At 37.3% G+C, this 72089-nt stretch overlaps 2 protein-coding genes and 1 long non-coding RNA gene across 5 annotated transcripts; 2 read left to right on the forward strand and 1 right to left on the reverse strand.

Moving 5' to 3' along the window:
• Window positions 1–1951: 1951 nt before the first annotated feature.
• Window positions 1952–34060, forward strand: LOC104590322 (S-adenosyl-L-methionine-dependent methyltransferases superfamily protein). Its single transcript, XM_088896779.1, has 11 exons — window positions 1952–2477; window positions 5500–5580; window positions 12832–12910; window positions 15387–15528; window positions 15649–15718; window positions 15837–15901; window positions 16001–16079; window positions 27591–27678; window positions 30266–30330; window positions 30419–30508; window positions 33613–34060. Exons 1-11 carry the CDS (start codon window positions 2310–2312, stop codon window positions 33727–33729), a joined length of 1044 nt encoding a protein of 347 aa, XP_088752905.1. The 5' UTR covers window positions 1952–2309; the 3' UTR covers window positions 33730–34060.
• Window positions 34061–53589: 19529 nt separating this feature from the next.
• NPQ1 (non-photochemical quenching 1) lies at window positions 53590–59251 on the forward strand. Of its 3 annotated transcripts, none has more exons than XM_010248935.3 (6): window positions 53590–53738; window positions 55569–55891; window positions 56008–56180; window positions 56747–56843; window positions 56949–57340; window positions 58458–59251. In XM_010248935.3, exons 2-6 carry the CDS (start codon window positions 55598–55600, stop codon window positions 58957–58959), a joined length of 1458 nt encoding a protein of 485 aa, XP_010247237.1. In that variant the 5' UTR covers window positions 53590–53738; window positions 55569–55597; the 3' UTR covers window positions 58960–59251. The 3 variants fall into 3 exon arrangements, with proteins under 3 accessions (XP_010247237.1, XP_010247238.1, XP_088752906.1); XM_088896780.1 differs by lacking the exon at window positions 53590–53738 and adding an exon at window positions 53758–53888; XM_010248936.3 differs by lacking the exon at window positions 55569–55891 and having other exon boundaries at window positions 53609–53738.
• Window positions 59252–65223: 5972 nt separating this feature from the next.
• LOC148803276 (uncharacterized) lies at window positions 65224–69287 on the reverse strand. The gene is made up of 2 exons (XR_016081452.1): window positions 68705–69287; window positions 65224–65860 (listed from the first exon to the last, which is right to left on the reverse strand). It is a non-coding gene; the product is annotated as an uncharacterized LOC148803276 (long non-coding RNA).
• Window positions 69288–72089: the final 2802 nt, after the last annotated feature.

A 72089-nucleotide genomic window follows, 5' to 3' on the forward strand; every position in this document is an offset into this window, starting at 1 on the left:
TTTTTAGTTTTTTATTTATAAAAATATTAAAAATTGCAATATGGGGCCAAAAAAGGGTTTTTTTTTCACAAAAATAGAAAGGCAAGGCGCCTAAGGCCCTTGGGACGTATAGATATTGAAAAGTTACTCAAAATAAAAAAAAAAAGATAACCCTAATAGGACATCGAAGTGCAAAGTTATGACTTCCAAAAGTTTGTACATAAAAAGTGTGCAACCTATAACCTGCTTATTAGGTTGAATAGGTCAATGGCTGAATTGCCTGGGTTAGACGGCTTTTAATTGAAAGGAGGAGTTTCAACAGAACCAAACCCAAAATCAAGGCCAAGTGATTGTTTGAATGGTTCAATCAACAAAGTCAACAAGTGGTCAAAAACATTGATGATAAATAGAAAATATTTTTATTAATGATGGAAATGAAATGTAAAATTTAAAACCAATTGGAATTTGGAAGTAAAATTATTTTCCTATTATCTTTCATTAAATCTCATATATAAGGTATATTCTCTTATTAAATCCTATATTTAAGATATGTTTTTCTAATCATGAAATTTGACTAATTAAATCCATAATATTAATTTTAATAAGTATAAAAATAAATATTTTGAAAAGAAAACCATTTTCTTCCTTCTTGGCAATGGGTAAGCTATTAAACCATTTGGGGTCAAATGTTTTAATAAATAATTTCATAATTAAATAATAAAATTTAAAATAAATAAAATATATAATACAAAAAATAAAAAGAAATGGACACATCACTAATATTGTATATTCATTATACTGAACAAAAATAAGTATGACATGTAAAAAGTATTTTTATAAATGATAAAAAATGGAATTCCAAAATTTAAATCAACCTAGGAATGATAATAAAATTTTAAAAAATAGAAAATATAAAGAATAAAAAAAATAAATATTATACATAAGATATAATGTAATCAAAAGAATATATAAAAAATTATATATTAATCATGTAAAACAAAAATTGTGATAAGTAAAAATATTTATATAATGTCAATCATGTTAAAGTCAAAGTATTCTATAATAAGATACTTATTCATACTTGCTTCTTGCACCTTATATTTAAATTCCAAACCCCTCCAGATTTCTTTTGGAGACGTAAGTTTCTTGTAAAAGTTGTAGAACCGATCAGATAAGGCGTTCAATATATGTCCTCCACACAGAAGTGAATCATCTTTTCATTTTGCTCTTTCCTTCTTTATATTTTTTAAGTATTTGTCAATGGGTTCAAGAAGTGGTTGCAAATTCAGATCGAGAAGATAGTACAATTTTAGTGTGGTTAGAAAGAAGATCAACCTGTCTTGCCATCAACTGAAGCTTTTTCCATCAAACTGGTATAGTCGAACAAGATCTTGGTTCATCATCTTAATCGAACTCATGTTTGCTTTCGCCTCCATTGCAGAATAATGTTTTAAAATTGTTGAGAAATGGGGTTACTAACACTTGGAGTAGAAACTCCGAGGCGTGTTTGGAGACACTGCCTTTAGAACGTTATTTGCCCTACTCAGTTCTGTTGATTTTGCTGTTGGGTTACAGGCAAAATGGCAAATTCGTTCCTAGGATACAACAGAGCCTCGGGCGAGAATATACAACCAACAAAGTTGAAGAGTCTCTAAAGAAACCTTATGTGGGGCAATAAGAGATCAAACAGAGGAGACAAAGTGATTTTCGAAAATTTAAATAATTTCTGAAGTCATGGAAAAGAGGAAGGTGCTGGTTCAAAAAAGGCTTATTGAACAGTCACAATTTCGAAATTGTGACTGTTAAAGGTAGTTAACAATTAATGACTGTTAACTTTGAATGGTGCATCTTAATCACACCTGATCGAGTCGTGGTTGTTGATCACATCAACGGTCAACCTCGCACAAAAAGCCAAATCCGTCATTCGCAAGTCACACATGTGTACGCGAAGTGTGAGCAAAATGCGTCTCTAAAGCTTGATTCACACTCCTTAAATAATTTCTGAAGAATAATAGAGTAGAGGAAGGTGGTAGTTGAGAAAATGCTCGTTGAATCCATACCCGTCAGCGTGTTCAATCCATACCCGTTTCTTGAGGCGTCTGACGCGGACGTAGTTCTTCGATAGATGTCGTCGCCACGAGTTGATGTCGTTTCGTCGGGGTTAGCTGCCAGACTCGGATGTTAGAGTCCTGGTGAGCGGTGAAGACCTTCCTTTCCGAAAAAGCGAGACTCACCGGAACAACGTAGCCTAAGGGATTTTACCTTTATGGAACAACAACCGACGAATTGAATTGTCGTACTATTGTTCAGTGTTCGTCGTGACTAGAGTGATGCTGCAAGTAGCGAAGAGACTTATTCGGAGAGGAGTTTGGAAGAAAGAACCCCATTACTGCTACTCTGTTCAGTCTCCTCTTTCAGCTTCATTTTGTACGGACGAAGGTGATGGGTTCCACATCTCCAAGGTCAAAATCTTTGATCGCCATCTTAAGCGAAAACAGGTAAACTACTCTCTTTTTGTTTCTGTTTTTCTGCCCAGTATGGAAAAATTGAGGAAATATGGATTGGGTCTTAAGCATTCCGATGGAAAACTTGAAAAAGTGATTCTTTCCTGGGAAGAACATGTGATTTCCCTAACCTTTCTAAGTAAAGATGGCAGAGTTTGGATTAATCAAGCTTGTGAGGGTCTTATTTGATTGTATGCTATAATTTTGTTTTACCTAAACTGGGTTAGGTGCTTGTTTTGGACATCAAACTCAGGGCTTTACCATTTTTTGGCAATTCGTTGCGATCCATTTAAAACCTTTTAAGAGAAATGTTGACAGATTCTCGGGAGTGCCAGCATTCAGATCTTCCATTAACACATTTTACTAGACTAGGAGCTCCAAGATCTTGGTGCAATTAGGTCCTTGAGCTAGTTCAAAAACGTTAGCGATACCATAGAGAAAATAAGGGAGAAACTCTATGCTGGTGGGTAGCATCCTAAGAATAAAGCCCTAAATATTTTTCCCCAACTTCTCTACTCTTCAAGCTATACGGCATGTATAATGTACAATTTATAAGGAGAGAACATGTAAAAGATTCAAATTTTCATAATTTAATCACAATTCCATGTCCAATCAACTAACTACAATAGACAAATCCAATAAACTAAAAACTCTCTCTCTAAAACAATTCAAAAAGAAAAAACATTATTGAAAAGATGAATCTTAATCTCCATTAAAAATAATTGTTCGTCTTGCAGATGTGCCTAAGTTTGAAGTTTTCATTGCAATTGTAACCATCTCCCTTCTAATGCTGAACCTTCATCTCCACAAGTGTTAGTTGTTTGATTGGAAGTGAGTTGTGCTTGGTTTCATTCCTTAAATTGGGATGGATTAATTCACTACTACTCTTTGTTAAAGATGTAGGCTTAAACATTTGAATTCCCCTTAGTGATTTCCACTGGTGAAGAGATTTTACTCAAAATATTACATCCAAATCAGAAGACATAAGGAGTAAACCATTAATGTCTTAACGATCTAAATTCCCCTTAGTGATTTCCAATGAAGACTAAAGGTTATCTGTAAAATGCTATTGATCAGATTCTTGAACTCTGAGAAGGGAAGAGCCCAATCTGCCACCAAAGTGCAAATTTCTGCCACCAGTTATGATTTTTTGGTAGTTAATAAAAAAAGGAAAAAAATTATTAAGTAAATTAAACAAGAGATTACAATAAAGGTGATAAGATATCACACACAAAAAAGAGAAAATTCAACGCCTAAAACCAACTACCCTCCTATAGCCTTTTGAGTACAAACTTTTTCCCTGATCTGACCTTAGAACCCCAAAACCACACAAGAGACCCAAACTCTCTCCCTACACCCCATACCCCAAATATGCTCCATCCATCAACCACCTTATTGATATGTGCACTCTTGTATAGTTTTGAAATAAAAAAATAGAGAAATAGGGGAGAAGTCACTTCAAGGGTGGGGATCCTCCTAAGAGCAAGATCTTAAATTTTCTTTAGAATTCTTTTTGACTTTTTAAGCCATACAACATCTCATCTACAATTTATAAGGGAAAAGCACCTAAAAGATCCAAAGTTTCCTAATCTAATCACAATTCTATTACTAACCAAATAGATAATTCCTATAAGCTACAAATTGACTACCTAAAATAATTTAAAAAGCAACTATTAAAAAGGAATTAATATTGATATGTATCACAATTATTTTTGGACATACTACTTATATGGTACCCAAGAGTGCTTGCACTCTATATAACATGCATTTCAATGTTGTAATATACATAAATTGGGATAAAGCTCTTGGGCTGGATGGCTTTAATATGCCCTTCCAATTGTTTTGGCATATCACGAAGGAAGAAGTGCTGATTATGTTCAAGAAATTTTTTGTTTGGAAAAATGGTGGTGAAAAGTGCTAATTCTACTTTGCTGATAAAAAAGTGCTAATTTTACTTTAATTTTGTTGATTCCTATAGAGGAAGGAGCAATTGAACTAAATGATTTCAGACCAGCAAGTCGCATCTCTAGTTTTTTTTTTTTTTTTTTTTTGAAAAAGGACTTAAAAGAATCAAAGTGAATGTGTGGGTGAGATTCAAATGGCTTTTGTGGAAGGTAGACAAATATTGGAAGGGTACTGGTGGCTAGTGAATGTGTGGAGTCATGGTTGAGAAATGGAAAGTGGGTTCATAGGCATTTCTGTTTATTTGTTGTCTGCTGCAGCTTATCTTGAAATCTCACACTTCTCTATTGAAATGTGTTGGCCTGAATCCTTATCTCCCAGTCTAGAGTGTCATCAAAGTCAATCTTGATGGTGGCTTCTTGGAAACCTATGGTCCTTATGGATTGGGGTTGCTTTCAGGAGTAGCACTAGGGAGACCTCTTATGATCTTTCTCAGGCCATGTAGGTCTTGGCAATTCATCTAGAGTAGAGACTTAAATCCATCTTTGTTAGACTGTAGTTCTTTTATTGGGTTATGAGAGGATTGTTGATGATTATGACTCCCAGGTTATGATTCACTGGTTACTTGTTTCCCGGGACCTTGGGGGATCAGAAATTTTATTAGATATGAAAGATCCATTGTGTCCAGGTCAATATTCATTCATATGGGTCCCAGATCTGCCAATGATGGGCTTGCTACAGTGGTGTTTAGTTGATCAAAATAAATGTTGGCTAAATAGATGTTGTAGAGCATTTCTTAGAACTTCTTCCATTATCCAAAAAGAATCCTAAGCTGAAATGGTGGAAAGCAAGTGATAGAAAATACATGCCTTTATCAGTCAAATAAGGAAAAGTAGTCTTGTATTCTCTCTTTGGTGGGTAGCAAAAAAAAATTATTGGAGGGCAAGAGAAAGGGAAAAGAACGATTTATTTTTAGAGTCAAATCTATAAAATAAGTATCACAAACTGCAATGAATGTGAAACTGCCAATATTATTTTTATTAACCAATTATTAGATGCTTTTCTTTTTCCCTTTTTCTTTGAGTTTTAATGGTGTTTTTCTTTTCTTTGGCAGCGTGACCGAGCAGCGTGGTTAATGTGCCCCAAAGATTCTTTTGTGGACACTATTGCTGATAACCTATTAGATCGTTTGGAGGTTGTAAATTTTCTCTTGGTTATTTTCCTAATGAATGTTTCTTTTGGATTATGTTCTCTCTTTTCCTTCTCTTTATGACTACTGATTTGGTGAATAAGTTAACTGCACCAACAATATACATCCTTTTTCAATGTTTACATTGCTCATAATTAGATGAGTGGTTGAACCTTTTGCTGGTATTGATGTCCACAATCTACAATTTTTATTTGAAGCACAAAAAGTTGGGCAGCTGTTTTTTAGAGAATTAATTGTAAAATCTGCAGTGAGATGTTTTTGGTTTTTATTTTCATAACATCACTTTATCAGAAATTACTTTTATAAAATTGTTCTGTACAAACCTATCCCTTTGAGGGTGAACTTCCCGGTAAAAGAAATCTGGTGCAAACCTATCCCTCCCAAAGTACAAGCTTTCTGTTGGAAAGTGTTCCTTGGGAAGACCACACCTATGACTTGCTACAAAAAAGAAGGCCAAATAAGTGCCTCTCTCCTCATATGTGTATCCTTTGCAAGGAAAGTGGTGAGAGCCTTCCTTATTTGTTAATCTACTCCTCCTTTGTGTCGTCTATTTGGAAACACCTCTGTCCTCTCTTTGGTTGTAGATGGGTACCCCCACAGAATGTGGTAGGCTTGTTCAACTCTAGTTTCTTAAGGCAACAGAAAAAGAGAGGAAGAAATTTGTGGATGGCAGCAAGAGTAGTGTTGGTTTGAACTGTATGGGAAAAAAGGAATAAGAGAATCTTTAATGAGAAGAGCAAATCTAAGGAGGATTTAATTGAAGCCATAACAGTAAGAAATTTTTTTTGGATAGATAAAATTCAATTGATTTCATTAGAAGCGAATGATAAATAGTTCGTTACAAGCATCCCAATATGAGGCGCGAGGTGCAGCCTCACTCATTGATACAGAAGCATCATAAAGTTACAATTGGGCCCAGTACAACTGTTCCCTGGTTATCCCTTGTTTAGCTAGAGAATCAGCAAAAGCATTTGCCTCCCTCCCCACCCACTGTATAGTTACCTCCATTTGCTGAGTTAACCATTTGAATTTCTTCAATTCATTCCTATAAACCTAGATCACTGAATCTGGGTTTTTTATCCAACCTACCACCACCTTGGAGTCCCCTTCTATCACCAAATTTTCCAATCCTAACTCTCTTGCAATCTGTACACCTTGTAGGGCTGCATACAATTCTGCCTTTAAGGAGTCTCCATTCCTCACTGGTCCTGAGAAGAGTGTTCTTAAGTTTCCTTCCTTGTCTCTGATGACCCCTCCTATTCCAGCTGGGCCTGGGTTGCCTTGACTACTCCCATCGAAGTTTAATTTCAAAAAAAATCCTTCAATGAGTGGAGCCCAAGCCAACCTTGCCATAACCTTCTGCATTGAGCTAGAAGCTACTAAAGACCAATTCCTCCAAATATCATCAAATGTGAAATTTTTGAATAGTTCCACCGTTTGTAGCCACTGTATAACCCTAGTCATTACACACTCCACAATTTGTTGTTTGCTCTTTTCTTTCTCTTGGAAGATTCTGGCATTTCTCTCTTCCCACAAGGTCCACACCATTGCTGCTCTAGTGTACCTCCACATTACTCTTCTCTTCTTCGGTAACACAAAGGTAGATGGGTCAAACAGCATTTTTATCTCCGTTGGCATATTCCACTTGCACCCAAACAAAGAGAAAAACCAATCCCATATATCTGTAGCAAAAGAACAGGAAATTAGTAAATGATAACAAGATTCACCATCAGATTTGCATAGAGTGCACCAATTCGGGGAAATACACAGAAAATGCCTCTTCTTTTGCAAATAATCCAGTGTGTTAATTTTCCCAAGAGCCACTTCCCAACAGAAGGCCCGAATTTTAGGGGGAATCACCGGAAACCACACTTCTTTCCAAGGAAAGGACAAAGAGGAAGAGGACCGACAAAGAGCTTTAAAAAAGGAGGCACAAGAAAAGGAACCTTTAGAGCTTGGGAACCAAATTCTTCTATTTGGACAATAAAGCTCTAAGCAAACACTATCAAGGAGAAGGAGAAGCTTTGACAGACAAGTTGCTTCCTCATCCCTCAAACCCCTACGAAATCTGAGATCCCAATTAAAACTCAAAGGCAAAGAAGGAAGAACAAAAAAATTTGAAATGACCTTATTTTTATACAACGAAATAGAATACAGAGAAGGAAAAACCTCCTTTAAAGGCCAGTCACCAAACCAAGTGTCTTCCCAGAAATGAATTAAATTCCTTGAGCCAACATCATACCTGATGTAGTTGAGAAACTGAGGGAGGAGGCTATGAATTGCTTTCCAAGGTGCTGCCAAGGTAGCCCTACGCAACACATCAGCATCCCAACCATTTTCCAATCTACCATGTATACTTGCCACTACTTCAACCCACAAGTTTTCTCTCTTAAGAGGCCATCTCCAGAACCATTTCCCTAATAGAGCTGTATTCTTCTTCCTTACATTCCCTAGACCTAAACCACCTTCTTTATTTCTTTTACACACAACCTCCCATTTTATTAAGTGGTCCTTTCTAGTCTCTCCCGGCTCCCAAAGGAAATCCCTCATAATTTTTTCTAATTTCTTTTCTTCTCTTGGCGGAATCCTAAAGACAGAGAGAAAGTAGATGGGTAGGTTAGCCAGAGTTCATTTTATCAGCGTGATCCTACCTCCCAAAGAGATGTAACTTCCAAGCAGCCAATCTCTTTTTACATCTTTCTATAACTGGATTCCAAAACCTACTTTCCTTTGGGTTTGCACCTAGGGGAAGCCCTAGGTAGGTCGAGGCCATGGGGTGATATGACATTCTAAGCAATCTGCTATCCTGTGTAGGACCATCCCCTCTAAATTAATCCTTGCCATGCAACTCCTGTCCAAATTGATTTTCATGTTTGACACTTTTTCAAACTTCTTGATTGGATTTTTCAATCTCCCGACTTTCCTAATGTCTCCTCCTTCACAAAAAATAATGATATCATCTGCAAATTGGAGATGAGTAAGTGGAACGTTGTCTCTACCCACTCTCCGACCCCTAAAATCATCTTCTCTGTCTGCCTTAGAGAGAAGTCTACTGAAGACATCTGCCACTAAAGTAAAAAGGAAGGTGATAGGGGATCACCTTGCCTTAACCCTCTGCAAGCTGGGAAGAAGTCTTTTACCACTCCATTAACAAGGATAGAAAAATGACAAGATTGTACACACCCAAGCATCCAATCACACCATCTCTCCCTAAAACCCCGTTGATTTAGAACTTCTTTCAAAAAACCCCAATCAACCATATCATATGCCTTTTCTAAGTCCAATTTGCACACAAAACCTTCCTTCCTAGACCTCTTCATCTCCTCTACACATTCATTGGCTATTAGAATTTAATCAACTATTTGTCTCCCTTGAACAAAAGCTCCTTGAAGTATTGATGAGGGAGGGGAGAATTACTTTGATCCTCAATGATAGGACTAGCAATTATCTTGTAAACACTAGTCACTAGACTAATGGGTCGAAAATCCTTTGGATGGCTAGCATCACCTTTCTTTGGAATCAAGGCCAAGAAAGTTGCATTAACTCCAGGTCTAACAATATGTGTATTTGATAATTCCTTAAAGACTTTCATTAAATCATCTTTTAGCACTTTTCAACAATCCCGATAAAAAGCCATTGTGAATCCATTTGGGCCCGGTGCTTTAGACCTATTCATGGAGAACACTGCCCTTCTTATTTCTTCCCCAAAATCTCTTTCCAGCCAATTTGCTGCCTCCTCATCTAGTAAAGGCCACTCCAAACCTTCTAAGCTTAATCTATCCTCCAGAGGTCTCCTATAAGGGGATTTAAAGGTCCACAAAGATTTTGGAAATTTCATCTTGATTTGATATTAGCTCAACATTGATTTCCAACCTAGCCTTTGCGCCTTCTTCCATTTGCGGTCGCATGAAAGAATTGTGTATTCCCATCCCCTTCCTTTATCCATTTTTGTCTTGACTTTTGTCTCCAAGATATTTCTTCTCTCCTTAAGGACTTCTCCCAATTCTTTTTTTGATTTCCATCTTAAATCCCTCTCTTCCGCATGGAGGTTTCTCTCAATTTCCACATTGTCCAACTCTTCAATCTGGGAAATTAGGGTCAGTTTCCTTTTTCTAACCTTCCAAAATGATCCCTATTCCACTCCTTTATTTTAGATCTTAATCTTTGCAATTTCTTATGGAATTTGATTCCTTCCAACCTTATTCCTCTTAGTTCCTCCTTCCACCAATCCTCCACTTTCCGAATAAAATCGGGATGCGTCAACCACATGTTTTCAAATTTGAAAGGAGCAGGGCCATGTACGAAGATTTCTGTTCCTAATCTAATGGGGTGGTGATCTGAAGTGACTCTAGGCAACGCCCTGGAAACCAAACCTTCCCAATGATTTTCCCATCCTCTATTGAACAGAAATCTATCCAGCTTTGAGCATAGTGGGTTTTCCTGAAAATTGGACCAAGTGAAATTGGATTGCAACAGGGAGATTTCCTTCATTTCACACAAGTCTATGAATTCATTAAATTTTCTCATACTAGTGGTGATAGACTGATTGGGCTTAGAAGTTTCATTGGAAAATCTTATCACATTGAAGTCCCCTCCCAAACACCAAGCACCTTCCCACAAACCCCAAATTGTATACAGTTCCTCCCACATATCACTTTTCTCTCTACAGGTATTTGGTCCGTAGACATTAGTTAACACCCAATTGAATCCATCCTCCACACTCTTGAACTTTACTGATACAGTATACCTACCTATCAATTCTTCTATTGCTTCAAGCACTTCATCCTTCCACAAAATCACTATACCCCCTGAAGCCCCCCAAGATGGAGCCTCAACCCATCTTATTCCTTTCGCTCTCCACAAACTACTGATCACCCTTCGATCCAATTCTGTTAATTTGGTCTCTTGCAGCATTACCACATCAGGACCCTCTCTTTTTATTAGGTCTTTTATCACACTCCTTTTCCTTGCACTTCCCAAACCTCTCACATTCCATCTAATTAATTTCATGTTTTCACTTTTTAAATTGAACCCTCTTTTTATCATACTCCTCTTGCTCTCCATTAACAGTAAGAATGACACATTGGGTAAAAACTTCGGATCTTTTTTTCTGAGAATTCTCAACAAATGACATATTAAAATCCTGGACTAAGTGGTACAAACAGTCAGACTTGCTGAAAGCATACGATTGGATTGGAAACATCCAACTTTGAATAAGCTAAAGTTGAACTTTGATGGCAGCTCGATGGGCAATCCAGGAAGGGCAAGAATAGGAGTTTTTGGAAACCACCAAGGAGAGGTGTTGCCCTATTTTCAGGACCAAATGGTTTTGGAGATTCAGTTCAGTCTGAAATCCTGCTCTCCTACAAGGTTTGAGACTTGCAGTACAGCTAGAAGTAAGGGATTTGATAGTGGAAGGAGGCTCACAATTAGTCATCTCATGGACCAAAAATTTCAGTTCAGCTCCTTGGAGATATAGACATGCTTTCAGGGAAATTGATATCCTAGAGGTTCAATTCTACCTTTAGCTGGATAAGAAGGACTGCAAATGGGTTGGCAGATGTTTTGGCAAAGCAAGGAGTTGACAGGCCTAGTTTATTTTGGGCAAAGCTATAATCTGATGTATATTGGGGCTTCTATGTAAATCTAATGACTTCATCACTCAGGAAAGAGAATTTGCGTCTGAACTGCAACCACAAAATTGTTAGGAGAAGAGGGTGCTGATGCCCTGTCTCTAGGACAGCCAATGGACATCATGACAGCCTTGCAGCTTGTGCTGAAGAACTCCATGGCACATGGTGCTAAGGTGATTGAAAAGCACATTGCACAGCTCTGTATATTTGGCAGAGGATTGCAATCAGCTAGACTATGTTAAACTTGTTAAAGCTCTTTGTGCCGATCACTATATGAGCTTCATATTGGTGCCAAGTGCTAAAACTCTTGGAGAGTGGGATGGTTTGTGTAAACTTGATTCAGAGGGAAAGACAAGGAAAATGGTGGGTTGTTCTTGTGTGATTGTCATGCAAAAGGGGATCCATACTCCCAAGACTTACTGGGAGGAAAGGTCAGGGCAATAAACCTTGAGAAAGCAAAGAATGATGAGTAACTTCTTTTTTTGATCAATAGAATGATGAATAACCTTTTCTGATAAGCAACAATAGTTGAGGTTTTATTGTAAAACCTGTTCCTGCTGTTAAAAGTTAGCAGCAGCAAAAATAATGAGTAGCTTTTTTTTTTATAAATAGAATGATGAATACCCTTTTTTTTTCTGAGAAGCAACATTAGTTGAGGTTTTATTTATAAAAACTGATCCTGCTATTAAAAGTTAGCAGTGGCAAGCATGATGATAACTTTATTCTCCTTATCCTCAAATCTCTCCCTTGCAAATTGGTTTTTGTTGCAAGTAGCCACTATCAGCTGCAATTTCATTGCTGAATAGTGAAATCTGTAAATGAGGAACTGAATCTTTAAAGAAGACTTAAGTTTGCTCAAATGAGAAAGTAATCCATGACAACTAGAACATAGGTCATAGAGTGGACAAATGCATCAGGATCTATACACAGGATTTGCAAAAATATTAGTTCTTTTGTTATGGATTGGACATTAGCTTGCCAGGAATTCAGATATATGTCTATGATAAAATTTGAGGGGAATTGGAAGGATATAGTGAGAGATGATGATATTTCACGAATTTTTGTATTTTTGTAAAGTGTTTTTCATGAAAAGTCGAGGCCTCCCTGTCCTTTTTCATGTCATCTTTTTATGGACTATCAAAATTTCTATGATCCATTGAAAAGCAAAAAAAAAAAAAAAAAAAAAAAAACTCAAAGAAAGTGAAATTTTGGGCCTGTTGCACAGATGAGGGAAGACAACAATGCAATATTATTTCCATTAGAGAATACTGAAATATAAAGAGAAACCAATTAGTTTTCCCATACATATTTATAGATGTGGGCCTTGCTAAGGGTGGTATTCCTAGGGTTGAGTTGTGTAGTAGGTCATCTCTACGCTTTTTTGGTTGTGGGTTTTTAAACTTCTTTTTCTTTTTATACAATATCTTTATAGTTGTATAGTAGGTCATCCCTTATTGATAATTTCTTTTATTAATGATAAAGAGGGTTCTTTTTAAGCATCATAAGTGACGTTCCCCTAACCTTATTAATCTTTTCTTTTCTTTCTTAATAAATACTTGTTCAGTTCCTGATAAAAAAATGCTTTTACTGTTACTTTTTACAGGATTGCAAAAAAACATTTCCTACAGCACTATGCCTGGGGGGTTCCTTAGAAGCTATCAGGCGTTTGTTACGTGGGCGAGGTTAGTGTTCATTTGTAACTTTGTTATATACTTCTCTTTGTTATTTTGTTATTAAGCTTCAATTTAACAAACTGTATTAATCTTATGTATTCTCTATTTGGATATGCTTTTTTTTTTTTAATTTCTTTAAATCTGAATTTCTGATGATTCTTGTGGAATTGATGCTGCAGTACTATTATCATAATTTCTTTAGTGTGTAAACAGGGTTAGGGTTCTTGCTACTTGTTAGATACTATAGTAGAAAGGTTATATGGGATGGTGGTCCCTCCTCTTAGTTGTGAGAAAGGCTTTGCTCCATCATATGAGCTACAATGCAAAGAGGAAAAGACCATTGCCCTCCAAAGGAGAAAAGGACAGATATCATTGTACAGTGGGAGCAATGGGCCGCATCAGATCACTAAACTATAAAGATATTGTAGTGGAAGGAGACTCAAGGGTGGTTATTGGACACCACAAAAGTAGTAGCCTAGACACATGCTGAGAGAAATAAGAAGCCTGACAAGGGAGTTATGGGCTTTGTTTATTTGGACTAGGAGGGTAGAAAATGGTTTGGTAAATGCTTTGGTTAGGGTGTAAACACAACTTAGTTGTACCAATGTTATAAAAGGTATGCCTAGGCACAGAGGTAAGGCTCATTTTACTAGTAACTGTGCATGTGCTTTGCACGTGGCAATTATAGACGATGATAATGATAGTTATAATGTATCCAAAATTTTCTATAAACTTTATCTTTTTTTTGTTCATTTGTCAAAAAATGTAGATTTAAATAGAGGGAATTAAATGAGGTGAAAAGTAGTAGTTCGATTTACAATTTAAACCTCACAATTAAATAGGGACTAAATTAAAAAATGAGTACTTTAGTCAAAAGAAAGTTCCACAATCTTATGTATATTTTAATAGTAGTGTAGTGTAAATATAGAATTATAGATGTGCTCAATTTTTTCTATAAATTTTTTTTTTGTATTTCTGTGTAAAAACAATTCTGATACATCACATTTACTTTTTGTTTAATATGATAAATGTATGATATTATACATGTGCCTGAATGTTTTTTTGCAAAATTTATATATTTTTTCATTTTTGTGGACTGGTTGAGGAAAGGGGAAGGAGTCTCTTGGCACCTAAGGAATGGCCTTAGGAGATTCAAAAGGCTCTCCAGGGATATGCTGATTCAAATTAATTGGGTTAGAAGATCGACCAACAGTTTGGCTAAATAAGGTGTACAAAGACATTCTATGTTTTGGGCCAATATGTAATATTTGGGGGTTTGGACATCTGGTGTCCTCTTTGTTTCCTTCACAACTTCTCGTTGTATTGCTTTATTTAATTATAATCAAATTGTTTTTCTGAGTTATTGATAAAAAAAATCACATGTATTTATCTTTCTTAGGAATACTTCCCAACATGGGGCTTGCACTTTAGGCGGGATAGGCTTACTCCAAATCTCTTTCATTCGGAAGTTCTCCCCCAAAGTATTGGATTGTATGAGAGTATTAAAGAATGAAGCACAACTGCACAAGTAAAAGAGCCATCAGGAGAAGCAGACTAGACTCTCATATCCTCCATATTCTTGAACCAAGAAGACTGAATCCAGTTTGGCTAGTTGTTGAACAAAGGAATTTACACTCATTACCTCTTAGACCCCTTCTAAACCCAAAATCCCAGCTTAGACTAACCTGGGAAAAGGTCCCAAAAGATGATATAGGCTCAAATTTGTAACTGGAAAGAGTGTAGAGAAGAGAGTATTGCACCTTAAGAGGAGACTCACCCGACCAGAGGTCCTCCCAGAAGAGAACTCTATTCCCACCTCCCACATCGCAATGGATAAAATTCAGATGTGATTTTTTTTTGTGTTCCTGTTTTTTTTATTTTTTTTATTTTTTTTAATTTTTGAATTTTGCAAAAAATTGAGCCTTGCTTTGAAAAGATGTGTACAGGAGACTGTGCATCTTCATTCTTAATATAAAAGATTTTTATTAAAAAATAAAGAAATATGAGATCATCCTTCCTCTTCTTCCTCCTCCTCCCTCCTCCCCCCTCCTCTTAAGGAGGCTTATGCCTCCTTGTGTTCGGGAGGCTTATGCCTCTTACGTTCTGAACTATGCCTCTCACCTCTAGGTAGTGGAATGCCTGATGTCATGCCTCCACGTTTTAAAACATTGATACTGATACTCTTATTCTGTTGATAAACACTACTCAAATATTTAACATGATCTGTCCTTGTTAAGTAAGGTGGTGTATTATGTATTGGTTGATTTATTCTTAGAGTTGGAACACTGTAGTTATTGAATATGGTTTACTTCCTCAAAACATGGCCTGATAATTACATTTTTGTTTTTGAGATTATGAACTTTTTGTCCTAATGCATGGACATTTTATGCAACAATAAAAGCGCCAATTGCAGGTTGCAAGGATTTTGAATCTGGTTTATCTTATCCAGTATCTTGATCATGCTAAGATATTTCGTTGATGTCAGGTGGCATTCAAAAGCTTATTATGATGGATACATCATATGACATGGTAAGATTGTGCAGAGGTGCTGTACTAGATGCATCTGGTAGTGATATTGAAACATCATTTGTTGTTGGTGATGAGGAGTTCTTGCCTATAAAGGAAAGGTATGCTTCTTCAGCAATCTGTGTGGATCCACTTGATGTTGAAACTAACAGGATTTACTACTCCCTTTCGTTTTTTTTGGAGATCTCAATATTACCTAGTAACAACTTCCATTTGTAAAGTTCTCTAGATCTCATTGTCAGTTGTTTGGGACTTCATTGGACAAATGATCTTCCTGGAGCCATGATACAAGTGTGTTGCTTCTCTTAACTGAAGGGCTGATTATTTATTTGCATTTTTTGGAGAGACAGACCTTTTATTTTTTTGCTTGTGGTCTTTAATACTGACACTTTCAACATATTTTTTGCAGTGTAGATTGGCATTGAAGCCTGATGGCCTTTTCTTAGCAGCTATTCTTGGTGGAGAGACTTTGAAGTTATTTAATTCTATTTCTTGTAAAAGAAAATTGGGTATTTAAATAATTCAATGCCTAATTTTTTTTTGATTGCCTTGTTCTTGGGTATTTGTTACCAGGGAACTAAGAATAGCATGCACTGTGGCACAAATGGAGCGTGAGGGAGGAATCAGTCCACGAGTATCTCCTCTAGCACAGGTATACATTTTCTGCAAGATTTTCCCTGAAAATAAAAACTTATGACTCATAAGTTTTGCTGTTATTGCATGAATGCTAAGTCCTTGTACAGTTGTACTCTTTAGGAGTGACATGTATGTGTACATGCAATCATATATGAATCTGTATATTCATGTGTTGGAAAATAATTGAATGCACAAGCAAGGTTCAAAATTTTGCAACGTATCAGACCGTATCGGCCGATACGTATCGTTCCGGTATGGGTCCGATACATGGAACGCATAGAAATTATCTGTAGCGTTCCTTTTCGTATGTATCGGACTATTTCGGGCCCTGTATTGGACTGTTTCGGGTCTGTATTGGCCAATACGGTTCCAAAATAGTCCGATACAGCCTGATACAAGTCCCCTTCTCTCTCATTAATTTCATTAAATTATATTTAGGGCTGAATTACCTCTCATTAATTTTATATTTACTCCTATATTTAAGTGCAATTTCTCTCATTAATTAGTTAATTACTCCTATAATAATGCATAATTTTAAATTTGAATTCCAATTTTAGCACCTAATTGGAATTCTCTTCTCATTAATATCGTTAAATAATAGCCCTCTTTCTCATTAAATTCGTTTTGTTAGTATAAAACTACAAATTAGCAATAGCAAGATTCGAACCGTAGCCATTAGGATTTAAGAACTAGAGGTTCACCACTAAGCCATGCTCATTTGCTTGCTATAGGTTTATGCATTTTTATTTTTAAGTAAATTTTCTCTTTTTCTTAGTGTATGCTTATCAATAAATGTTAAGATAAATTATATTGATTATTTTAAAACTAATGTATATCAATATACATTTTAGTTTTTTTTTTGTTTTTTCACATTTTAGTTATTCCATCATTTGTCAATAGTTACTAAGTGTGTCTTGATATCTCAAATTTTATATAGACCATTAAATTACAGTTTTTTTTCTTTTAAATAACTTATTTACAATCATCTAAAACTTGTAACTATTGTTATTAATATATTTTTTAGGATTTATTTGAGTTTTTTAGCATATTTATGCATATCTTGATTTTCGTCTGTATCCATACGTATCCAAAACGTATCCTGATACGTCTCTTAAAATTATCTTTCCGATACACCTTACGTTTCCGATACTTTAAACCTTGTGCACAAGTAGACACATCCAGGCACATCTCTTAAAATTTTCTCTTTTTCTTAGTGTATGCTTATCAATAAATGTTAGAGTTAATTATTAAAATTTATGTATTAATAAATGTTAAGATAAATTATATTGATTATTTTAAAACTAATGTATATCAATATACATTTTAGTTTTTTTTTTTGTTTTTTCACATTTTAGTTATTCCATCATTTGTCAATAGTTACTAAGTGTGTCTTGATATCTCAAATTTTATATAGACCATTAAATTACAGTTTTTTTTTCTTTTAAATAACTTATTTACAATCATCTAAAACTTGTAACTATTGTTATTAATATATTTTTTAGGATTTATTTGAGTTTTTTAGCATATTTATGCATATCTTGATTTTTCGTCTGTATCCATACGTATCCAAAACGTATCCTGATACGTCTCTTAAAATTATCTTTCCGATACACCTTACGTTTCCGATACTTTAAACCTTGTGCACAAGTAGACACATCCAGGCACATCTCTTGCATGTAAATGTTTTTGTACAAGAACATGTTAACTTATTGACATGAATGCTTGCTATGTGTAGGATGTGCTATAATCTGTTTAGTTTGCTATTGGTATTGGATTCAAGGTTGGAAAAAGTGTCTTAGAAACCTCAAACCCATTTCCTGGGATCCCAAGGGTGTGTGGGATTCAAGAACTGTTGCCTTAAGCCAAAAGTAGAGGTGCTTTTAGTCGCAACACTGTGGAAAGCAAGATCTGATTTGGAAGTAGGTCTTCTTGACCTTTTTTTGTTTTCTGAGTTTAATAAGGGTGAGAAGATTGAGTGCAAGTTCCCAAAGGAGATGGGGACTTGTCCATCATTGTTTGTGGAGACAAATCAGGTCTTTGAACAGATCTCTGGTAGTGGCCGAGAGGGGATAATGGAGGGGTTTAACTCTGTTGTAGGCTTGCAGCTAAGACTTTCATTTTGGAGGGGGAGGGGTTAGAGGAAGGGGCAGAACAGGCCTTTAGTTCTGGTTTGGTTGACGCTGTTTCCTTGGAAGAGAGAAAGGTTTTGAGGAAGGGAGAAGAAACAGATGTGAAAACCAAGATTTCTTGGGGCCCAAAGTGTACAGAACAAGATCTTTGGTAGAGACTGAAATTGGAAAATGTCCTAACGGTGCCTTATCTTCCGATGAGAGAGAAGTCTGAGCGAGGATGGTGAGGAAGAAGTTCATATAGATGAGACTCATAAGATTGATAAAGCTGTTGACTTAACTAAGGTTGTGGACATGGCTATGGATGTAGGCAAATCTCTAGGCCTGTTTGTTTTGGGAGGTCAATCTCTTACAAGGAAAATGTTCCAAGATCTGGAGAGATATTACAAGTTTCTTGTAAGGGAGAGTCTTGGAGATTTCCAATTGCACCCTCCGATGATTTAGGAAAAACACATTTAGTTTGGTAGAAGCTGTTGGTGAAAAAACTGAAGCTTTGGTTGATGTCCATCTCTTTGAGAAAAACACAGTCCTGGAGTTGGAAAGGATTAATGAGAATCCTTCTTACTTGGTGGATTTCAGGAGTAATGTTTTAGCAAATAGGAGACTTTTGTTTTGATCAATAACAGAAATCATTTTATTAAAGGACAAGATAATTACAACATTCCGGGAAGAGAAAAAGAGGCTTAACTCTCCCGAAAAGAAAAGAAAAGAAAAGAAAATTACAATAAAGACCAAAACATCTGTTCCCTTCCCACCCCTTAAAAAACAGAGAAAACATTGAGATATTCTGGTCTCAAAGGCTTTTGCTAGACTAAAAGGGAGTCTCTTTGGGATTAGACCAAACAAGAAGATTTTGAAGATCAGGAAAGCTTCAAGAAGCTTTAATGGTCAGTGCCAAAGGATGTAGTCCTTGAGGGATGTAGTCCTTGAGGGTGTTTTGGCGAGGTTTTGTTGTGAGCAATGTTTTAAAAAGTAGAGGTGTGATGTGAGGTGTTCCACTACCTAGAGGCGTGAAGCGTAAGCCTCCCGAACACAAGGAGGCTTACGCCTCCTTAAGAGGAGGGAGGTGAGAAGGAAGGAGGAGGCAGGGGAGGAGGAAGAAGAGGAAGGGGGGATCTCATTTTTCTTTATTTTTAATAAAAATCTAAGAAGAATAAAGATGCATAGCACTAGTTGAAAGGTGGGGATTGGTAATCTCTGTGATCTTTGCCCTTGTATAGTTTAAGCAGGACAAATATCACAGTTGCAGAAAACTTTGAGATAATTCAAGGAAGAGTAGTTTGGTGTCTGAAATTCAGAAGGCCTCTTTTTGACTGGGAGATAGGGGAATGTGGTTGCTATCAAAATTACAATTAGTTGAGATGCAAGTGCAGAGGAGAGGTGCAAGATGGTAGGAGGAGTCTAAAATTGTATTTTCTCTGTTAAGTCATTTTACAAGGCTCTTATAAGGAATCAAGTGGAGAGGTTGGAAGTAAAAGGAGTTTGGGGAAGTCCTGTTGCACTGAGGGTTGAAGCATTTGGTTGGTTGGTGGCTTTGGATGGTATCCATACACTGGATATCCAACACAGAGGCATTCAGCTAGTGGATGCTATTTGTGCAGAGTTGCTGAGGAAAATGTTTTTCACCTTTGTTCCGGCTGCTGTTATTCGAAGTTCATATGGGAATTCTTCTTTGGCTATTCAAATCATAACTCTTTGATCTTAGAACCCTGGGAGCGATATTTGCTCGTTGGCCTTGGCCTTTTCTATTTGGAAATGGTAAAGCAAAGATTGCATGGAACTGTGTCCCTTTTTCCATCTGTTGGGAGATTTGGAAGGAGAGAAACTGAAGATTATTTGAAGACAAAGCCTGAGAAAGAACTCAAGTTGCAATGCTTTGTGGAAGAAGGATTATGGATTGGATTCTTGTACTGCCAGAATTTGATGTAGTATCAAAAGAGATCTTGGAGATGGATTTTGGTCTATCCTTTAACTATTTTGAAAGTTGTTTTCCCTTTTTTTGTGTTTTGTTTGGATGTTTTTCTCCAACTTTTTGTACTTCAAAAGTTGCAGTGATAGCTCATCCACCTTTTCGAGTGTACTCATTTTTCATTATTAATAAATTTTCTTTTTTATTTACTACCAAAAAACTTTGATGTAACATTGACATGTATATATACTATTTCACCAAGCTATTTTACTAAAATTGCATTTGCTTATGTACGAGTGGTGCTGTAATATGCAAATATTGAAAACAAGTTTAAATTAGATGTAGCATGTTATAGTTTCTTTTGATCTTCATATCTATTATGTTTTCATCATTTACATGTACATGTGTGCGTTCACATATACATAGATTTATTTCTATACTAGCAGAAGTAGGGTGTGTGTGTGAGTATTATTAAGTCAGATGTACTTGAGAGAGAATTATTAAGTCAGATGTATATTTAGAATGAGAGGACCCATATCATCATTCCCAGGCCAGCCTTCTTAGTAACCTGCTGTTCCTACAAAAAGTTACCATCATTAGAAACAAAACCAATATATTTAAAGTTATAGTTGCATGAGAAATAAAAATTTATCAGTCACCAGTGTGACCAAAAAACCAGAAACATGTTTAATTCCATTAAATTCTTTTAAATATGAACACATTAAAAACAACTTACTCCCATCTTATCTGTGAGAAAACTGTTAAAAAGGCTGTTTTATTTTCAGTATTAGTACCACAGGGGTATTATTGTAATTTCTATTTAATTTATGGTCGCCCTAATATAAATACAAGAGCTGGCGCTGCCATCCCAACATTTTGGCTCTCAAACCTCTTTTCTTCTCTTCCTCTCTTATCCTTCTCTCTTCAGCCTTCTCTTTTCTGTTTAATATGGTATCAGAGCAGGTTTATTAGACCTGAAAGGAAGATTGATCAAGTGTTTTTCTTCACCAGTTGCTGTTATTTTCTTGGAAGAGCCAGAGAATAGCATCGGACTGATCTGAGAAGGTTTTTTTTTTTCCACTTTTTTTTTCCTTTTTTTTTTCTTGGTCATGTACCAAGGCAGAACCTGTAACAGGTTCCGCTGACTGACGTGAAGAGATCAGCACCTGTTTTCTATCCTTTTTTGTGGATCATGTGATCCTTGTGGTGTGCTTGTAGGTCGGTGATGATCTGTATGTGCTGTAACAGCAGTAAAGTGAAAATTTTGGTGATTGTAGGGCTTTGTTAGGTCTGAAAGGTGATTGTTCCACAGTTCCTTGGTGCAGTACTATATTTTTTCAGCAGTAGTACATTGTGTAAAAGGGAGAAATTGTGTGGACTGAGACAAAATCAACCTGTTGTGGTGTTGGACTGTATTCCCTTCAATTTTGTGGCTGTTTAGGTGTGACCTGAAGCAATTATCATGAGTATTGAAGACTCTGCCACCTCTGGTGTTTCCTGAATGTAGAATGGGATGAGTGGGGGTATAGATTTATCCTTCCCTATGGATGTCATACCTTTGGATGGACTTAATTACCTTAAATGGTCGAAGGGGATCAGATTGTACATTATTGCAAGGGGAAAGATAGAGTATATAGATGGGACGATTAAAGAACCTAATTCCGGGAGTGCATTACAGGTGGAACCAGGAATATGCAACCTCAAGTGAGAAGAAATTTTATGTGGGTTGAAACAACTTATGAGATCTGGGAACAAGCTAAATCAACCTATTCTGAACTGTGTCACTATGCAAAGATTTTAGTTACAGGCAGTCATCCACTTGTAAACAGGGGGAGAGAAGTCTTTCGTTTACTACTTGGACCTGACTTCCATCTGGAAGGCGTTGGACCATTATTGTGAACTGGAAGTGTGATGAAAATGTGAAAGCTTACAAGTCTCTTGTTTCACAGCAGCGAGTATTTGCCTTCCTCCTAGGCTTGAATCCTGTGTATGAGTCCACTAGGGTGTAGATCCTAGGAAGCAAGGATCTCCCACTGTCCAAGAGGTATATATCCTAGTATAGTCAGAGGAAAGTAGAAGAAATTTGTTGAACAGTTTTGAGGGAGATTGAATTGCTTTGGTAGCAAAAGGGGAAATTCCTTTAAGAAGGGGGACTTCCAAAAAAGGTGGATGACAAGGACAAACTATGGTGCATCCATTGCCCATAGTTTTCAAGGTGTCTAGGCAATTTTGGGCGACATTGGGGCTCCTAGGTGATGCCTAGGCAATAAAAGTTTTATAATATAAAAATCTAACTTTTGGCTAGTTCCCTAGTTTTATATACCATTCAGCATGTATATTAATTGAAAAAATAGCAATTTCTCTTTATTAAGAACATTACATTTCCTCTATAAATGTAGCAAATCATCACATCTAAAAGATAAAAATCTTTTACATATACTGGTTTCCTTATTTTCAAAAATAATACTACTATAATAAGGATTTAATAGAGAAATTTCATATCAGTTAGCAACTAAAGAAGGTTAACTTTATATTATAAATATTCAAGATGGAAAGTAAAATAGGAAAAACAAGGATGGAGTTTATGTTTTATTTAATTAGAGAGAGAGAGAGAGAGAACCTCTTTATAATTCTATTCTTTCTTTCCTCTTTCTTTTTTTTTCTTTCTTTCCTTTTCTCTCCTCAAAACCCTTTGATCTTTTAAATTTCAATAGTAAAACAATAAGACAAAGTATATATATATATATGTATATATATGTAATATATAAATGTATTAATACATACATTAATAAGATACAACAATATAAATGATATTATAAAAGGCACCCGCCTTATCATTTTTGTTGCCTAGGTGGGCGCTTAGTTGCCTAGTTGCTAAAAGTCAAGGTGTTTGGGTGAGGTGCCTAGTGAAGGGTGCCTAGTCGCCTAGGCGACGGCTTGACAACTATGCCATTGCTAGAAGTCTCGGCACACCGGTGATACTTGCTAGGACCTTCATGGGAAGCTGAAGTGGGTTTAGGAGTTGAGTAAGAAACATGGTTCAAATCAGAAAAAGAAACTAGGACAGCAAGGTCCAAGGAGTTCACTACAACAAACATGGCTTCTTAGGAGACTCAACCCTTTACTACTACTATGACTCAGGCGCATCCCTCTAGTTTTGGTCCTAGGGAGGATATCATTAATTCCTTCCATGACTATTTGGAGTTGTGTGGTAAGGCAATTCGTCAAATGGGTACTATTCCTCCCTCAACTTCATTTGCATCTACATCAGGTAATTTTGCCACAAGTCTTCTCATTCCCTTGACTCTCCTTGGATAATTGATTATGGAACGTCAAACCATATGATTGGTAAGTCAAACTATTTTTAGTCCTATCATCTTCTCTCTAGGAGGGACAAGGTAAGACTAACTGATGGCTCGCCCTCCACCATTACTAGTCAAGAACCATATCTCTTCCCTTTGGCCTTACCCTTTCTAATGTTTTGCATGTTCCAAAATTACCTATAAACTTGTTTTCTATTAGTAGTATCACCAACTCATTAAACTGCTTAGTGACCTTTTTTCCTTATTGTGTAATTCAAGATTTGGCAACCGAGACCGGCCCGACCATTGGGCTTAGATCTTGAGCCCGAGCCTGACCATATATAAAGCCTAAAGCCTAGGCCCGATCCCGAAGCCTAACTTTGATAGGTATTTTATAACATATTAATTATATATTATTAATAATATATTATATATTATATAATGTTTTATACATTTAATCTATATAATACTTTTTTGCTATTAATTTTATTGTTATATAATATATATTATGTATTATTAACATATATTATATTTTTGTTATATATTTAATATTACCGGGTCGGGCTCGGGCTAGGCTTATTTGGGAAAGACCGAGCCAGCCTGAAAAATAGTTGGGCCTGGTTTTTAGAGCTCGAACCTAAGCCCGTGGGCTTAAAATTTTGTCCAAGCCCGATTTAGGATGGGCTGGGCCGGGCTAGTCCGTCAGGCTACCCGACCCATGAACAAGTCTATAGAGGAAGTATGGTGGATGGGCTCTACATGCTGGAGAACAAGGTTGGTCTTGTGGTCACAGAGTCTAAGAGTCAATCTAGTAAGAGTCAAGCCTATTTATGGCATAGTTGTCTTGGTTGTTTATCTTTTGATTCATTAAAAGTTTTGTTTCCGGAGTTGTCAGTGTTAGTGCTAGAGTTTATATGTCAAACTTGTCAATTGATTTAACATGTATAACTCATATTTCTTCAAGGAATAATAAATCTGAACTTCCCTTCCATATTGTTCATTCTGATGTTTGGGGCCCTGCTCCTCTGAGACAGGCTATAAGTATTTTATTATACTTATTGATGATTATTCCAGATACACATGGGTGTATCTAGACCTGTTCATGGGCCGGGCTTGGGCTTGGCTTTTGTTAAAATTCTATTGGGCCCTACCCAATGCTCAAGTCCGAGACAATGTAAAGTTGGGCCCAAAGCCTGGCTTCTGAACAGGTCTAGGTGTATCCCATGTGAACCAGAGATGAAGTGCCAAAAATTATAAAAGATTTTTTCACCCAATTTCAAACTGAAGTCCAAGTCTTCTAATTCGATAATGCTAAAGAGTATTTTCGTAATGACCTAACGGAGTTCTTTGCTTCGTGTGGATCCTTTCACTGTAGCTCATGCATGTTCCCAAACACCGCAACAAAACGGTGTTGCTGAAAGAAAGTACTGCTAGCTCTTGTTAGGGTGAGTTCGTCAAGGATGTGAAGTAGTTTCAGAGGCTTGTAGGAAGATTATTATATTTATCTATGACTTGGCCCGGCATTGCTTATGCTATGGGTTTTCTTAGTTAATTCATGCGTGCCCCTAAGATCACCCACTTTGAAGCAGCTGAAAAAAAATTCTCAAATATCTTAAGAAAATTCCAGGTGTTGGTTTGTTGTTTCAAAAGCATGGGCATTTGAAGGTTGAAGTGTACACGGATGTAGGTCGGGTAGGATCACTAGATGGCAAGAAATCTACTAGTGGCCACTGTACCTTTGTGGGTGGGAACCTAGTCACATGGAGGAGCAAAAAACAAAATGTGGTGGCTAGGTCTAGTGCTGAAGCTGAATATAGGGCAATGTCTCATGGAGTGTTTGAAATTATGTGGTTAAAAAATTTGTTGAGTGAATTGGGATTTATTGTTGATGGACCTTTGACCAAGGTTCAAAATTTCGATATGCCTGATACGTTGGTAGAGGCGTATTGGTAGATTTTTTAGTTTTTTTTTTTTTTCAAATCCGGTTCAGAGGGGCTGGTTTAAGGTTCGTCCACCCCTTGAACTGGTCAAAACCCCGATACACCCTCTGTAGGGGCATATCGGGAAGCTCCCGATACGATACATATCGATATTTTGAACCTTGCCTATGACTATATTGTGATAATAAGGCTGCCATCAACATTGCTGCCAACCTAGTTCTGCATGATAGAACCAAACACATTGAGGTAGACAAGCACTTTATCAGAGAAAAAGTTGTGAGTGGGGAAGTGTGTACACCATATGTCAGATCCAAAGTGCAACTTGCAGACATATTCACAAAGGGATTACATCACTTACGACTAGACCTGTTCATGGGCCGGGTAGCCCAACGGGCTGGCCTGGCCCGGCCTGCTATTAAGTTGGGCTTGGTCATAATTTTCGGTTCGCGGGCTCGGGCTCGGGCCTAAAGCACCGGGCCCAACTTCTTTTTGGGCCGGGCTCGGGCTTTCTCAAAAAAGCCTGGCCCGAGCCTAAGCCCAACTTGATACAATATATTAAACAATAAAAATATATTTTATTTAATAAAAAATATATATACAATATTTTTTCTTTGTTCTTCTGTTTTTTTCCAAGTAATAGTGAGATGCTTATTATTTTTGAGTTTTGGAGGTTTTTAATATAAATAAAACACTTTTCTATTGAATAAAAAAGAAAAAAAATTCTGTTTTCAAATTTCTGGTCGGGCTCGGGCTCAGGCCCGGGCTTCGGGCTTTATATGAGGGCCGGGCTCGGGCTCAAGACTTAGGTCTGATGGTCAGGCTGGGCTTGGGCTTGGGCTTGGGCCTGAGTGTATTCTATTGATACATATACAAAGCCTGCCCCGCCCAGCCCGGCCCATGAACAGGTCTACTTACGACATAATGATTTATGTGACAAGTTGGGCATAATTGACATCTATGTCCCAACTTGAGGGGGAGTGTTAAAAGGCTGTTTTATGTTCAGTATTAGTACCATAGGGGTATTATTGTAATTTTGATTTATTTTATGGTTGCCCTATATAAATACAAGAGCTGGCGCTGCCAGCACAACATTTTGGCTCTCTTCTCCTCTCTTCAGCCTTCTCTTTTCTGTTTATTAAAAACTACACCAACTGGAGAGAAGACAACTGAACTTGAACATACAGGTAAATTGCAAGTGACGATCCCAACCAGAACTCTACAATATTGAAAGTAAGGGAAAAAGGAAAGAGAAAATGAAGAAAAAAGAACCAGTAATTTCTTACTGCTCAATTGTGTTTGGTTGGTCAAATATTATCACAAACGTCTTATCCCCTCCTTGTTAATTATGTTATAATCCACAAATTCAGAAAGACAAGAGCTAATGAAAACTAAAAGCACATTGTTTTAACTGGGTACATCTATCACAATCTTTAAAGCTAGCACTCACAAAAATTCTTAATTCCTTTTCTTAATTTAATGGTATACTTATCCTTGGACCAAACAGATAAGACTCCCAAAAATGAAAAGAGAAGTGTTTCTTTAAGTTATTTACAGTGGCTGGATGGGCACCAGTGGATCCTGCTGGAATTTATGGCGAGCGGCCGAGAGTTGTGGGAAGTACTAAAGCAAAAATTCTGTGGAGCTGTATTCCATTTGCTGTCTGCTGGGAGGCTTGGAGAGAGAGAAACAAGAGGATATTTGAAGAGAGAAGGAACAACTTTTAAGAAGTTGGGGCGGCAATCTCTTCTTTGGCTTCTGGTTGGGTGCTAGTTCTCCCAGAATTTGAGGTTCTAAGGAAAGAAGGTTTTGGATCTGGCTTCTAGCATACTCTGAATGTTTAAGACTTATTTCTGGTTTTGTATTTTGTTTTTGTTATTGTTATGGTGGGGTGGCTCCTGGTTACCTGTGTTAGATGTGCTTTTATTTTCAGCAATAAAATTTTCTTTTTTATTTATATTCAAAATAAAAAAGAGCAGTGTCTCTAATGATGTCTGCTCTTTTGCTGGTTAAGCCTCGAATTTTCTGAGGAAGATGAGATGTTCCTGAAATTTCTTTTGCCTCCAAGAACTTGTCTGTGATTAATAATGAACACTTTGTATTGTCTCTGTTTTGTTTCTGCATGCTAGCAGATTTTTCTAATCTATAATTCATGAGGTGTTTTATCTTCTTTTTGATGAACTGTGGTGGTAGCCTTTTAGTAGCAATATATATGTAGTTTTAGTTAGATTTTTTGCTTGTTATATTTAGGTGAGGGATGCAGGCAATCTTTTGACAAGGGCAGGATTCACGCTTCCAGGTGTTGATGTTGATGAATACACTGTCAGATATGACAGTGGTAAGTTTCTCTCAGAATTTTGGAGTTTGAATCTTGTTTGCTAAGGCACATTATGCAACTAATTTTGAGGTTATTAGAAGCCCCAACATGTGCTTATAACTGTACACGGGAAGATGTGAAATTCATTTAATATATATGTATGTATATAATTATATATATGATAAATGGAAAAGGGTATTACATTACTGAAAAGGAGGGCAAGAAACCCTCAGCATTTACAAAGGTAAAAGGCTGTGTATGCACAAAACATACAAAAAGTATATGCCTAACTGTATGCACATGAACAATCAAAATATTGGTAGACCTCTCACTGATCACAAATGCAATCAAACTCCACACTTGAAAATAGACTAGAAAAGCATGCCCATTGCATCATGGTCCATTCAACCTTGCCAATGATAGCTTCTAGAGGAACAGACTTTGCTTCAAAACTCTTCCGTTTTTCTTCTTCCAGACTGTCCAATAGATAACAAAAGGCATAGAGTTTCATAGCATCTTCCCCTTATTTGAGAACACGCCAACTTTCCAAGATGCTAGCAAGTCAGCCATTGTGTGTGGGAGCCCACTGGAGATGAAATAAATGAAGAAAATGGCACCAAATATGGTAGGTAATGGGGCAATAGATCAGCAAGTGATGAACAGATTCAGGGGCTGATCTGCACAGGTTGTCCATCATCATGCCTTGCCTCAGCAGACAGTCAAAAAGAAAATGATTTTAGAGGGGTCTTGTGCCCTCCAGATTCACTACCAAGGGATCTTCTAAACTGTAAAGAGGGCCAATGAGAACTTGATTGCAGGACTTTGCCGAGAAACGTCCAGCTTTTCCCAACACCCAGATCCTGGATTATCGGAACATTACACAGGTGGCCAATCCAGATGGTGTCCTACTTGGTTGATCTGGACCGGTATATTGGGCCACATACTGATCTGGACCAGAATATTGGAACATTACACAGGTGGTCTGATAGGCCACGGAGGTCGAACCGGGTGCCTATACGCAACCCAAAGTACGTGGAATGAGCGCATCATGCATGGCCCATGCAAGCACGTGACGTAACGCCGGGAGAAGCATACCACTCAAGGATCGGGTCAAATAAAAGAGTGATTTATTCTGTTTTTTCTTGTTTCTGTTTTCTTGTTAGACAGTTGCGCAGGAGTCAGTCAAAGAGGCCAAGTTGTTGGCCTTAAGAATCGGTCAATTGGTTATTGCATAAGAATAGGTCAGGCTGTTAGTTGGTTAGTTTGTTATTTTACTATGGCATAGGGATCGGCCAGCTAGTTAGAAGGGATAATCCCTTAGTTAGGGGCTATTTTATTGGTAAGTAGTTGAGGTTTTCTTGTATTTAAACACCAGCCAACCAGCTTGGGAGGCAGTTGGAAGTTAAATAAACTTGCATGGTTTTATTCTCGCCTTGAGCAGAATAGCATCTTCAACACTAGCTTTGATTGGGACCTAACATGGTCAATCCAGACAGTGTCCTACTTGGTTGATGATTCAATTGGCTACACAACCTACACTAGCAGAAACATGATGGATTGTGTTGGGAAGTTCCCTGTTTGATCTGATTGGGAAAAGGAGCATACATAAAAAGAGAGAAAAGGGACAAGTCAAACTAGAAAAATGTTGGGGATGTAATAGAGGATAGGAATGTGGTCATCCTATGGCATACTGTCTACAGGACAAACCAACACAATGTAAAATTCCAGCTTGTTCCATTTAGAATAACGGGACAAACCCTTCCCAGCTCACATCTTACCATACATGCTTCAGGACCTAATGACTTGGCTTCTTCCCCTAAACTCAACTTCCTTTCCATCCTTCGCATCCATGCCCCATTTAATGCTTACAGTTAATCGAGTCCATGATATTGTTCTCTAAGTCTGTGTTTGCACCTTTCATGATCCACTATCAACCATACTTTCACGCATTAGTTAGCAAAATGTGTATGGAAAAGCATAATACAGAAAAATCATGTACAATGGTTTTAAGAACAAAAGAACAGTTTGCTTTTACATGTAAATACACATATAATCTATTAAAAATATAAGGGTTATTACTCAATGATGACCCCTGCTATTTATAAAAAAAAAAAATGATGACCCCTGCTATCTGGTGTGATCTTGAGAGGGGTAGACTGGACATGACCTAATCATTGGCATTAAACAGTTTATAACAAATTCCCATGTCTTTCCATAATTTTTAATAAGTTGGTGTCTCATATGATTTAAGTAAAAGATTTGTCATTATACATAATGCACATACTTACTAGCCATGCTACTCCTCAGTGAGGAACTCCATATGATAATAAACTGTTCAAGTTTATAACTTTTTATGATTTAATTTCTTCATTCCCTGTCAACTTCTTGCTTTGTGTGCATGCCTGATTGCTTGAGTAGGTGGGCAATGGAGAGATTGAGTATTAAAAAAAGGAATAAATAAATAAGAACATCATGGACAAAAGTAATTCAATATTTTTGAGTGGGAAGTTACAATTAAATACTGATGTGCCATATCTGATTCACAATTTACTTACTAACGAGTGCTCGATCAAGTCTCTTCTTGTCATTAAATATCATGTTGATATAGCTCTGGAGCTGATTGAACATCTTCGGGCAATGGGTGAAACCAATGCTCTTATGCAAAGGAATAAGGTAAAGTATTTTTCAAAGAGGAAGAAATATTTGGTTTTGTACTTGCTTTGAGAGGCACTAACTTCCTTGTAATTTTGGGTTGGGTTAGATCTTGAAGAGAGACACAGCCTTGGCAACTGCTGCCGTGTACCAATCAATGTTTGCAGCAGAGGATGGAACCATTCCAGCAACTTTTCAGGTGAAAGCTTTATTTATTTATTTGTTTTTCTGTCATTGTTAAAATGTTAAAGAGCTAAAAGCATGGACTTTGTATCAACTGTTGACCATCAACATTTCCTCATAGCCCGCAATCATTTATGATGCTTTTTTTTTGAAGGATAAAAAGAAAATTTCATTAAAAAGGAAAAAGAATGATAACAGGAAGGTGATAAGATATCACCCGAAAGAGGAACACAACCAATGGATCCAACAAACAGACATCAAAACCTTTAACAAGACCGAATAAGTAACCACACAACTTACAAACCAAAGACTTAACAAACAAACCCGGACAAAGAACAAACGGCCTTGAAATGCCTAGCACAGGGCTTAGTCTTCCCTTTTTTTCTCTCAAACTCTCAAAGGCCCTCCTAGATAACTTCTCACCGACCCAGAAAAAAAAAAAAAGAAAAACAAACCCAAGATTTTACCAATCGTATTCCTTCTCATTTATTAAATGAGTAAGATGCCCAACTCAACTCAATGAGGCCTTGTCCTAACTATATGGGGTTAGCTACATGAATCCTGTTCCACCAGTCTGCTCTATTCAGTGCCATATCCGTTGTTAAGGTATGAGCCCTTAAATCATTCTTAACTACTTCAATCTCTTCTTTCCTTGAAAAAGAAAGAAGCAGAGAAGCTGTCATCGAAGCTATTACCATCAAGATGGTTCACTGGGTTAAGTAATTGGATCTCTTTAAGGATATTCCTGGTATTGAGGTGATGAGAAAGTGGAGAGAGGTAGCCGTTTCTGCACCCCCTCTAGAAGGTGGGGACTAAAGAGGTAGCCGTTTCTGCACCCTGTAAGGAATGGTCAGGCCTCTTTAGTCCCCACCTTCTAGAGGTTTTGTTAAGCTCAACTTTATTGGTAGCAATGAAGGCACCATTTGGCATAGGAGTTTTCAGGAATGAGGAGGGAAATATCATTGCACTCTACTCAGATCCAGTTGGAGTTGGGGACTCATTAAGGGCTGAAATTATGGGTGTTATGAAAGGGATTCAAAAGGCTAAAGAGCTGAATATCAGAAAGTTGTTAATTGAAGGTGATTCGAAGCTTGTGATTAGTTGGCTCCAAAAAGAGGAGGATGGATGGTGGTGCTACATATATGAGAAGAGGAAAGCCATTAAATTGTTACAAGGGGTAGAGGTGTGATGCAGTAGGGCTGGAACAAACTATCACAAAACAGAAAGAGAGAGGAAGAGAGCAGAGAGAGAGAGAGAGAGAGAGAGAGAGAGAGGGGGGGGGAATCCCAAGGAATCACACTATACAGCAAACTTGCAAGAGAGCTCGAAAAAAATCTTCATTCATTCGTTAGCTTCAAAAGGAAAAGAAACATCTATTTATAGAGTGACTTGTGTGGCCCGGAATACTGTTCACCATAATTACAAAAATGCCACTCCTTGTCTTGTGCATCAAGAAGCACAGTATCTTTCTATCTACTAATGCAGATAAACTAAAAATAGAAAGGCAAGCCCTACTAAACTAGAGGAACAGGGCGCTGTGGGCCTGGGCGCTATAGCCCAGGCCCACACGGCAGTTAACATGATGAAAATACCCATACTGTCCAAATATACAAAAATGCAGAAATTTTCAGAAAATTCCAAATTTGATTCTTCAGCTCTTGCATTATTCTTTGGTATTTTGCCAATCTTTACAGCATGCTTGTTTTGTTTTGGTTATATTTTGAACTTCTTAATTCCACTATGACTACCAATTTTCTTTAGCACCTTGCCATTTTCCTTCAATCTATGTTGTACACCTTACCCCTGTATAAGGTAGGGTTGCCCTAAATTGAACCTTGACCCATAAAGGTTTGTAAATCTATTAATCTTTCCAATAGTGAAAGTTTGGCAACTTTTCTATGCAAGTAGTGTTGGAAGAACAACTCTTCTTCCCTGACTTCACCTTGCTCATCCTTGCAAGACTCCATGGTGGTAGGATTCCCCATCCTCCTTTCTTCTATGTTTTCCAGTTATCTTTTCTTCATTATTCCTTTATTATTTTTCCATTCCTCTGTAGGAACACTATTGAAGCTTTTGCAAGTTCTTGCAAAATGAAAAGGAACTATAATGACTAGGGAAACAATATTTTCAACCCGTTGTTGACTCGGTCGGTTGAACCATTCAAACCGTCACCCAACCAGGATTTTGGGTCCGGTTCAGTCAAGACCCGTTAGACGGTCAAAAATTGTTGACTTGGTCAAGATCCCTTCAACCCGGCCGGTTCGATCATTGACCCGTTTGACCTGGTGACTAGGTCGCAGGTTGCACACTGAATACATGCAAACTTTCGTAGGCCATAACTTTGCACTCCGATGTTCGATTGGGGTGATTTTTTTTTTTTTATTTTGGGTAACTTTTCGAGACCTGTGTCCCAAGGAGCCATAGGTGCCTTGCCCCACTATTTTCACGAAAAAACCTCGTTTTAGCCTCAAATTGCAATTTTTAATATTTTTATAAATAAAAAATTAAAAAACTGAATTTAAAAAAAAACATATATTAAATATAAAATAATACATATAACATATCTAAAACATATTTATTGCTAAAATATATATTTACACATACACACACACGGTTCGACCTGGCTGGTTGAACTGGTGACCCGTGACCCGGAGGCAAAAACGGTTCGGCCTCTGGGTCGGTTTTTAAAACATTGTAGGGAAATATGAAAAAATGCTGTTGTAGTGAGGTTGGAAAATGAATGTGTAGTCTACCCAGATGGGTGGAAAAAGTTAGATGGATGATAACAAGGATGAAATAATACTAGAACTTGAAGGGCTAGGTTCATGAAAAGTATCACAAAATAGGTTTGACACTAGAACTTGAAGGGCTGGATTACTTAATGAAAAATAATACTAGAACTTGAAGGGATGGATTACTTAATGAAAAGTATCACAAAATAGTTTGACACTGTCATGATGATCACATATAAGCACTCCATGATAAACCTTCTGCAATTTCCCCCTTTAATTTGAGGAGGCCTTCCCCTCATGGTGTTCAATGTTATGGTTGTCTGAATGTATATTTTGATATTCTAAGTTCTGCATGTTGCGAACGATGATGTTTTCCTGGATACTGTAGGTTATCTACATGACAGGGTGGAAGGAACATCCATCACAGCAGAAAGCCAAAAGAAGGGGCTCTGCTACCATATCATTCAATGACATCCAAAAGCAATTTGGTACGTCCAGATTGTAGAGTTGGTTGGAGACATGGTTAAAACAGGATGTTGATATTCAGTTTTTAGATGATCTCGGAGAGCCTTGACATGCTTACTTCCACATTTATGCATGATTTCGTATTTCATCTTCTTGTGATTTATATATTGTGGCAACTGTGCCTGACTGCCTGACTCATGGTCCAACTTAGTCATGAGAATTTTGCATCAAGCACGATAAAATGAGTACTTTTACCTTTGTTAGGAAGTAGATGGGAATTTCCCAAAGTACTGGGTAGGAAATAAGTCCATGCAAGAACACAGTTTCTGTATCCTCTTCCAGATTTATGTGAATATGTAGCAGTTACTTAAGTAGGTCCCATTGAAGTTGACAGGACCTGAAACCCATGACTCGAGGTCCTTCGTTTTTGCAATGTGGAGATCTTCCTACCTTGTTTTTGGAAGAAAATGACTGAGAGGGGAAGAAAATAAGGGTTTAGGTAGCCAACCGCAAAATGGGCTGATTCTTGATTATCATGTCTTGAGTGGGCAACAATGCACCCGGGGTCGCTCAAGTCATTAAAATCACAATGCAATCTTAATTAAAATAAATGGTCTTTTAATTTCAATCTTCCTCTATTCAAGATTCAAAGTATTGATACATACGATATACAAAAAAGTTGTATATTGAGGGTTGGTTTTGGGCCTGGTTACCCCTGAAAGTGGTCAAACTCCGAAACAATGGGTATTTGCCTATTAGGTGTTTCTATGGACTAAAAATATGATTAGGGGTGGCAAATGTGTAGGTTGGATAAGGGTTGAATACCAACCCACCAACCCACCATGACCCATCATTAATCCTTGTTAAAGGGTCATAATCCATTTGACCCATCCATATTGATCCTTAATTACCCTCACCCATACTAACCCACCTATCCTCACCTATAAATACAAAAATGGGTTAGGGTCAAGATTGCCAGCCCTAGATATGACGACACATCCAATATGTGGCATATCTTATCACTATTTTGAACCTTGGCTTAAAGAGAACCAGGACATCTCTAAGAAGGGTATTAACCTTCAAAGTGGTTGTGCATATCTTAAATCCTATTGTTTAGTTGGTGGGTTAAAAAAACTGATACATATTGTACCATATGCACCAACACACAAGGTCCATACTTCCATTCTACCCTTCTGGCTGCATTCGGAAATGATGCAAATGGAGTGCAAATTCTGGTTCAGGGTAAATTTACACTTTGGTTCACTTTTGCTTGTGTTTGGCAACATTACATTTATGCAATGACAAATGATAGAAAACACATTTTCCAATGCAAACTTACATTAATAATAAGATGTAAAAGTACATCAATAAAAAAAGAAGTATATTTACATTCAAGTGGGCTTTTGATTAAAAAAAGGCATATGTTTTATCGGAATTTGTGTTTGCATCAATTACAGCTAAAAGTCTGTTTAGTAAGAAGGTAATTGTCAGTGCAGAACTAACTCAACTTTGCAATTTATATGAACTGTTTTACACTCTACATGTTTTCATGCACACTTATTTGCATCGTTTCCAAACGCAACCTACATGTTTACAACATGTATCAATATTTTGAACCTTGCTTCTATTACTACTTGAATGTGCAAATCGACAAAGTCAATCAATGGCTATGACTCCAATAAGGAATGCTGGTGCCATGGACTTTATGGAGTACTTCTGAAAGCGGAAAGCTTAATTCATTCTGGCTCAGTTTGGAAGGAGTACAAATACAAATATGTAGAGTGTAAAACCTTATATTTTGTATCATTTTTGTATGTATTTGTATTTGTACTCCTTCCAAACTGAGCCTCTATGGAATCCATTTTGCAAATCTTGTTGAATAGATTTGCGAGAATACAAGCAAGAATTGAAGGCCAAGTTAGGGTTCTTGAGCAAGTAGTCACAAATCTCGTTAAGGGTATGAGTCGATTTATTTGAAGATCTATGGCTATGAGTGTGTAAAATGGAAGCCTGGAAGGCTTGTAAGAGTACATCTGCAATCCGCAACAGGTAACACTGATGCACCAATTCCATTGCTTGTGTGGCCACAAGCCTGTTTTCGGTATTTATCCTTCAAATACACATTATATTCATTTACTGCTTTGGTTCAGGGTAGTATCATTCCCCAAAGCTCAGATTGAAAAGATTATAAATACAAATATTTACAGTGCAAATACAAGTTTGAGGGCTTTGCACTGTCTATATTTGTATTTGTACTCTTTCCAAACTTAGTCCAAAGGAAAATATTAGAACAAAATGTGAGAGGGTTAGTCCATTTCCAGTGGATCCATCCAATCCAATCCAAGGACTCCCAATAGCTGGGGTCTTTTTAACATGTATTCAAGAATGGTTTAAAGTAATTTTAAAGCACGTGGATACTCTTAGAAAAAGTACATTGATAACATTGAATTTAGGAATCAAATGACTGTAAGGAGCCATTGGTTCGTCTGTAAGGTGGGGCCGGGAAGTTGTTAATATGGAAATCAACCAACTTGCCTTGGTATTTTTGCAGGGAAATGCAGGGTTTACAGAAAGTAAAATTTTCCTTTGGTAAACTTTTTGGGCCACTTTTTCAATTTAATTTCACCCCTTTCATTTATGTGAGTAAATTACTTAATCATGCAAGAGGAAAATTGGCCAAATATTGTGAGACTAAGATGCCCTTAAAGTAACACTTCTAGGTAAACAACAACTTCCCAGCCAAGGATGGAGGACTGACTAAGGTATAAACATATGGTAAATTAACCAACCAAGGGTGGTTCATTATGGACGCGGAACCGATTCCTGCAACCACCAATTTGGGGAAAAGGGAGGGAGCTATTAATGGTGAGTGGCACCAAATACCAGAAAAAGGTAAATTCCTTAAGAGCTCTCTTATTTTTTGATAAACTAAGCATGGTCTAATAAAATGCTGGGAATGGTAGGAAAATTAAAATAGGCATGTATTCTTTACCAAGAAAATATAAATCCACTTGCTTGGTATAATACATTATTGCCTCGTTTGGCAAGTCTTTTCGCACGGGCTTCGAGCTGTTTAGAAGCCCGGGAACTTGACTTCTGGGCTTTTCCTGTTTGGCAATGGAAAGATCCATTGGAAAAGCCTGAATTTAGGCTTTTTCAGGATGCTTCAAATGAAACTTTTACAATCTTTTAACGCCTTGTCTTTTTTCGGACGTGTGGCATGATGTACACATTTGGGAGAAAATTTGTTATCTTTCCACAAAAAACTATTTGAATGTGTAAGTGGGATTTACCAATGGTATGTGGGACCTACCTTGGAATATATATGCGGGACCCACATTAGGTATTATGTGGGGCCCACCTTGAAAAATGTATGTGGGCCTTGCATACATGTCCACACATGGACCCCACATACATGTCCACACATGGACCCCACATGTATGCCCACCAATGGTATGTTGGGCCTATCTTATAAAATGTACGTGGGCCCCACATACATGTCCACTAATGGTACGTGAGGTCCATCTTGAAAAATGTATGTGGGCCCCACATACATGTCCACACATGGACCCCACATGCATGCCTGCCAATGGTATGTCAAGCCCACCTTATAAAATGTATGTGGGCCCTACATACATGTCCACTAATGGTATGTGGGGCTCACCTTAAAAAATGTATGTGGGTCCCACGTGTTAAGTGAAATGTTTGTTGGCCCGTGCACAAAACATTTATATATACATGACACACATTTTCATCACATTACCAAACAATTTTCTAGCTTTTATGGTCTTTCTTGAGATCTGTGAAAAACATTTCAGTCAAAGTCTTTAATCTTCCAAGATATATTTGCAAACCGTGTCTTTTAACTATCAGATCTTATAACAGACTTGCCAAACTTTTATGTGCATATCATGTGATATGTGTTGGTTTTTGAACTCACTTGCACATCTAGGCTCTTTGAAGGATAATACCCCTCTTGGAGTTGTCGCCGCTCAATTCTTAAAATATAAATTTCTTTAACCAAGTTAGATGTGTAAAATGAGTAAGGCCGCCTGTGGGGCCACACGACTTGGCACAACTACCAACTATAGTGACGGATCATGCTAGACACAGCACGACCCCTGGGGCCAGGTTGAGCCGAGGTTTTTTCGGCCTGTGACCCATGTGGGCTCGTGCCTACACGACATGACACAACCTTGTTTGCCGACCGCGGAACTTAGCCATTTTATAACTGTTAAAGGGGGTACAATGGCAAAAATACCCCCTAACAACTATTCTGGGGGTATTTGTGTATTTTATCAAAGAGGGTGTAAAAGTGACTAAAATGCCCCCAACAACTATAAACAACAAGTTTAAGGGGCATTTTAAGTAAAGTGATAAATAAACTTTTTAAATGACCAAAATACCCTCCTAATAACTATAAATTACTAGTTTAGGACAGTATTTTGATTAATTTAATTATTTCTAACCCCTATAAATTCAATTTCCCATTCTCATACTCTCACACTACTCTATTAGGGGTGGCCATGAGCCGAACTCTTCATGAGCTACTCGAGCACGGCTCGTGAAAAGCTCAACTCGGTTTCAAGCCAAGCTCGAGCCCAATTTATAGGCTCAATTAATAAATGAGTCAAGCTCGAGCCTAATAGAGCTTGGCTCATGAGGCTCGCGAGCTGAGCTTGAATATATATAAATTATAGAAAATAATATATATATATATATATAAAATAAAAATATTATAATTCTTAACTATTTAAATATCAAATAAAAAATAATTTTTATATATAATTTTTTACTTTTGTAAAACATTTTTTTTCAAATCGAGCTCGAGCCGAACCGAGCTCAAGCTTACAAATTTTTGACTCAAGCCAAACTCGAGCTCAAGGTTCTAGCTCGAACCAAGCTCAAGCTCGAGCTCGAGCCTGATACTATTAGGCTCGGCTCGATTCAAATCCACCCGTATACTCTACAATATATTCTCATATACTCTTAATTTTTTTTTTTTAATTTCAACAAGAAGAAAGGCTTGATTGAGTTACTTAAGTTGAAATTGGAAATTTGAGAGACTTAAAAGCTTTGCATTCAAGTTAAAATACCGAATCAAGTGACTAGACTTTGAGGACTAAAACGTAATTACCATTTTAGTTGGATTTTTTTTTTTATAAATTTTAGATTTTAATATTATTAAAATGGCAGGTTCCTCTCAGACCTCCTTTCACTTTGCTTCCTTTGATGAGTCTCAATAACAGTACGATAACACTACAGATATCTGATGCCACTACCACTGAACAAATTTAATCTAATCCTAGCCCTAGTAATTATAAGGCATCAAAAAAAGAAACCAGCTAGGTTTGGGAATATTTTACCATCAAGGAGGTAGAAGGATGGGTTACGAGAGTAGTTTGAAATAAATGTAAAAGTGATTTTACCTATCAAAGTGGTGATAGTACAGGCCATTTGAGAAGACATATATCAACAAAACGTATCAATCAATTTAAAAATAAACCAACCCAAACCCAAATTGGGGTTGGGTATGAATCATTAATTTCCAATTTTCATTATTCACAATCATTTGCATTAGGTAAGGATATTAGCTAGATACATATTACATGTTGAACAATCATTTGCATTAGGTAAGGATATTAAATATGAAATAGTTATATAAACAATACTTAATCCAACGTATAGAATAATTTCTACAAATACAACTAGATTAGATGCTGCAAAAAAAAAAAAAAGGAAACCTATAAACAAAATTTAATTTGTACTTTGACAAATCTTTCTTCTAAAATTTCTCTTACTTCAGATGTTTGGTCTTCTAAGTATAATATTAGTTATACTTCTGTAACTATTCATCATATTAATGAAAATTGGTTTTTATGTAAAAGAAATTTCTGCTTTACAAGATTAGAATGGCCACATACTGGCCTAGCTATTGCAAATAATACTTTAAATACTATACATAATTATAGTACAAAAGATAAATTTTTTAATTACTTTTAATAATGCTAGTAATAATGATGTAGTTGTAAGTGTTTTAAAATCTCAATTAAAACATATTTTAGAAGGAAAGTTATTTCACATTAGATATGCTTGTCATATTTTAAATTTATGTGTACATGATGGTTTAAATATTATTTCAGAACATGTTTCAAAAATTAGAAATTGTACACCATATATTAGATCTTCACCTATAAGAAAACATGATTTTAAAAATTTATGTCATCAATATAGAAAAGTATAAATAATTAATGTTAGATGTCTAACACATGTGGAATTCCACTTATGCTATGTTAGAAATTAGTATACAATATAAGGAAATTATATCAAACTTTTATAATCAAAGGATGCCAAATAATATGATAACTAAATTTGATTAGAATATAGGAAATTGTATAAAAGAATTTTTACAAATATTTATGATTCTACAAACATTTTTCATTTTTTCTGGTATTTATTATCCATTTTTTTTATTTAATCAATTATTTAGAATTAGTCATTGTCTTACAAAATATAGAAATAAATAATATTTTAAAGATGTTGTTTAACAAATGGAAATTAAATTTAAAAAACATTGGGAACATATGTCTCTTTTATATTGTTTATTTGTAACATTAGATCCTAGGATAAAATTAGAAGGTGTAAATATAATACTTAGTTCATATACTCAAAATATGGAAACAGATCTAGGTAGACAAAAAAAAGGTTCAGTACCACCTATTGATTCTTAATAAGGCATTGTTTCCTCATCTTTCTCTACTTCAAGTTCATTTTTTAATGAACTTAATTTTTATTTGCAAAATAATTTTCTAAGTTTCCTCACATTTGAATAAAAATTTTCGATATTTTAGTTTGGTGGAAAGCATAGAAAAATAATTATCTTGTGTTTGTCGCTATGCAGACAATCTATACTGACCTCATCAAAGTCCACAATAGCATCCAAATCTTATTGTAGTTTAGGAAATAAGGTGTTGGATAAGAGAAGAAGCCAAATGACAAGCAAAACATTAGAAATAGTGTATTTGTCTAAAATATTAGTTGGATGCAAAAGATAGAATGCAAGATAAAGGAAGACATGACACATCATTCAATGTATCACTAGAAGAAGAGGAAAATAGGACATGAAGTTGAAGGCTTGAAGAAAATTTTTTAGATCATTGTAGATTTTGATATTTTTAATTTTATTTGTACCTTATAAGTTATTTGTAAATTTTCCTTTTCAATTTTATTATAGCATTTTTTACTTCATTATATTTTCAATTTTATTTAATCATTTTATACTTTTATTGTATGAATTGATTATTCATATGGAGTAAAATTTTAAGATGATTTTTTAAATTGTTGTTGCAATCATTGAATTTGTCATTTTCCATCAAATTTTCATTATAGTTTTTTTTTTTTTGAGTTTTTGATTTTTGTAGTGACAAAAAAGATTAAACATCTAAAGATGAAATAATACATGCTAGCCTAGCCCAGGCTCGTACTAGGCCACACCCAACCTTCATAGGCCATGCCGGCACAACTTTCTATAGTAGCCATGTTAGGCTAGAACAACCCACGTTACACCTCTAAACTAAGTGTATCACCCCTTTGAATCATGAGATAAGAAAAAGTTATTTATTGCACATATTATACTTTAAACTTGGTCATTAGTTGCCTTTTGATATTATCAGATTTGGCGACAAGGCAAATTGGAGATTGGCCGAGGGTGCCACCTTCAGGAATGAAGATACATCAGAGGTGTGATCCCAAGGGTGGAGACTTAGACGATTAAGTTAAATGAGGTAACTGGAGAGTGGAGGTGTCAAGGTGAAAGTTTTAGCAAGAGCAGAAGAGTACATAAGAGAGTGGTATCTATTGTTTCTCGTCTTACTTATAGGCGGTGGTGCACCATTGAATGTAGCATTGATAAGGCTTTGTAACAGCTCCTCACGTCGGCTTGCAATGAATGCCAACTCCATTAAGAGTAGAGACCATGGTTTTTAAAACCGACCTTGAGATCGAGCCGATTAGGGGTTCAGTTATTGAGCTGAACGGTTGGCCCGTTCTGACAAAAAAAAAAAAAATTAACAAAATAAAAAATAGTCGAAACCATTTGAACGATTAACCACCCCGGTCAACGGTTTGCTGACCAAAATCATTGAGAAAAGCGAAACCGGTCACTTAACCGATTCCTGATTTTTCCGATCCGATCCGGTTTTAAAAAACATGATAGAGACCACATGATCGAGCGTTACTTTGACATTTAGTGAGCCCAATCACTCGACCGAGATCGTAATGGTTAGAGGGGCCCGAAGAAATTCCCGATTGCTAACTGTGGCCTATAAAAAGACAAGGCTACCCCTGAGGCTACCATGTCTCACATGTTATAATTTGGTAGTATAACATGCCCCCACTTTTGAGGCCGAGGCTATGTGAGACTAGCTACCAGGCTTTAACGTCAGCTTTGGGCGAAGGAAGTAATGTTGTTTCGTTGCTTCAAATGCAAAGTGCTCGACAGTCTAGGGATTCGCAAAACAGGATGGTTCCAACTTGTCGAATCATGAATCATTGTGCTCGGGATGCAAAGTAGTGACTCAGGAATAGGGGTGGATTCGAGCTGAACCGAGTTGAATGGTTAGTTATTCGAGTTTGGTTTTTCAATATGAGGTTTAAGTTCGGCTTGCCAAGGTAATACAAGGTTCGAACTCGATCTTGGCTTGAGTCAAAAGTTCATATGTTTGAGCTCGATTTGAGAAAAATGTTTTATAAAAATAAAAATAAATATATAAAAAATATTTTTTATTTGATATTTAAAAAATAAGAATTATAATAATTAGTTATTGTTATATATAAAAATAAAAATATTATTTATTATAATTTTATTATTATTATTATGTAGCTATTCGAGCTCGACTCAATTAGGAGCCTACAAATTAGGCTCGAGCTCGGTTGAAACCGAGTCGAATCAAGCTTGAATAGCTCGTGAAGAGCTCGGCTTCGTGCCCACCCCTATTCAGGAATTGACGTATTTGATAGGAAGATGTTTCGACTTTTGAAGTTCTCCACATGGCATCTATCAGCGTAGAGAGATGGAGTGGATTAGTTCATGGTTGATCCATCATAAACCACAATTAGTTTTATGATATACTTGTTTCATGTTATAACCTTTGCTCAATTATTTTCTCCTAACTCCTAAAGTTTGGTAATGTGACTCGCGTATTTAATCTCTCAATAGCTATTACAACTTTGTATATTATTTTTATTGTTCTTAAATGTAAAAACCATGTTGTTCTTTCTCCATTTACATGACAATTTTTTCTTTCATTGTCTTATTAAATGGCTTAGCTAACAACATGCAATAAGCCTGCCTTTTTCATACCTTTCTACACTTCTATTGGAATGCTATTGGATCCCAATGCTCTTCTCTTCTCCATCTTATTCAATGCCCATTTCACTTAGTATTTCTAATTTTATGTATTTTAACACTAGTAGTAGTAGTATTACTAATATCTTCTCCATCAACACTTTCTACATTTTTATTTAGTAATTTTTTAAATCAGTTTTCCATCTTTCTTTAATTTCCTTATCTTTTACCAAGGCTAGTTGATCTTTCTCTTCAATGCATCTAGCATAGTTTAATTCTTTGCCTTTCTTTTCTCTTATTTTTGCTACTTTATAAACTTCTTTTTGATCCTCTTTATTGCCTAATTTATAATATTCTCATTATCATGTCTGTTAAATTTAACTTTTCTTACTGTTTCTACATTTCTTTTATCATGGTTTTATATTTTTCCAAGTTTTCTCTATTTTTAGTCTTGGCTAATCTTTGTAGTATGTTCTTTTTAATTCAATTATATTTTCAACCTCTTCATTTTACCACCAAGTGCTTTTTTTTGGTGATTTTCTAGTTTTTTAGATTCTCTTAAAGTGTTATTTGCTACTTTGTTTATGTGGTTTGTCACTACATACAATTAGTCTTTCTATATAAATTCATTTCCCTTGTAATATTGGGCTATTTCTAAATTGTACTATTTCCTTTCATATCTACACTACATATATTAAACATAATGTAAATAAAAGCATAGTTCCAAAGTCCGGCTTAACCTAGCCCGATCCATGATCACCAACTTAATTGATTCTTAGGGTCCATTTGGTTAACGGTCAGGATCAGAGTCATAATCACCTATTCCCAATGCCTGTTTGGTTTAGAAAAAAATTAGAATCAGATTCCAATCATTGTTGCTTGGTTCATTTGGAGTTGGATCAAAATCAATCAAAAATTTTCAATCTTGTAATAGTTTATTTATATTTTATTATTGGATTATTAGTTTGTTATTTTTGTTATATTATTAGGTGATTGGTACTTTATTATTGTTTTATTAGTATTTAATAATCAACATCTTTGCATTTTATTATTAATATCTTATGAATATATAATTATTATTTTATTGGCACTTTATTATGAATATTTTTATAAGTTTATTAATAATTTAGTAGTATTTAATAATTAATATCTTAGTATTTATTATTAATTTGTGAATATTTATTAATATATTATTATTTTGTTATTACTTTACTAATATTTTATTACTATTTTACTAATGTTTTATTAATAATTTATTATTTAATTATTAATATATTATTATTGTTTTGTTATTTTAGTATTAGTATCTTATTGTTACTTTAATAATATCTTATTATTGATAGGCTCTAGAATGGGAATTCCATTCCTACCAAACAAATGATTGGAGTTAGAATGGGCCATTCAGATTTTGATTTCAGGCACCCATTCCAAAGAATCAAATGGACCCTTAGGCTTTGTTTGTTTTCTGAGAAGTAGGGGTAGGTAAATTGGTAGATACCATAGAAAAGAAATAAACGCATTTTCATTTTTCAATATTAGTGGGTTCCACAAAAAAAAAAAAACACGATTCTCAAGCAACTCATTTACATGGGGAAGTAGTACTCTCCCCTCAAGCTTGGGTAAATTACTTACCCATGCACACAAAAATCGCTAATCTGTGATGGGACAAAGTTGTCCCTTCAATAATGTCACCTTTTTTTTTTATAAATCAATCATTGTGCATGTTTACCTAAGAAATAATAAATAAAAAAAACAGTGGTGTGTGTTTTTGTCCAAATAAGTATTTCTCAAAAAACACTTGTCTGGACAAGTGTACTTACCCGCATAAATCATTTACCAAGGCATGAACAAAACCTTTTAAGCGTTTGGGTTTTACAATTTTACCTTGGTTGGGCTAGACCTCTAGCCGGATGCTAGTATGATACTAGGCTTTGGGTCGGGCCTGGTTTTTTTGGGCAAATTTCTTAAACTACCCCTAATGTTTAGGAAATTGACTAATTCTACCCCTATTATTTCAATATTATCTTAAAGTACCCCTACTGTTTATGAGAATTGTTGCCACTATTAAACCGAAGGCATACAAAAAGTCATTTTTTCCCTTATCTGTGAAGGTGAACTTTGAAAGACTAATGTCGACGACACAACAAGATATTGAAGAAATTGCATCTTCTAGATATTTATTTCGTTTCCAACTTCTATAATGACAGAGCGGGCAATCCAGGCCACAAACGGGGACAATGATAGAGATGGGGATGGGGAATAGGTGAGGGAGGAACCCATCCAAATTCACAACAACCATACCCTTATCTGGAGTTGATCCCCTGATTTGGACAAGAATTCCATGTTGGAGTTGAGCCACCGCCACCAACTCTACTGCAAAAGTATTCTCATACCACTCCCCTTTCTCTGCCATGCACTCCCCTGAGCCAGACAAGATTCCGGTTTTAGAGTTGACCCCCTGAACTGGACAAAATTCCGGTGCTGGAGTTGAACCACCACCACCAGCTCTACTGCAATTCCGAAGCTAAGCTCGAGAGATCGTTACGGAGAAAAACCAACTGATGAAAACACAAAATTACAACTGAAAAAAAAAAAATAAAAGAATTGATCTGAAATAAGGCAGCAAAAAAAACCGATTTTGCAAAGCTCCAAAACCAACGCAAGGGTATTCCTTGTCCAAGCTTCATCGGAACAAAGTCGATGCAACTCCAAGAAGGACAATGATCTGATAATCCTAGGAACTTCTGGTTTCATTGGCAAATATTGTTAGATAGTGTATGCCCTTAGCTCCAATCAGAATGATGTACCTTATGATATTTAATGTAAATGAATAAAGTACATATTTGATTCATGTTATTGTTGTGTGTTTTTGTGTAATACCCTTAAACTGGACACATATGAGACTCGTGTTAGTTTAGAATCTTCACAGCCGTTGGATAGATCTGGGGAGATTTATCCTGCCAAGGCTGACATTAATGTGCCGCCAAGTTGGTTGGGGTGGCTTGTCTTAGCTGCCAGAGTGAGACCTGAGGTACATGCAGTGTGGGTTTTCTTGAAACCCTGGACCGGTACCGTAACCTATGCTGCCAAGGCCCAAACTATGCTGACTGGTACCGTAACCTTATGTTGGTCCTCACTTCAGAGAAGTTGGACAAAGTAGCTAAGAATCCTGCCTCGGAACATCCGGGTGATGGGGCTTCTAAGGCCTGTAGGAGGGACTACCAGGAATGGGAAGAGAAAAATTCCCTAGCCCGCTGCTACATCATTGCCTCCTTGAATAATCCGATACAGCGATAGTTTGATCAGATCGAATTGTCCAACGATATCTTGGATAGTCTAAGGACGACGTATGAAGAGCAGAATCGTTCTACTCGACAGAAGGTCTTAAAACAGTTCATGACCGCACAGATGTCCAAGAACCAACAGGTTCATGACCATTGTCTAAAGATGATGGGTTATATTAATGAACTTGAGGCTCTTGCATCCGGGCTGGACCATGTGACCAAGGTAGATGCCATCCTAAATTCTCTGCCTCCTTCCTTCAATTAGTTCATCATGAATTACAACATGAACAAGCTAAATGTTAGCATCCAGGAACTCAACAATATGTTACAGAGGGCCAAGGAATTGATTAAGAAGGATGAGCCCATTGCTATGCTTGTTGAAGCTGGAAAAACGGGCAAGAAGAAGAGGAAGGCAAAGAGAAAGCCTCAGAAAAAGCTACTAAGTCTAAGAAGCAGAGGAAAGACAAAGCATCAGATGCTTGTCACTTCTGCAAGCAGGCCGATCACTGGAAGATGAACTGTCCTTAGTACCTGGAATCCAAGAAACAAGGTAATTTCAAATCCTGTGTCATAGAAACCAATTTGTTGGTAACTTCTGCTTCCTGGTGTATTGACTTTGGGGCTTCGACTCATGCGTGTAACTCACTGCAGGGTTTTAGGATAAGTAGAAGACTGGGTGACGGAGAAGTAACTCTTTACTTGGGGACTTCTGCAAGTGTTGCAGCTACAGCTATAAGAACTGTAGAGTTAATTTTCAGAGAAGGAACTATTGTACTAAAAATTGTCTTTATGTACAGAATTTTAGAAGAAATATGATTTCTGTTTCAAAACTGTGTGCGGATGGATATTCTATTTTCTTTAGTAATACAATTACTATTAAAAGAAATAACAAATTCCTCGCATACGGAGTACTTGAGAATGATCTCTATGTTCTCCATCCTTCTCTAGAAACTAACATAACCGAAACTTCGTCGGGTGACATCCCCAAGAAAAGAATCCGTGGTACAGTTAATCCCACGTGTCTGTGGCATTATCGACTTGGCCATATCAACATAGATCGTATCACAAGGTTGGTAAAGGATGGTCCTTTGGATTTTCTAACTGTAGAAGATCTTCCAACTTGTGAACCTTGCCTTCAGGGTAAGACGATGAAACAACCATTTAACGGTAAGCGTGAAAGATGTACAGACACACTTGACCTTATACATACTGATGTATGTGGTCCCATGAGTGTTAGGACACGTAACCAACACGCTTATTTTATAACATTCACCGATGATTACTCTCGGTATGGTTACGTGTACCTAATGAGACACAAGTCTGAATCATTTGAAAAGTTCAAAGAGTTTAGACAAGAGGTCGAAAAGCAGTTAGGGAGAGAAATGAAGACCCTTCGATCGGATCGAGGTGGCGAGTATCTCTCTGACGAATTCAGGGACTACTTAAAGGTCAATGGGATAGTATCATAGCTAGCTCCTCCTGCTACACCAAAACTAAACAGTGTGTTAAAGAGGAGGAACCAGACTTTATTGGATATGGTCCGATCACTTCTCGTACACTCAGAGTTGCCCACATCCTTTTGGGGTTACACATTAGAAATTGCGATATACGTGCTGAACCGGGTTCCAACCAAATCAGTTCCGAAGACACTTTATGAGCTTTGGACCAGAAAGATACCAAGTGTGAGACACTTGAAGATTTGGGGTTGTTTGGCACATGTTAAAAGAACGAGTGCGGACAAATTGGAATCCAAGACCAGCTGCTGCCTATTCGTAGGCTACCCCAAAGGCTTTGTGGGTTACATATTCTATGACCCAGGAGAACATAAGGTGTTCTGTTGTCGAAATGCCAATTTCTTGGAAGATGATTACGTCCTGAACAATCTTCGTCAAGAAGTTGTTTTTGATGAGGAGAGCTCAGGGGTAGTGGGAGATGTCTCATAAGATCCAGTTAATGACCAACGTAGGAGATCTACCCGGGTTTTCAGGCCTCTAGTCCATTTAGGCTATGACCAAAAAAGTTACTTGGTGGAAGCCACAACCAGTGAGGAGGATCCCGTGACTTATACAGAAGCTATGTTGGACATAGATTCCTTGAAGTGGGTAAGATGCCATGAGAGCTGAGATGGACTCAATGGAGACCAATGGCGTCTGGACTCTGGTAGATCCACCCCCTAGGGTAAAAGCAATTGGTTGCAAATGGATCTATAAGAGGAAGAAGGGTCCCGATGGTACGGTTGAGATCTACAAGGCTTGTCTTGTGGCGAAAGGGTACACTCAGAAAGAAGGAACCGATTATGAGAAAAAATTTTCGCCCGTGGCCATGCTTAAATCCATTAGGATCCTGCCAGCTATAGCAGCATACCATGACTACGAGATTTGGCAAATGGATGTCAAAGCTGCGTTCTTAAATGGAGATCTTAGTGAAGATATCTATATGCAGTAACTGCAAGGTTTCATATTTCCGGGTCAGGAATACATGGTATGTAAACTAAACCAATCCATATATGGACTTAAGAAAGCTTCTAGGAGTTGGAACATCCGGTTTGACTCTACCGTCAAACAGTTTGACTTTGAGCAAAATCCAGATGAGCCTTGTGTTTACAGGAAATCTAGTGGGGATAAGGTTACGTTCTTGGTTCTGTATGTAGATGACATTCTACTCATTGGAAATGATGTAGGAATGTTGACTACGGTGAAAGTGTGGCTTTCACAACAATTGTCCATGAAAGATCTTGGAGAAGCCTCCTACATACTAGGTCTTCGACGCTATAGAGATAGATTGAAGAAGATAATAGGATTATCTTGATCTGCTTATATTGACAAAATAGTCAAGAGATACAGCACGGAGAATTCCAAGAAAGGAAATGTTCCTTTCAGGCATGGAGTCACTCTCTCCAGGGGCATGTCTCCTAAGACTCCTGAAGAGATTGAGGGCATGAAAGACGTTCCCTATGCCTCATCTGTAGAGAGCATCATGTATGCCATGCTGTGCACTCGTCCTGACATCTCTCAGGAAGTGAGTGTAGTAAGCAAATTCTAGTCAAATCTAGGGTAGGAGCATTGGGCCGCTGTGAAAAACATACTAAAGTACCTTCGAAGGACAAAATAGTTTTGTCTGGTATTCGATAGTAGTTCACTATAGATCCAAGGGTATACTGATGCCGATTTCCAGTCAGATCCAAATGATAGAAAGTCTACATCTAGTTATATCTACACGATAGGATCGTGTATTGTTAGCTGGAAGAGCAGCAAATAGGGGTCCTAAGTAGTAAGAATAACAATCCACAACCCAAGCCAAACACATTGATGTAAGTGAAGTTGTCTAATGAATGAAGGTGTCCATTCTGGAATTTGGAATTCAGCACACATCTATTCCACTGTTGTGTGACAACACTAGATCTACGGGAGATTAATGTTAAAATGTAGCATCAACGGAGAATGTGACAGACCCATTGACTAAGCCACTAACACAGAAAGTGTTTGAGAAACACGTGGAAAGCATGAGACTCCAGCTTATACCAGATTGAACCTAAGTGCAAGTGGGAGTTGTTAGACAGTGTATGCCCTTAGCTCCAATCAGAATGATGTACATTATGACATTTAATGTAAATGAATAAAGTACATATTTGATTCATGTTATTATGGTGTGTTTCTGTGTAATACCCTTAAACAGGACACATATGAGACTCGTGTTAGTTTAGAATCTTCACAGCCATTGGATAGATCTAGGGAGATTTATCTTGCCAAGACTGACACTGATGTGCCACCAAGTTGGTTGGGGTGGCTCGTCTCAGCTGCTAGGGTGAGACCTGAGGTACATGCAGTGTGGATTTTCTTGAAACCCTGAACCAGACCAGAATTCTAGTATTGCCCTGGACCTTGGAGATAAATGGGCAAAAATACACCCGACCCCTAGATTCGATTATGATACTACACTAGGTGTCGGGTTGGGCTGTTTTTGATATGCCAATCATTGAGATCTTTAGAGAGGGTCAAAACTTGGGTATGTTGGGACAATCCGAGAAATTCATCTGAGTGGGTGATCATAGTGACATGATCAACCCCTTTGTCGGACAAAGTGAATGATCGGGGATGCACTCTGTCTGATGGAAACCTAAACAGCCGGCAGTCGATTTCAACTGTTGAAATTTGTTTTACAAAATATATTTATATGGAGATATAAATATATATATGTTTGCAACTGTCGAAATGTTTGCAAAAGGTTTTAATTCCCGGGATCCATGTGAGTAGAGAGTGCAACACTGTTCCTTGTAGCCGAGGGAGAGGTCCTCTCTTGTCGGGCAGTGTTTGATCATTATAGGTTGAGAGGTTAAGTGTAAGACCATTGAGGGTAATACCTGATGGGCTAATCTTGCATCTACCCACAGTCCTTGGGTTTTTATAAGGTGGCTTGACCTAGGGACCATTTAGTGTAAATGTTGGGCCCATTAAGAGCCCATGGTGATGGACTCAGGGGTTCACTGTCTCCTACAGTGAATTCGGCCATGCCTTGTAACAGAGGTTGGGCTGAACCCATGTGGCTGATGTGTAGATCAATGTTTGGGTCCCACGCAATACAAGGATATCCAACTGGGCAGCAGTTTGGAGGGTAAGTGAGCAGATGGACTTAATGGGCTTAAAGCCCAATTCGAAATGGCTTAATGAGATTAATTAAAAGAGGGCAGTTCTGGGATTTGGATCAGCAGATAGGATAAGGGATTATCCCTATCCACTCAGAGAGTCTAGGTCCAAATAAAGATTTGGATCAGGAAACTCCTAATTAGATTAAGAGGGTTGATCTTTATCTGCAGATAAGATAAGAGATTATCCTTATCTTTTAAAGAGAGTCCAGATCCAAATATAAGATTTGGATTAGGAAACTCCTAATGAGATTAGGAGAACCTCTCTTTAAGGTTATAAATAGGAGAGCAGTGCGAACCCTCAGAATACATCAGAATTCATCTGACTGACTGCTGAACTCCAGAGAGAGACAACACAATTTGACTGCATTGTCTCATTCTCTCCTGCTCTTGTCGCCATACTAGTTCGATCTCCACCTGTGGGAGTGATCAAGAAGGGTTCTTGATATTACCTTTTGGGAGAAAAGGTAATATGAAGTCGTGCTCACTTGCCCTCCATCAAGATTCTTGTTGAAGAATTCGTTTATTGCTAAAGAACCATCATGCTGATTCTGTTTCATCCTGCACTGTGTCATCTTCGGTGGAAGTAGTCTTTGGATCTTTCATTGGGCATGAACACTTTCATTGGAAGTTATTACTACTTCGTATCAGGTATATCTCTCCACTCCCTTTTGGTTTCAGATTTGGTCTGGTTTGGGTTCAAGATTGATAATTGAAAATGCAGTTTTCTGAAATAGGGAATGTGATTCCCAAATGGGAGAGAGAGAAAAATTTTTGAAATTTTGCCCAACCTTCCTACAGGGTTCGGCCATCCATATGATGAACCTCTCATCCCTTCATTCTCCTCACCGCCTATGAAAAAGCTCTAGGTTTCTGGGTATTTATCAATTGACCAATCAACACCAAACCCCCCTTTCATTTGTTTTTGGTTTTTGGTTTTTTCTTTTATTTGTTTAAGATCAATCACCACTGCGACTACAACTTCTAGCAGCAACGGTATTCCCGTGAGTTCTCCTCACCGCCTATGGAAGAGTTATGAGTTTTTAGGGTATTTGTGAATATAAAGAATTCTAGTAATCGATTATAATAGCAAGCGATGAAGTATTTGATTAGATTTTTGTATACTAGTTGCATTCCATCCTGTATCGTCATTCTGCTCTGTTTCTGATGAGGGAGAGAGAGAGAGAGAGATCGGGGGAGAACCAGCGCTAGAGATGTCTAAAACCTCCCCTAAGGTTGCAGTGGCATCAATGTCCACCGTGTGTGTCAAGGAGGTGAGGTGAGGTGAGGAGAGAGAGATAGAGAGCCAAAGGGCATTTTTTGAAATTTTGAAAAAAATTGATCACGTAATGTCATATAAGAAACGAGTTTAACAATAAGGGAAGTGTTACACAATATCATAAATAGTAAGAATACTTTAAGACAATACTAAAACAGTACTTAATCAATTTCTTAAACCTTAATAATAATTTAAGAAATTTGATAACTAAAAGTTATATATTATAAGGCTAACGAAATAAAGTTCTGTTCATTAGGTGTCCCTGTACGATAAATAAGTCTTGGTTCAAGTCTTAGCCTTCTAAGCCACATCATGAGCGAACTGGTTAAACTTATTGTGAATAAAACAAAAAGAGACAGGAGAACAGCCGTAGGAGATTTCTGGTACTTAATTTCCAAAAGCCACAACGAGTGCCGGGTGGCTGTGTCTTCGAGCGCCTGTATAACACAGATAGAGTCGGAACAGATTCACAGGTAAGTCATGGACCGTACCACCTATCACTCTCCAACAGGAAAGTGAGGGCCCATTAAGCATGTTTTTCTCTGCAGTCTTTCGGTTGTTTACAAGTTGGAAAGATTAATTTTTTGTTTATTTTCTTTTAACTCGTAGAAAATTTAATTGTCAAAAGACGGAGTACCAAAAAGATGTGAAAACTTATTTTGGATTGATTTTCGGAAGCTTAAAATGAAGCTTTTCGGATTTTATTCTAGCGCGAAAAGACATAGAAAGACATACATCTACTAAACGTGCTTCAAATTGCTCAGATCTTAATGCAAAAGCTCAATACATTTTTTACATGTTAAAACTACAAGAAGATCTTCCCAAAAAAAATACACCAAACAGAATAAACAATTAGCACCAAACAAAGAACAAGAATTTTCCGATATTGTTCCCTTAGGTGAATACGATCGATCACATTTATATGGGCCGGGGTTTCACCAACAAAGGAAACTTTGAATAGGACTCTGAAGCCCGATTGCTAGTCCGTATTGCATTTGACACTTTACATGATGGAAAAGTTTATGATGCAGAAAAGATATAATACGGAAAGAGTTTTGACCAATCAAAATCCATCCATGGAGTTTTTCAGATATTATATAGGCGCTAGGGCATAGTGGATACTAAGAATTGCACCCCATTTTGGAATTCCAAGGAATAGGTAGGGAAATGGACAGGGATTTGCCACATGGCAAGGTCCTTTTTATAGTTTTGGACTTTTAATTTTGCCACGTGGAAGATTCTTTGATGGTTTAAGGAAACCTATCAAACGACCCGGCTATCATTTCTGGTCCGACCTGAATTTAACCCGACCCAACCCGGAAAATAACAAATATTACGTTTCAGGCATCCAATCCACATATTGTCTTATCCGAGTCCATTCGCTTCCCTTTCCACACATTCTCTCGTCTTTTTATCTCTCTGCAACTTGCTGGTTGCTGCCATGAAACGTACTGTCTCTTTCACTTCCAGCTGCTCAACCTTCGATCGGCCTGACGAGGTTTTCATCTTAAACCCTAATAAGCTTCCATCTCTCTCTATTTCTCTCAATCTCTGGTTATCATTGTATTGCTTGGAAAGCAATTTCAAAAACAGAAAAAAGAAGAAAAGAGTTAGGAGGGTTTTCCATGGAAATTTTTGGTTTTGACATGTATGGTTTTGTTTTCTCTCTATTCAATTGCTTCGTAGTTTCTCTTTCTTGTTTTGGATACCAGTTTGATTGCAATACCTCAAATTTTAAATGTTTATTCGTTTATGCTGATTTAGTAAATGGAGCACAATTGGGTCGATCTATTAGCATTTAACTGTAAAGGATGCTATGACTTGGTAGTGTCGCCTTGTATTTTTTGAACTCTTCTGAGCCTGAGCCATCAGGCCATAAAAAAACTCATCGACGCTTGCATGTTGTAAAAGTTTTGAGTTTACCTACTTCATCGAATAACTTTACTCGGAAAGCTCAGTCAGAGTATAAGGAGGAAATCCTCTTAGTTGGGTTATGAATGATTTGGTAGGAGTGGATGTTCAACTACTTCTGGGTCTTACTGTTAAGTAGATGTTGTTTAACCGGAGATTGATTGAGCCTCTAGGGGCAGCTTTTACAAGCCATTGTAATGGATCCATGGTCTTGTCTTCTATCTGTACGCATCTTATATGTTTTTTCCCATTTTTTTGTGGTTGGTTGCACAGGAAGCTCCTGTTCAATTTTTTATAAATTATAAAGCTTTTGACAAGAATCAAAAAGAAAAAAAAAAACTACTCTATGATATTACACAGTTTGTTTAAGAGAATTGGTGCATAGTTTTCTTTTTTCTAGGCAATGGTTCAGTGGTTAGTTGACAGTAGTTGAAATGATGAAGGCTGGATTCAATCTCAAATATGGGATTTGACTCCCTCCGAGACTCTACCTGCATATTCTTTTATGCAATTAGTAAATACCAAGCAAGATATCTCTTAGACGAGAAAACAACTTGATTGAATTCTACTAATTCTTGGATAAATTGATTGAGTGGGTGTTTAAGCATCCAATAGGACTGATTTTTGACATATAAATTCTTCAAGGCCATTTATCCATGTTGGTCTCAGCTATCTGGGCTCCTTGTTGGGGGTGGACTGGATATGGACCCAACCTTTTGCTTTTTTTTTTTTTTCTTTTTTTTTTTTGCATGAAGTGGTCATTCTCAGACATGAACCCACTTTATTGCACTTGGCAGTCCGAGATTTTTGGCATATAAATTCTTGAAGATGTGGATAAATTGAATGCATCTGATTAACAAAGCTTTTGTATATGTCATATTGCCACTGCTGTTGATAACTATAAAGCCAAAAAGGATGATACCCTAATTATGAAAGAAAATGAAGTGCAGATTACAGAAACAGATGAAGTAGAAGTAGACTTAAGAAAGCATGGTATTGGTAGCTTTTTAGGAATAAATGGTCAGAGAGGGAGGAAAAGCTAGGGCATTTGCATTTGGTTTTGGTCCTATTATTTTTTGCCTTTATTAGTAAAAATAGTCATAAATATGCTTACTTGCAGTTCACATAAAATTACCTTATTCAATTTGTTAATGCATTTTAAAGGACCATGTCCTAAATCTGGAGAACCCTGGGATGCCCTTTGAGCTTTTGTGGTCATAGCTCTCTTATTCCATTGTTTTCTGTTTGATCAGCAACAGAAAAAATCTTTTATTAAATGAGGAAAAAATTTACAATAATATGAGTAGCCTTGGTGACCCCAAACTCTTATTCCATTGTTTTCTTGTTTGAAAATTTTGAGTTGACCTTTGAAGATGCAGATCACCGGATAATCTAAACACCAATAAATCATTGTCAGGTTGTGTTTGGAAGCCAACCCGCTGTAATATGTCATCCACCTCAGGCCCAACATGTTTCTCACGGGATGATGGTATTGTGGCCTGTATTGAATCACTACTACCCTCAAGTGGTAAAAGGTTTCACAGAAGTGGGGCTTGGTATCAGCATGGCGTGGTTAAGGTGAAATTATGCTCCAATAGTAAAGATCGAAGAACCATCCGGTTGAGAAGATCTGAGAGAAAATTTTTTCGGTTGGTTTCTAGAACTTTTCATCTTGTCTCAGGTGGAAATGAGAAGATTATTTCAGTGCCTAGCATTAATACTGATACGTTTTGTGATGAGGTAGCTGCTTAAATATCTCTCCTCTTGGTTGGTTGATTTAAAATTTTCTAGTTTTAGAATAGTAGTCAAAATTTTTCTTGGTTTAGAATCAAATTCTAAGTGTCAAGTTTTGGCAGGCAGAAGGGGAAGTTGGATCTCCATCGAAGAAATTATTAAATATTGTGAAGCATTGGAAGGGAGTGCATGTTGTGGCTGCAGCTAGTATACTGGCATGTATATGTTTGGTTGTTCCATCAGCAGATGCTGTTGATGCACTCAAGACGTGTGGTTGTCTATTGAAAGAATGCAGGTATTTCATTTGCAGCATCTAAAGATTTCTCAAAGGTGATATTACCGTGTTAGATGCATTGCCAAGTAGTATGCTTTTTCCTTTTACTTTGCCAGTTTGAGCAATGTTTCTGAGGGGCACTAGATACAAAAGGAGTATAATACCAAATACTGCACCTTGTCTTAGTTTTACATTGTCCTATATGTTGAATAGAAACTTTATTAATTTTATTTTTTTATGTTGCAAACTATAAGGCTTGAAGCAGATACTCACATTGTTCAACTTCCAATTTCTGAATTCAAATGCATACTTTTTGGGACTAAAAAAGTGACCTTTCTAGCAGCTGGCACAAGTGGACTAAAAACTTTACCTGGTATAGCCTATTGTTCACCAAAAATCTAAATAATTTTCCTGACACTGGCTTGTTCTCAAGACAGTCACCTCTCATAAAGATTGTTGTCATGCTATCCTCATCAGATTGTAGTATTATTCCCTCAAATTTGGATCTCTTAATCCCAAGAGCAATCCATGCTTCATTTAGAGTTGATGAATCTTTTTCATTTTTGGTTTTTGGTTTCCTTGTGCAGGGTAGAATTAGCCAAGTGTATTGCAAACCCATCATGTGCAGCCAACATTGCATGTCTCCAGACATGTAATAATCGACCTGATGAGACTGAATGCCAGGTCAGTTGCATTTCTTTTTCTCATTATATTAGTAGGAGTACAATTTTAGAGTGATGAGAGACTGGTTTTAGTTAGATAGTCAGTTAACCCTTTTATTTTTCACAGATTAAATGTGGGGATCTGTTTGAGAACAATGTGGTAGATGAGTTCAATGAATGTGCAGTCTCACGTAAGAAATGTGTACCCAGGAAGTCTGATGTAGGCGAGTTTCCAATTCCAGATCCTGCAGCTCTTGTCAAGAGTTTCAACATTGCAGATTTCAGTGGGAAATGGTACATAACTAGTGGCTTAAATCCTACTTTTGATACTTTTGATTGCCAATTGCACGAATTTCATATGGAGTCCAACAAACTTGTGGGAAATTTATCATGGCGGATACGGACTCCTGATGGTGGTTTTTTCACTCGATCTACTGTGCAAAGATTTGTGCAGGATTCAAATCAGCCTGGGGTGCTCTACAATCACGACAATGAGTACCTTCACTACCAAGATGATTGGTATCTTTCTTCTCCCCAGCCATCTTTAATCATGACTCCTCTACAAGTTTGTTTGCATGAATTGCGTCCATAGATCCACATGCACTAGTTTTTATGTATTGAGAGTACATCTCTTTATTTATTGGGAAATTATATTGCGATGAGCATCTATAAGCAGAATCTACCCTGCAAGCATGTGCAGTGTATACCTATTGTAAATGTCATTGTCCTAATATTATACATGGATAAAATTTTACAACAAAGACTAGTAATTCTCTCAGCACTATATATAAGAAGATTAATGCTTGGCAAGAGGCATCTTCAAGAAATCCTGATCCCAGAATAAAACAGTCACCTACTGATGCTATGAACTATTTTTTGCTTGTTTAACAGATGCTTTATTGGTGTGAATAAAGATGCCAGGCATCCCCTAGTTTTGGCTGGTTGTACCACCTACCTACTGATGCTATGAACACTATTTGCAAAGTCCAGATCTTCTGGTCACAACACATTGCTAGCCACGTTCACCCAGCTGCACATTGGGAATATCAATGATATAATATACAAGTGATGTTCCCAATGTGCAGCTGGGTGAATTTGTCAGCAGATGAACCATTTGCCACCTGCCCTTTGTGTTGTGTTGTGTCCTGCCCAAAAATTAGTCCAACAGAACTTACCAAACCTATCACTACATGAAATGTTTTTGATGGTTAACCTAATTCTTGCTTTCCATCTTGCTATAGATCTCATGTCCAGCTTGTCCTGTTAGCTTCCATTTTGTTTAGCCAATGGGCCATGTTTCTGTTGGTGTTTAATTTAGAAATTAGAATAACATTGAATCTTTAGTGTCTCCCACGTTTAATCTATATCTGTGGAACCCACATTTCATCACATACAACAATTTTCTTTGTAATAATAAAACCGTTCATGGCTATTTTTTACACAAAATACATCTGATATATTTTTGGGCTTATTTTCTGTCATCCAAAACTTATAATTGCATCTGTGCACTTTTTACTATTTATTATTTATTTAGCAACATCAAAGGCATTCATCAAAAAATTGCTCATTTTTTCTTATTGTGATGAAATCTATTCCTGAGAAACATCGAACACTGACCTTTGATGACTTCTTTCAGGTACATTCTGTCATCCAGAGTAGAGAACAGGCCAGATGATTACATATTTGTATACTACAGGGGCAGGAATGATGCATGGGATGGATATGGTGGTGCTGTTGTGTACACTAGAAGTGCAGTTTTACCTGAGAGCATTATCCCTGAACTTAAGAATGCTGCAAAGAGTGTAGGACGGGACTTCAACAAGTTCATCACAACTGATAATACTTGTGGGCCTGAACCTCCCCTTGTAGAAAGATTGGAGAAGACAGTGGAGGAAGGAGAGAAGACAATCATAAGGGAGGTAGAAGAGATTGGAGGTGAGGTGGAGAAGGTGAAGAAAACCGAGATGACATTGTTCCAGAGGTTAGCAGAGGGCTTCAAGGAGCTAAAGCAGGATGAGGAGAACTTCCTGAGAGGACTAGGCAAAGAAGAGATGGAACTTCTGAGTGAGCTGAAAATGGAAGCCAGTGAAGTAGAGAAGCTATTTGGACGGACCTTGCCGTTGAGGAAGCTAAGGTAGGAGTTAGATGAGGCAGACTCATCAGACATTTTGAGCCAATATGATAGCCCAAGCTTGTTCAACCCCTCAACAGCCAAGAGGTTCATACATTTGAAAAAACAAACTGCAGCGCTACTAGAGTGATTAAATTTATGGAAAACACTGCAGCGCACTGCAGATTCTGAAATTACAGCCCCCATAGTTTACTAGTAGCCGCATCCTGTCCGTGCATTGGGCATCGACCCACGGTCAGGATTCATCCCACCTGTGTGTGCTGAACAGTCATTCTCCCTTAAATTTATTGAAAAGTTTACGACGTACTATTTTCCTTGCCACTTGATTCAGTTTGTGATCACATGTGAAATCTGCACTTTAAGGGCTAGTAAAAGGTTGACATGTCTGAACTATAGGGTTTGTAATTGGGACTATTTGGTTTTAGGGGTGCTCAACAAAAACCCAAGAACTGAAAAACCAAATTGGATTATATTGCAAATATAAAAAAACCAAGAAGTCAAAGAACCAACCTGGTCAAAAATCAAATCGATGAACCGGTTAACCGATTGATTTTGGTTGACTATTTTTCAAAAACTGATGGTACCGGTTCAAAAATAGCCCAAATACAATTGGAACCCGGTTAAAGTGCAACATGTAATACCAAAAAGAAAACATGGTCCCAGATATCCAACTTATGAGATTTTTGTTGAATCAGAGGGAGTATGTATGCATGACTAAAGAGTCGGGCAAAATATAAAAGATTTTGAAACCTTGGCTTCTAGCAAACAAAATAGCAGCCGGAATTGTCTTCAGCTCCATCTCCAGCACTGATTCCTTCACATTTCCATACACCCTCCATCACAGTAAAAGGTAAACACTATCCGATTCAGGATTACAGGACGAAACCTCTGCAATGAAACTTTCCTCACATGAAAGAAAAAACAAATATGACAAACAATAACCGCAACCTTCTTATCTTCCTGTCTAGAAAGATTATGCAGCAGTTTCATAATTAGGCCTTGCATTGAAGAATGCTCATAACTATCAAAATTACAACGAGAGGCAAACCAAATAATTTTAACAAAATTACAAGAATAAATGAACTGCATCTTCAGTTTTACAGTACAAAACACACATATTTATTGAAAAACAAAACCACAAGAAGCCAAAATAGAAGCCACAACTACAAAATTCCCGCCAACCCTCCATACCTATGCAAAACAAGCAAAGTCCAGAACAATTAAACTCAAACGTTGGGAAAATAATTTTTAAGCTGTTCTTTCACAAAAGTGAAAATTTGTCACTTCTTTGGAATGGCAATAGGAAGGCGACCTGAACCCCCAAAAAATTTTAGTTAACACTTAATAGTATTTTTTAGAAAATAAATTTACTTAAAATAACTTTTTTAAAATATAAATAGCATATATATATATATTTATTTATTTATATATGTATGTATCTATGTATATATATAATTAAGATCGGAGCGGGGCAGGGACTTCACTCTCCATCCCCATCCCCATCAGGTCGGGAAGGCCAGGCACTCGGCGGAATGGGGAAAAATTGCCATCCCTATCACATTTAAGGAAAACTTCCCACTCCTACTCATATTCCAGTAGAAAGGCTTCACATGATTTGACCTGAAGACTAAGTATTCAAAATAAGTGAAATAATATCTTCACCAAAAAGTCTTCTGAAAGGTTTTACATTCCAACTTCCCATCCTGAGATAGTTAAATTCCTAAATTCGTTGGTCTAGGGACCTATAGGAACCATAAAGCCATCATGGACTTTGATCCAAGGAACATTCCAAATGTTCACTTTCACATCCTTATCTACAAAAGGGAAAATTTCCTTCAAAGGTCTACACAAGGATTTCCCAAAAAATTTTTGTAGGGAAAAATTCATTATTATTTAGATATTTACACTAACATTTTGACCCATAAAACATTACTTGGATTAATAAAATTCTAGGCAACTTTCCACTGAAAGGCTTTATTAGCTTCTTTTTCTTTTCTTATTTCTAAACCTCCCTCAGACCTAGGAGAGCAAATTTTATCCCAATTGGTCCAATAAAATGATTTCTTATCTCTCCCAAAATTTTACCAAAAATTCCTTTGAATCTTATCAATTTGCTCATTAATCCTATCCGAGAGCTAAAACATAGGCATTACAGGATTAGGAATGTTTTGCAATAACAGATTATACAAGCACTAGTTTCCTTGCTTGAGAGAGATCTAAAGCTTTCCAAGAATTTAATTTATTTGAAAGATTATCCAAGAGAAAATATTAAGTGATGAAGATTTATTCTTTTGCCTAAAAGGGGAATTCACAAATACCTTTGACTTACAATCCAAGTTCCCTATTTTAAGTTGCTGAAAAGCCCAAGATACTTTGACTTACAATCCAGAAATACACTAAATCACACTAAGTCCCTGAAAAGCCCAAACCCTTCTTGACATGAATAATATGACCCCACTCAATTCAGTAATAAACTTTCATCATATCCACTTTAATCGCAAGATAATCAGTCTCTCTTTTACTATGCTTCATAAAATACAAAATTTCATGAATTATAACCACATTGTCCAAAATCTATCTCCCAAAAACAAAGGCATTCTGAAAAAGGGAGATGCATTTGTTAAGAATAGGTTTTAGCTTATTTGCTAGATTTTTTTTTTCACAATCTTATATACAACATTGCAAAGATTAATGGGGCAGAAATCCTTAACATGAGAACTATCTAGTTACTTGGGAATTAAAGTGATGCAAGTAAGATTTAGTTTCTTCAAAAATTTTCTATGCTAAAAAAATCCTAAACAAACTCAATGATGCCTCCCTTTCATTTCATCCCAATGGCCAAAAAACCATCAAGCGCTGAGGCTTTAAGATTACCAATGCTAAAAAAAAGCCAATTTAATCTCTTCCTCTTGGGGAACCTCAATAAAATGGACATTACCTTCCTTAGTGTTAATTGGAGTAAACAACTCAGATAATTCATTCAAATTTTGACAACCTTGAGACTGATATAAACCTTTTAAAATAATTGACAATTAATTCATTAAGGCTATGCTTGGTTTGAAGGAAAAAGTAGGGAAAGGTAGGAAAACCTTTACAAATCTTGTTTAGGTTTCCCTACATTTTCCTTCAAACCAAACATAGCCTAATTTGAACCCATTCCAAAATCTAATTTCCTTCCTCATCCTTCAAGCAAATAATATTATTTCTTCTTTATTGTAAAAAGGCAGCTTAGTGAAAAAAAAAAAAAACTAGTATTCCAATTAGTGGAGTCAAAGTTTGTAGACAAGCCCCAAAAATCTCCCACCTCTTCTTGGTGGATGATAGCTACATTTTTTCTAAGGCCAATCTAATCGAAGGTAATGGTATAATGAAAAAGCTTTGGGGCAGAAAGTAAACTTTACAAAATCAGAGGTCTTCTTCAGTTCCAATCTTCACCTCAGACTGGGAAAAATGTTAGCAAACCTCCTCCACCTTAAAAAAGTTGAAAACCCTTCTATATATTTGGGGACTTATCCTAGTATAGGAAGGCAACAATGTCAGATCTTTGAATACCTAAAAGAAAGGGTGGAAAACAAAGCTAATGGATGGAAAGGTGCCATGTTGTCCCAAGAAAGTAAAGAGATTTTAATAAAATCAGTCCTCACAGCCATTCTTACATATTGCATGTCTTGCTTCTTGATGGATTGCTTGGAGCCAGTGCAAGAAAAATAAATTAAATGGGGGTTTGGGCCTCCAAGATCCAAAACATTTCTTCAATCTGGCCCAGTTATCAAAACTGGCCTGGAGATTGTGTTCAGATGGTGATAGTCTGTCGGCTAGGGTGATGAAAGCCAAGTATTATCCTCAGTGTCATTTTCTGCATGCTTCTCTGAGTGGTAACCCTTCTTGGGGATGGAGAAACATAATGGCAGGTAAAAAAAAAAAATCCTAGAGAAAGGTATTATCTGGAGGGTGAATAGAGGAGAGGGTATAAGACCCTTGGGTTCCAAGGTTAGAAGGTTTTAAACCTTGGGGACCTAGGCCAAATTCTGAATCTATAAGGGTGGTGGCAGACTTTATTAATCAAGAGGAAAGATGTTGGGATGTATCCAAAGTCAATAGTACCTTTCTAGAGCATGAGGCAAAAAAAAAAAAAAAAAAACCTCTCAATCAACCTAGCAAACAACCCTTGGAGGATAAAATTATTTGGACTCAGAATGAGAAATGCCTATTCTCAGTCAGATCAGCTTATTTCCTAGCAGAATCCTTGAGTGATCAAGAAGAAGAAACTCTTTCTAGATCCTGTCTAGTTAAAAAAAGACCGGTCTCTTATATGGACTATGGAGCCTTCCCATTGAGCCTAAAGTAAAACAGTTTAATGACTTGACAATAAAAGAGAATTTATTCAAAAGAGGGATTGTTTGCTCCCCAACCTGTGAAAGGTGCTCCATTAAAGAAGAGTCAATTCTTTATGCTCTACTGCAATGCAACAAGGCAAGATGCATTTGGCTTGGCTCAAGTCTAGGCATCAGACTTGTCAGCACCCGGTTTTTGCTTGGTTCTATGTAAATTCACCCTCGAACACCAATCAAACCATTCCGACCCTACCGAAATCCAGAGAATCCAAAGAACCCAAATATCAACCCCCAGATCCCTAAAATCCATTGTTGAACCCACCTAATACCCTTAAAGCCCAAAAATACCCCTTCTCTTCAAATTCTCAAAATGCCCTTGACCAAATTCCCAAAAATACCCCTTCATGTCAAATACCCAAAATACCCTCATTGTGCCCAAATTTCCAAGATACCCCTCATTCTCTAAATCCCCAAAATACCTCTTGACAGAATTACCAAAATACCCTAAAAGCCAAAATTACCAAATTACCCTCGACCAATTTTCCAAATTACTCATTTTCTAAGATCCCTAAAATACCCTTGACCAAGCTACCAAATTATCCCTTCTTTCCAAATCCCCAAAATACCCCTTGATTGGAATTACCGGCATACCCCTCATGCCAAATACCCAAAACTGCCCTCTTTTCAGATCATCAAAACTACCTCTTATGCCAAAATGCCCTCCATCCCAAACTCCCAATACCCTTCTTCCAAATCCTAAAAATACCCCTCATCCCCTAATTTCACAAAATACCCTTAACCAAATAACCAAAATACCCCTCATGCCAAATACCCAAAACTGCCTTCTTTTGTCACCAAAACTACTTCTCATGCCAAATGACCAAAATGCCCTCCATTCCAAATCCCCAAAATACCCTACTTCCAAATAACCCCTCATGCCTAAATTCCCAAAATAACCCATCCCCTAAATTACCAAAATACCCTTGATTAAATTACCAAACGCCCCTCCTTCCAAACTTCCAAAAATGTCCATGTCAAATGGGCAAAATACCCTTCATTCCCCAAAAAAATCATTTTTAAATTACCAAAATACCCTTTGAACCTAAAATTACCAAAATACCCTTCTAAGCCTACCCCTTCGGACCCTAAATTACCAATTTACCCTCTGAACCCAAATCATCCTTTTATCCCAAATTACCCCCAAAACCATAAATTACAAAAATTACCCCTTTGGACCCCAAGTTACCAAACCCTCCTATTCCTTTAAACCCTAACTTGATAAAACCCCTCTTTCATCTTGAGAGTTGATAGAACCCCCCTCCTTGCTATTATAAATGGAAGGCTCTAATGAGGGCGGATTTGGCCCTCCAATTGGGCTGTCAATTGGACTGGATTTAGTCCAATCCGGTCCAATCCAACATTGGTCCATTTACAAATGGACTGGACCAAATCCGGTCTAAACCCCATACAAACTAGATCCAGTCCAGTCCAATTGAAATGCAAATGGACCGGATTGGACCCATCCAGTCCAAATTAAATGTTTTCCCTAGAAAACACTTTGGTTGCAACTAAAATAATGAAGGGAAACAAAATGTTTTCCTCAGAAAATAATACTCAATAAGGAATGAATTATTTCCCTAATTTCTTAGAAAATAAACAAAATGATTTCCATCTTCATCTGCAATCAAACACCAAAAAAAATTATCATTTTCCTAAAGAAATTGTTCACATCAAGAGGATCACATCCCGGTGCAACACTTGGTGGGCTTCACCAACTTAATATCTAGTCAATAGACTAGATATTAAGCCAACTATTTTTGTACTCTGTAAAAGGATGTTGTAGGCAGTTTAACCATCTAAATCATTCTATAAAAGATATTAAACCAAGGAATCATTCTACAAGTGACTATAAAAGGAATCTGGATTAGCTGAACACATTGAGATAAACCCAATTATTTCATTTCTATTGTTTGCTGTCACAATGAGAACATGATCTATATTACAAAGTGATTGAAATCATCTGCAACAAAAGAAGATAAGTAGCATACATCCAATATGGAAAATCATTCAACACTAGCCACAATCATCCCTCTCTTCAACTGGTTGTTCCTTGCAAGGATTTTATTCAAACAAGAACTCCATATGAAGAAAACTACTTTGGATGGCATGTTCTTGCACCAAACTATGCTTTCTGGAAAGTCTTGGTCCTCCAGAAGAGTCAACTAGTTGTCAAATGAACTGACAGAAAACTGACCCAATTTTTCCTATGTCCATTTCCTTGTATCCTCTGTTAAAGTCAATTTATGGGCTGTATAACCTTTGCAACAGCTCCAACATGGGTCCAACTTCACAATCATTCTAGTCTCTATGGAATTGGGGTACCCACACAATGAATGTTCCCATCTTGAATTTGTGTACAATCTGCCACACTCACCTCCTTGCCTGCAGCTAAATCAAAAAGAGATGGAAAGCCTCCATTAAGGAACTTTTCTGCATCAACAATCCTTCTAAAACTTCACTTTTTGAACATTTTATACATATTCAACTATTATCAGGCTCTGCAGGAAAAGCCACCTATACAGTGAGAGTGAGTGATTAATAGATATACTTGACACACAAGGCAACCTAACTAGAGAGAATCTACACATATGTAAGAACTAAAGTTATCTCTAATTATAATAATGAAAAGGGAGCAGGTCTGCTAGTTGAGTCATTTAGCGAGCCCTCTATTCTCGGAACTTTTCCTTGTGTGCAAAGCAAGCCCTGTTTCATAGGCAAGTTTTTTATGTTAAAAAATAAAACTTTAAATGGCTAATGTAGACTGTAGGATTGAACATTTGATCAAATCTAGTGGGTCTCTTATCTGGTGGATGGTTTGAGTTGGTAACAAGATGTCTTCTGTGGTAGATTCACATAAATAGGTGGGTTTGTATATAGAAGCTCCCTACTTGACCTTAATGGGAAACCCTTCTCCTAATAAAAATGAATGCATAGAATTATGTTTGCCTTGAGCAATACTGCTAATACTAGTTAATAACCCCATACTGAGTGCTGGGAAACTATATGTATGTATTTTGTTTTGAGACCACTATCCAAGAGGTAAGTCTTGAAGCATTTAGGCTGAGTTTTTATTTGATTTAGGAGACTAAATTGGGTTTGGTTTGTGATTAAACAACCCATCTTATCTAGAAGAATCAGATCTACACCAATGTAGGTGGTGTTTGGTACTATGGTAGATACCCATTTTGTTTGGTTCTGGAACATGCCACAACAAACACATGCTTTTTTAAGCCATGGCGTGTTCTCAAACTGGCTGGGTTGGTTTTGGAACACAAAATATTGTAGATTTTGGAACACACCAAAATCTTGTATTCTAGAACACACCACACTTTGGGACACTCAATAAACATTGATTTAACATATATGTACTTACAAAATAGAATTTAGAACTTGTATACAAGAAACCTAAAATGATAAAATTAAGTTTGACTTTGAAGTGAAAATTCCACATACAATCCAATCCACTGTGGACAGGATTGGACTGTTCAACCTAGACTGGATTGCACTGGTCCAATCCAATCCACTGTCTTATTGGACTGTTCAACTTGGACCAATCCATTCTCTTATTGGACTATTCAACCTGGACCGGATTGGACTGGTCCAACCCAATCCATTGTCTTATTGGACTATTCAACTTGGACCAATCCATTCTCTTATTGGACTGTTTAACCTAGATCGGATTGGACTGGTCCAACCCAATCCACTATCTTATTGGACTATTCAACTTGGAACGGATTGGACTGGTTCAATCTATTGTCTTATTAGACTATTCAACCTGGATTGGATTGGACCAATCCAATCCATTGACTTATTGGACTGTCCAACTTGTTCAAATTGGTTTTAATTCAACTCAGATTGTGTCCAACCCAAACATGGTCCTTTGACAACCCCATTCTTATCTTCTATCAATAGACTAGACATTGGTTCAACCCAACCCAGTCCAGTATAAACCATTATAAATGAACTAGATCCAGTCCATTCCAAATTTTATAAGCAAATATTTTATAAAAAAATATTATAAGAAAAAAAAAACTGTGAAGCAAAAATAGTCTTGTGCATAACTGAACTGCTGGCCAGAGTAGGCATTGTTTCAGGACTTGAACCAAATATGGGAATTCCTTGAGGTTAAACCTAATTTCTTGTATTTAACTAAGCAAGAAACAACTGTTTGATTTTGAAGAAACTGTTATAAAACAAGTACCCAATTCCATTGTACAGTTGGAGAACCTAAAAACTATCTATCAAAAGAATGAAGGTACCCAATTCCATTGGGAGCCTAGGGTCATTAGAAATTTTGGAACTTTGTTGCAACCATTTTTCCAGTCTACCAAATAGCATCAGTCAACTTTCTAAGCTCAAGAACCTCTGGTTGGGTGACTGCACGAGGCTTAAAGCACTTCCAGAACTTCCACCAAATTTATATTACTTGCACACTGGTGGCTGCACATCATTGAAAGAATTTTCTAGTCTTTGGAGCTTATCTTCTTTGGGAGGATTGGATATGAGCCAAACCAGCATTTGTAATTTGCCGGATAGCATCCATGGCCTTTCTCAACTCATGGAACTTGTACTACAAGACTATAAAGGACTTAAATCAATCCCAGAGCTTCCATCAAGTTTGGAACGAATATATGCAAGTGGTTGCACAGATATGGAAAAATTTCCAAATCTCTCAAACTTACAGAACCTATCACTCCTAATGCTTATGGATTGCCACAGGTTAGCTGAGATTGAGGACCCAGAAAGGAAGGTCAAGAAATTCACATGGATCGGTGCAAAAATTCATATGCCTTTATAAAGAGTTTCCTAAATCTTCCCCAAGTCTCTCTCTCTCTCTCTCTCTCTCTCTCTCTCTCTCTCTCTCTCTCTCTCTCTCTCTCTCTCTCCCTGTATTTATTTGACTATATGTATGTATCTATCTATCTACTTATATCAAATTATATCAAATTATATACGGTTTAAATAAATACATACATATAGTCAAATTATTTGACTATATGTATGTATTTATTTGACTATATGTATGTATCTATCTAAAGATGAATGTAGTGGATTTGACGCCATACTTGCTAGGAGTGAGGTTCCGGATTGGTTTACAAGTTGAACCCTGGGTTCTGAAGTCTCCTTTGAGGTGCCTTAGTATTGGGTAGTAAGGTCTGAGGGCTCACTTTGTGCGTTGTTTCTGCCAAATACGACGAGACCTTAAGGATTTGTTAGCCAGACTAATGACCGTTAAGGTTCCAAATCATTGATAGCCCTAATAGAAAATCAAAATGATTCACACTAATGGCCCAGAGTCTAACAAGCATTTGTTAGCCTGATTAAACTGTTTAGAATAACTGAGGAGAGAGGAAATACCTGATGAACGAGCAAGGAGTCTACCGCTAGATAGAGAGAGAGAGACACGAGATAGATAACCATAAGAGAGACTGGGGAGTTCCGTTGGTTGCCGGATAACACTAGAACGATGGAATAATGACCACCATCGCTATTCGCTAGAGAGAGAGATACGAGAGAAAATAGTTGGAGAGATACTACCGCCAGAGAGAAACACCACCGTCGGAGAGATACCGTCGCCGAAAGTACTAACGGAGTTCGAGGAATACCACTACCGGAGAGAAACCTTCTTCTTCATTCAATTGCCGGAGGGAGCAGTGGAGGCGTGGAGCGCTAGGCAGAAAGTTCAAACTTCAAACGAAATGGAGTGGACCTTTTGGTTCAGCGGCTTTGTCTAGAAAATAGTTGGAGAGATACTACCGCCAGAGAGAAACACCACCGTCGGAGAGATACCGTCGCCGAAAGTACTAACGGAGTTCGAGGAATACCACTACCGGAGAGAAACCTTCTTCTTCATTCAATTGCCGGAGGGAGCAGTGGAGGCGTGGAGCGCTAGGCAGAAAGTTCAAACTTCAAACGAAATGGAGTGGACCTTTTGGTTCAGCGGCTTTGTCTAAATTTGGTCCGCATTATATACGGACCACTTAAATTTGGACTGGTCTGAGTCCATACAATTATTTAGACCATCCGGTCCATCCATAACACCTTCGGATTGGATGGGGTCCAACCCGAAACCGGTCTATTGACACTAGGTGATGACTTGCCCTAGCTAAAGTGATTGAATTTTAGATCGCAATCCGACTTCACCACCGACCTGGCGACCTGCCTTTGCCGCCGACCTAGCAACCTTGACCACAACTTAGGCCGGCTAGTAGCACTTCGTCCAGGGCCAACCTGTAGTACATCGTCATCAGCTGAAGTGATCTCAACGTGAGGAGCGACCTCTCTCGAGAGCATGCCTACTTGATTGAGGTCCAGGTGGTGACCTGCGAGACGTGCTCGCCAACCAATTCTTCATGCACAACCCATCACTACCGGGTCTCTCAGAAGTTGGCCCTCGTACCGAATGTTCCAGAGGAGACCGAGCAAGGCATGAAGACTGGTCTACGTGTATGCTACCTTTGTGGACTTTAGACCTGTTGGGCATGACCTCCTTGAGATCTTTGACACGATGCATAAAGCCCATGCCAAGCAACGCCTATATAAAGGCCTCATCTCCAACCTAACAAGGTAAGGGAGAAAACGCGCACGATTTCTTGCATTCTAGCCTTCTTGCTATCAAACTTTTAGCTCGCATACATTAAGTACTGACTTAAGCATCAGAGCAACCACACTAGGTCCTCTGAGCCCTGTTTGCCTTGCAGTTCAACCAGCCAGTTAAGCAACCGACGTCCGAGATGCCCTCCAACTAGAGGCAACCAGATCACGCACCATCAGACTACATTCCAAGACAGGGGTCAGACAAGAAGAGTTTGAAGAGAGGTCGAAGGGGAGAACGGTTCATTGTCTTCAACCTTGGGGCAAGTGTAGAGTGGTAATGGTGGGTGGTGAGCTCGAACTTCCTCGGTTTTTCACTTGTTCCCCTTCTCTCATTCTTTCCATTTTCTCTTCTCTCTCATCATCTTCCTCCCTTTACATCACTCCAACCACAGACTGCACTTCAAGATTCTCTCAGTGCTACAACTGGTTGTAGCGACGGGTTTGAACCAAACAAGAAGCAACCATCCACATCTCCAAACTTCCATTCTTATCATTTTCGCACCAATCTCACCCTTCTCACCATCACTCCTCACCTCATATCTCGGATTACCAATCAATCACCGATTCCCTGTTCCATCTTTGTCACCCATTGATCGTAGTAAGGACAATTCAGGCGTTCCAAAGCAACATTAACCCGATCGTTCTCCCCTCTGGCACCACTGATCCAATTAAAATTTGACAGTTCGATATAGTTATCAGGCAACCAATCTTTCATTCATTTGGCTTCTATTTCAATGCCACTACCAATGACATTTAGCGCTTATTCTAAGGCTACATCGAGTTCTATTACTGCTAGTAGAAGCTTCGATATGCCTCCTTTGTCACCGTCCAACTAAAGTTTCCACAGCACCATGGAGCCTGGTTTCATCAAACCATTCCAAAATTTGCATCCAAGTTCACTAGCTCTGTAAATTCTTACACAACATTGTTGGTTTGAAGGCTACAAGAGGTAAAATCCTTTACCTTACATCTTGTTGTATCTTGGTTATGCTAAACATGTAATCTACCTTTTCTTTAAGTTTTTCTTGCTTTGTTTATCTATAATCTTGCATACAAGTTTGAATACTTGAGTCTGTGCATTCTCCAAGAGTTTGAGAGGTTTGTGCTTCCTCTCTCTTTAGACCATTCAGCTGAGTCTGAAAGGTAGGGGCTCTGATTGAAAAGGGGTTCGGGAGCAATCTCCCACCCCTTTGCTCAGGTCCCTGCATCCAAAAGGGGATTGGTCTGTGAGTATAGAAGGGAACATCCTTTTAGGTTGCTAGAGGACCCTGATCTCTTATTCAAATCCAAGACAAAGAGGGAATTTTGGCATTCACACTGACAAGAGAGAGGGGTACCTAACCCCTTCCCTCTCTCTTTCTCAACTTACCCAGAATGGTATCATCCTAGCCGTGGTGTGGAGTCACTATTAATTTTTGAATATTTCATGAAATTCAATATCAGGAGGCCCATCACTCCCAGTTAGTTGTTCTGATGGGTGGCAACTCCATTTAACCAGCCATAAAGTGAATTGCCAGGATATTTCCGACGTTCACAATCATCTCCTCTATTCGCAGGTCAATAGTTGAGTCATCTCAGCTCTTGCAAGTGAAATTGAGAAGATGTTTATAGACCAGCTCTTGCCCTAAAATAAGTGAAAGGTGGTGCCCTCCTGAGAGCTTCTTTTAGGTTCTTAATTAGAGACTCTTTTGGTTGTTGCTGGGGATTTAAAGGTAGACCCTATTCTACTACTCCTCTAGAGGCGGAAGCTATTGCGTTCTTAGAAGCGGCTTCTTTTGTCACAAAGTAAGGGATGGAGAAAGTGATTTTTGAATCTGATAAACAAACCTTAGTTAACAGTTTAATTGGAAGGGATGATCCTGAACATCCTAATTGTTTGTTCCAAATCAAAGACATTAAAGTTCTATTAGCAGGAATGTTTTGTAGGTTCCAATGGTGCTCCCATGCTTTGAACAGAGCAGCTCATAACATCACCAAAAAAGGCCTTAATAGGATCTTTTCTCTTTGAGTTTGCTCTCCCTTGGTGGGGCTTAGACCTGTGCTCTCCAAATCTGGTTTCTCATTTAGGGACAGGATCTTCTCAATTAGTAGTTTTTGCATGTTACTTTTAGCAATTAGATTTGGTGTTCTAATTTCATTAATTGTT

The sequence above is a fragment of the Nelumbo nucifera genome, chromosome 1 (genome assembly GCF_055504915.1).
Source record: "Nelumbo nucifera cultivar China Antique chromosome 1, China Antique-T2T, whole genome shotgun sequence".
Lineage (NCBI taxonomy): Eukaryota > Viridiplantae > Streptophyta > Magnoliopsida > Proteales > Nelumbonaceae > Nelumbo > Nelumbo nucifera.

What these genes read in the sequence shown, in the direction of transcription:
- LOC104590322 (XM_088896779.1), top strand. Translation starts at nt 2,310, where the DNA reads ATGCTGCAAGTAGCGAAGAGACTTATTCGGAGAGGAGTTTGGAAGAAA. An exon ending in ACCTATTAGATCGTTTGGAG is followed by an intron (nt 5,581 to 12,831) that starts GTTGTAAATTTT and finishes TACTTTTTACAG; the next exon opens with GATTGCAAAAAAACATTTCC. An exon ending in TTCTTGCCTATAAAGGAAAG is followed by an intron (nt 15,529 to 15,648) that starts GTATGCTTCTTC and finishes CCATTTGTAAAG; the next exon opens with TTCTCTAGATCTCATTGTCA.
- NPQ1 (XM_010248935.3), top strand. Translation starts at nt 55,598, where the DNA reads ATGTCATCCACCTCAGGCCCAACATGTTTCTCACGGGATGATGGTATT. An exon ending in TGTCTATTGAAAGAATGCAG is followed by an intron (nt 56,181 to 56,746) that starts GTATTTCATTTG and finishes TTCCTTGTGCAG; the next exon opens with GGTAGAATTAGCCAAGTGTA. An exon ending in CTGATGAGACTGAATGCCAG is followed by an intron (nt 56,844 to 56,948) that starts GTCAGTTGCATT and finishes TATTTTTCACAG; the next exon opens with ATTAAATGTGGGGATCTGTT.